The sequence below is a fragment of the Nicotiana tabacum genome, chromosome 23 (genome assembly GCF_000715075.1).
Source record: "Nicotiana tabacum cultivar K326 chromosome 23, ASM71507v2, whole genome shotgun sequence".
NCBI classification, from domain to species: domain Eukaryota; kingdom Viridiplantae; phylum Streptophyta; class Magnoliopsida; order Solanales; family Solanaceae; genus Nicotiana; species Nicotiana tabacum.
In genome coordinates, this window is record NC_134102.1 from 66672169 (window position 1) to 66744257 (window position 72089).

Genomic DNA, 72089 nt, shown 5'->3' on the forward strand with positions numbered 1-72089 from the left:
TCTTGTTGCTTTTAATCCCAATTTATAGATAAACCTATGACACGACATGATGACCGACAGTGCAGGATTTTGTCCAATGAACGCTAACTCAGTAAAGCCGGTAACCTCCTCGAGCGTAGATGTTAGCTCACAGTCAACAAATTTAAAGACCACTTTGACCGGGTCCCAAAATTCTATTAACAACCTAGCAAGCACTCTATCATCTCAAACATTCATTAATGCGGTTAGCACTCCAAGATGTGTTCTAATTCTGTCTCCATGTGCTCGCCGGATATTTCTCCACCAATGTTTTAGCTTTTGGAGCGCTCCCATAACCATGCTAATCTCAGGGATGTTGTGGTTGATTTACTTCTTAAAGGGGAGAAAAGGCTAGGTAAGTATTTTTCTCTGAATCCTCAGTGTCTTAATCTGGATTAATTTGTCATTTCATAGAAGGCATGTCGTTAGGTGCATGACCGGTTGACATAAGGAAGGCTTTCCTACTTGTGAGTCAATGCCAAGGATCTACTCACCTAGGGTGTATCCACCATGACTTATATTTACTAAGAGTTGAGTGTTTCCTAAACTTTTAGAGTGGGATTGAATAACTGCACGGCGACATATCAGTTGACCTCACAATGTCGTTCTCTAAAACTAAAGAGTTTTGAAAAGAAGATTCGGAGGCGTGAAAATATAACCCTCGCGTGATTTATATGTGATTGTGTACGACCAAGACTCGATATAAAAATGTGATGACAGTTTATGAAAGCAATAACAAATAATTGTGGTAAGTCATTGATAATATAAGGAATAAAACAAGTAAGCACACAATTGCAAATTATGAAGACATGTAAACATATATTGAAGCATCTAAGCAAACAAAATATAAACAAACATCCACAAGTGTTTAAAATCTAACCTAAGCATGCTAAGGTTAGAACCTAAGTATAAAAACCCCCAACATAGTCGCCATGTTATTGCACCTTATTTTGCACGGGTCAAAAAATAAATACAACTTATGGTTTCCTTGAATTTGATAAAAGAAGAGTCGCCACCTAATATTTTAATGTATACTATGGTACCTATAAGTCTACAAAGATCACTGTCTTAATGGTCCGCTAAACCAACGAGAATCAGGTAAGGGTTCTAGTTATTCTAAGGGGAAGGTGTTCGACATCCCTTAAAATCTACGTAAAGTAGCTCCTTAACTTAGGCTAAATGTGGGAAAACAATATTGTTTATATGCTAGATAATTTAAAGGTACTAAGTGGGTCTATGGGAAAAACGTGCTTAAATTGATGAAGGATTTGTTCAAAAATGGGTCTACATTTTAGAAAATGAAAGTGTTTGGTTTCAAAACAATGTTGTGACTTATTTTAACAATGAGTATTTGTTTTAAAGATGCAAGTCTATGTCGGTAATTAGTCATTTTATATACCCAACGAGATGAGGAAAATAAGTTATACCTTGGCTGTTTTGAAGACTCATTTAATATAATCTGAATTGATTTTCAAAAAGAATTTTTCATCCTTGTAAAAATTCAGGTCTGATTTGTATTATGCGATTAATTCCTTTCCAAAATGATTAAGCTGTCAATTTCTTTTGCCTAAGAGACTCATTGGAAAAAAATTTCCGTAATCGTTTCAATTTAAATTCTGCAAAGGCTCTTAATTAGTAAACTTCTTAGAATAACACTAGTGAGCAAAAAGAATTCAACTGATGAGTAAAATAACAATAACAACAACCCAGTGAAATCCCACAAGTGGGGTCTGGGGAGGGTAGTGTGTACGCAGATCTTAGCCTTACTCTAGAGGAGTAGAGTGGATGTTTTCGATCAACTGATGAGTAAAATAGTGTGTGTATATATATATATTCAGAATCTTGAAAATCATTAACATTGTAAAGTAAGGAGTTATCTAATTCATGTTACCGTTTATCCTATGAGGTTTGGTTACCCTAGGGTATCTTCGAAGCAAACACAATAAAATAAAATCATATAATATCAATGTTAGTTCCACAATACAATATATAAATATAAATGGGCTTACAGTGGCAACAATTTAAAGTGAGGGAAAAAACTAGACTCAGTGTTGGGCTGACGATTAGTCAGGCCAGTTCAAACATAAGCAGCAGCAAACTCCAGTGGACAGAATGCAACGAGGGGAGACGACCCAGCTTAGTGGCTTTGGGCCAGAGTTCACCATGAACTCCACATGCCCAATTTATCCAAGCAAAGAAGAAAAGAAAATTAATTAGCACCGCATATAGGAAGTAAAAAATAGAAATTAAGATGGACATAATCATGATATAAAATGAACAAAGTAAATTTATTTAATTTGTGATAACCCCCCAAAGATTAATCATTGTCAACGACTATTGGCTAGAGTGAACCACATTCATTTACAAGGTGAACCCCCTGACACTTAAGAGTTCACAAGGGCCTATTGGACCCCGAGCAGTACTTGTGTCAGGGAGGGTCCCCTTGATAGTAGAATTAAGCTCACAACAAATGCCTTTAATCATTGAAACTTATTCTTCCATAAAGGTTTAAACACAAACCTTGACTCAAAACTTTAAGCAAAATAGACTGATCTGAACATCAAATAAACAACCACAAACAAGCTTCTTTGAACACAAAATGCCTTAGGCTTAATAAACATGACAGATTTAAGAATTAAGTAAAACATAAATGACCCGACCAATCATTTTAAGCATTTGCATTCCATTTGGTTATTTGAGGTCTTCAGTAGATTCATATGATATATTAGGACTTGCGTGTATGGTGAGTCTTTGTTTTCGAATGGTTCGGGATTGATTTAAAAGAATGATTCTCATTTTAAAAGCTTTAAGTTGGAAGAGTTGACCAAGTTTGAATTCTGTGTATGTGACCTAGGATAGGAGCTTTGATGGTTTCGTTAGGTATGGATGGTGATTTTGGACTTGGGCGTATGCCCAGATTTGTATTTGGATATTTCTAGAAGGTTTTGGCTCTATTTGGCGAAAGTTAGCCATTTGAAGGTTTGGAAGTTCATAGGATTGATCAGGAGTTGACTTCAATGTTATCGGTTTCGAGTTGTTGTTTCGGGAGTTAGAATAAGTTTGTTATGTCTTTTGGAACTTGTGTGCAGAATTTGAGGTGATTCCTAGTTATTTAGATTTCTTCGGCATAAGTTTAGAATTTGAAAATTTGCAATAGTTCATTAAGCTTGAATTGAGGTGTGATTTCTAGTTTTGATGTTATTTAGTAGGATTTGAGGCCTCAAAAAGGCCTGTGTTAAGTTTTGGACTTGTTGGCAGGTTCGGACGAGGTCTAGAGGGGGTCGGGTATGTTTCGGATTGATTTCAGACCATTTTAGAGTTTCCATGAGTTGCTGGTTTTCTGGTGCTCCAGTTGAGCTTCGCGATCGCGGGAGCAGAGTTGCGATCACGTTGAGTGTTTTGTCAGTTGGGTTTGTTGTTTATCGCATTCGCGTAGGAGTCATCGCATTCACGGATAAGGAAATTGGACTAGGGGAAATTTGTTCTTCAATTTTGCAAAGGTGGTCCGCGATCGTGTTTTAATGAGGGAGCTGGGGGATTTGGCTATCGTGTTTGCGTGGGCAGCGACACGCTCGTGAAGATATGGGTAGTGTAAAGCTCTATGTTCACGAGGGAGGCATCGCGTATGCGATGAGTTGTTGGGCTAGGGCGTGAAGCTACAACCGCGCTTGTGTAGGGTACTGTTGAGAAGTGCCTATAAGTTTGTATTTCGAACTTGAAACTAATTTTATCATATTTTGGGATTGGGAGCTCGGATTGAGGTGATTTTTAGGCGATTTTCACCGCTTGGACCGGGGTAAGCATTTTTACTCGGATTTGATTATTATACATGATTCCATCTTTGATTTTGTTATTTGGTTGATGAATCTAAAAGAGAAATTGGGTTTTTTTGTCAAAACCTTTCTAAAGTGAATAGTTAGTTTTGAATATCGATTCGGAGTCAGAGTCAGATGAAACTTATATGGTTGGACTCATATTCAAATGGTTAATTAGAATTTGTGAGTTTAGTTGGGTTCCGGGGTGCAAGCGCAAGTTAACGTTTTGGTTGACTTTGAGCATTTGATAAAGTATCATTTGGGTTTGGTTCTTATGGGCATTATTTGATGTTATTTTGATGACCCGACTGGTTGGTTTGTGAATTTTTTCCCCATTACCCCTTTTGATCCTTCCCACATGCGTCTTTATGGTTTTATGACTTACAGGGTTGATTAGTTTTATTCCGTGACGATTTCGGGTTAATTTAGACCCTTTGGTTCTTGACTTAGAAGCTTAAGTTAGAAATATTGATCAAACTTTGAATTTTGTGAAACGATCCCGGAAAGTTATTTTGATGGCTCTGATAGCTTCGTATCGTTATTTTGTACTTGGCCATATGCCTGAAATCGAATTCGGAAGTCTGTAGGTTGATTTGTGTTGTTTTACCAAAATTTGGCAATTTGCAGTTTAGATGTTTGACCGTACGTTGACTTTTAGCTATAAGGTACAGAATTTAATTTTTGGACTTGGAATAGGTCTGTTATGCTATTTAGAACTTGTCTACAAATTTTGGTATCATTTGAAGTTGATTTGAAAGGATTTAGACGCTTAGTTGCAATTCTAAGTTCTTGAAATTTACTTTGAAATTCATATGTTTTGGTGTCCGATTCGTAGTTATAGATGTTAGTTTTGTGTTTTAATCGCGTGAGCGAGTTCGTATGACATTTTTGGACTTGGGTGGATATTTGGTTTCGAGCTCCAAGGTGTGGATTAGTTAGGGACGCGTCGCGGGATGTTTTGAGTTGAAACAAGAATATATGGTGTACTGGTGCTCTGATGTCGCAATTGCGAGCACCTGCCTCACATTTTAAAATATAGCGGGGGGGTCTTAGGTGTCGAAATTGTGACACCTTGTTCACATTTGTGAAGATTAGGCCTGAGCTGGATTGTTCGCATTTGTGACTGAACAGTCACATTTGCGAACCCATTTGTCACATTTGCGAAGTCCCTGTAGGCTGGGCAGTTGCCGCATTTGCGAGGAATTCTTTGCAATTGTGAGGGTTAACAATTATGAAACCAGTGTCGCAACTGCCACATCTGCAACTGAACAAAAGGTTTGAAAGTCGGGATTTCATATCATTTTATCATATTTTAGAACCCTAGGCTCGGTAGGAGGCGATTTGGAGAGGGGACTTTCATCTACAAACTTTGGGTAAGTGCTTCTAATCAATTTCCAACTATATTTCATCAATCTATCTTAGATTTTACATCAAATTTATGTGAATCAAAGAGGAAAAATTGGTAAACTTTGTCAAGTTTTTGAAAAAGAAGAATTTGAGTTTTGAGAGTCGATTTAGACTCGGATTTTGAAACTAATCACATATATAGAATAGCCGGGTTATGGGTAGTCAGAATCTACCCTTGGACCCGGGTTTTGACCGGGCGAGCCCCGGGTTGATTTTTTGGAAAAAGTGTAAAGATCATAACTTTATCTCTTATAACTGTTTTCCCTTGCATTGTTTGATTATATTAAGTCATTTTTCTTAGATTTGAGTCGTGAGGAGGCAAATTTTAGAGGAAAAACTATTTCTGATGGTTGGGTTGGCCTAGTTGAGGTAAGTATCTTGCCTAACTTTGTGTGGGGGAACTACCCCTTAGGAATTGATTTGTTTGTGCTAATTGTATTATGTGAAAGCCGTGTACGCAAGGTGAAGAGTGGGCACACATGCTATATTTGGCATTGATCGGTTTAGAGTATTTAGACTCTTATCATTCTTTTAATTAAATTGCCTTAACATGTTATATCTTTCATTATTAATCCATCCCTTTCATGTGATAATCTACCCTTACATGCTTTATTTGAGATTGTTAATACTTGTTTCACTTCTTACTTGCTAATTTGCTCTTATATGTTTGAGTTAAAGTTATTGCCTTCCTTGAGTATTGTTACATCATTAAATTGTTGAATTACTTGTAATTGAAGTTGTTATTTCGTGAAAGTATCTTATTGTTGAGTTATTGGTGTTGAGGTTGAGGAAGTCGTTATCACATTGAGGCAAAGTTGTTAAATGTTGAGATATCTTTCTTGTTGAGAGTGGAAATATTTATATTGTTGATTCTTTTGGCAAGTTATGGCATATGGGCACTTGTGGTGCGAGTCGTGATTATGTTATGATATTGATACGCATGCAGTGGTATAAGGCTTGGGGTTGATACGCGTGAGGTGAGATAAGGTGGTCTTGAAACGCATGTTGCTAGTAGGGGAATTGCTTGAAGCCACACGGTGTGATAAGTTAGGTTAAAACTCGGGTAGCTATTTTGAGAAAAATGATTTTCTTAAAACTAAATGTTAGGCTCCCACGGTAATATAAGGAATGATTGTGATTGAAATTGCGAATATGAATACGAAGCGGTACCTCGGTTGTGATTCTTGTTGCGCACTTCTTATTGAAAAGAGTTATTGGTTGAATCGTTCTTGCTGCTTTAATTCTTCCTTGTCTTACTCATTAGTTGCTGCCTTATTGGTGTCTTCTGCTTACAATTATGTCACTAGTTCGCGGTATTAAACTGCTTGTTATCATTCATTTCTCAGTTTCCCATTTCTTCTCGTTATTATATTTATATTTTGTTTATCATGTCCTAGTAGGTGTCTTGACCTGGCCTCGACACTACTATACCGGGCTTAGACTTGATACTTACTGGGTACCATTGTGGTGTACTCATACTATGCTTCTGCACATCTTTTTGTGCAAATCCAAGTACATCTGCTCATGCTGGACGTTAGCATTTGATTGTAGCTGTTATCTAGAAACTTCAAGGTATACCTGCTCGGCGTTCGCATGCCTCAGAGTCCGTTTCTGGCATCTTTTCACTATTGTTGTATCTTTTATTAGACAGTGTGGTAGTAGGTGTTTTGGAACATTCTGTAGAGCTTATGACTCAGTCTCACTAGTTTTTGGGAGCATTGTAGTTGTGATTCGGTTTTCTGAGATGTTTATGAGACTTATTAGTTTATATCCTGTCTCTAGCCTTTATTTCTATCATATTCTCTCATTTTATTAGGCTTACCTAGTCTTAGAGTCTAGGTGCCATCATGACGTCCTAAGGAGGGAAAGTGGGGTCGTGACATGTTATTGAGTTATTTTTTGCTAGATTCGAGCAGTTCAGAGGTTGATTCGCACAGGGAGGCATTTGTAGAGTATTGTTTTGGCTTGCTTGAGGTAACTATCTTACCTAAACTTGGTTAAGGCATTCGTTGCCTGAGTTATTTGTGATGGCTTCGTGCTATGGGTTGCGCACATTTGTGGGGTTGAGCCAATGTGCGTGCACCGGGGTATTATTCATGCTCGGGGTAGTGCTTAGGCTATGAAGTGCCTTGAATTGATTGCTAAGCCTCATGTTGTTATGTTTCTTATTTTTGTACCCCTTTGTGAGCTATTTGAACCGTGGTTGAGGTTATATTGAGGTTAATCTCCTAACTAAACATGATAATTGCTACTTTCGTGCTGTAATTGCCTCACTTGAGCTATGGTAGCACACTTTGCATATACAGACACCCTAGCATTTGACTTATACCAGTCCACAAGTATGAAATTTGATATCCATTATTCATGTATATGTATTCTTGTATTTATGTTTCATATATGTTATGGATTGAACTAGTAGCACGTGAATTGGTTATGCGGTTGTGATTATTGCCACGATAATTGGTCGTCTGATTGTGATTATTAGCACGTGAATATGTCATGCGAATGTGATTATTGGCCATGAATACGCCATGCGGTTGAGATTATTAGCACGTGAATAAGTCCTGCAGTTAAATATATGGCACGTGACTACGCCGTGCAGCGTGAAGATAAGGATCCACCCCTAGGGTCACCCTCTCATGTTTCTCTATTGATGGTGTACACACGGTATGAGGAAAGTTGATTAGAGGTTTGGTTCGATTATTGTATTTCTGAGGAAAATCTAGTCAGTGTTTGTTTTGGTTATTGCATTTCTTCTTTACTTGCAATTTCCTTGTATGTATACATGGTTTTTTGGTTGCATCTCTTCTCTATTTGCTTGCTTCGAGGTGTATACGTGCCTTTAGGCATATCTTCTCTATATGCTATCTTACTTGATGAGATGAGACAATGTACATATCTTCTCTATATATGAATCCGTGTGGCTTGACTTTTTCAATCACGCATATCTTCTCTATATGCAAGTTTGATGATTTAATGACATTGGACATATATCTTCTCTATATGTTGGATTGTTAAATGGAAAAGAGCATGTTATGTTATCTTTGGTCACCAAGGAGTCTTTACCTGTGGTTTATGACTTGATAATAAATTTGTTGTATACATGTGAGATATATGAATTGCACAAGTTATTTGACGAGTATCATTAATAATTCTTGCCACTATTACCTCGCTGAGCATATGGGATCGGTTGCACTCATACTACACTTATGTACCTTGCATGCAGATCTTGGAACTGAGTTGTTGTGGATGGTGGAAGCTGGCATTGAAGATGTACCTGTTTTCTGGATATAGCTACCACTTGTTCTTGGTAGTTTTAGGTTCATAATCTGTTTATGTGTATTCTAAACAGATGTTGTATTTATTTCATACTAGCTTTGTAAATCTAAATCTTAGTGACTCATGACTTGTACTACCAATCCTTGGGGTATTGTATGGAAATTCATCTATTTCATTTATTGGTTACTTATTATTTTCATTAGAGTTGTGCAATTGTTGTTTAGCTTACCTAGCGGGTTGGGTTAGGTACCATAACGACTAGTGGGAAATTGGGTCGTGACAAGTTGGTATCAAAGCTCTCGGTTCATAGGTTCTACGAGTCATGAGAAAGTGTCTAGTAAAGTCTTGCGGATCGGTATGATAATGCCCATATTTATCTTCGAGAGGCTACCGACATTTAGGAAAATTTCCCATCTTTCTTTCCTTGTCGTGCATCATTGATTCAGCTTGAAGCATATCTCTTTGAATTCCTCACATCCATGCGTATGTTATGTTGAGCACTCGATATCAGCTGTGCATCGACGGCTTGTGATGTCATGAATGAGGTTCGAGATGTGTTCTTACTGATTATGGAGTAAGGTCAATCTGGAGAACTTGAGGTTAGGTTTAGGCTGCAGCTTAGGCTCAATGGTTTCAGATGTGTGAGTATGTGCTTTTGGACTTATATGTCTGGTAGTGTCCCTGGGAGTAGGATTGATGACCTTCTGAGTTTTTAGATAGCTATGATGGGTATTATGCGGCTGCAGAATGCACTTAGAAGGTTTGGATATGACGAGAAGAATTTTTCTTGGGATGTGAGAGGACAATGGATGTTTGATTTCTATCTTACTGTGTTGTACAGTCTCAAGTTATGAGTTTTTTTAGGGATCCTTCAGTTGTTCATTTGTGGAATGAAGTATATTATTATGTCGTATTGACGAGTTTATACTTGGGAAGATTAAGTGATTGCATAGTGATTGTGACCAGGATTGGTCGTAGAGAGATGCCAGTTTGAGGTTAAGAGGGTGGGTGATCTCCTTCGGGATGTTCTGAGGTTGTGTGATCCTTATGAAATTTCTATGAAAAGTTTTATTTCTATCAAGTGGTATGTTTGTGTGCTACACTTATAGTTCGGATTGCTTAACGGAGTTCGCATGACTGTCACGAGGATGGATGTGTGCTTGGCAGTTGATTTGAGGTATTTCATGACTGGTGCTACATGAGTGTATGAAGGATTAAGTTGAATTACAGTTTGAGGTCATGGCAGTTACGGAGTAATGTTATTGTGAGTTATAGAATGTTACGTTCTATGGCTTCGAGCCAAGTGGGGGAGGCTTCTATCAATGATCAGATTGCATAGTAATGTGTTATATTAGTTTGGACTGAGGCATATTTATGAATCAGTTATGACTTGAAGGAGGCTGACTTTGAGGATGGTGCAGGGAAGGAAATTGTCGGGTGCATGATGTACTAATACTATTTGGGCATATGGAAAACTTGGAATGATTCGGCTTTGTCATTCGTAGTAGACATAGTGTGCAAAGAGGAGGGAATCACATGGTGGCTTAAAGGTGGGGTTACTTCTTTAGGTAATGTGTGCTAATGGAGCACAAGTAGTTCGGCTTGTATTGGCAGTGCATTTGAGATTAGAGCAGAGTAGATGACACTCGGGAAGATCCTAATGGGTTCTTGATTTATATGTGGTATTTGAGGGTTCCCTGTATTTGTATATGGCTAAGATCTGAGATTTGAATTAGATGGTGCCGAGACTTGCAGTAGTTTTATACCATTAGTAATTCTACATTTCAGTAACAGAGAGGTTAGTAAAAGAGCTTCAAATTCATAAAAGGTCTCTTCGGGGTGGGCATATCAGTTGCAATACTATTGGGTGTTTTAAAAAAGGCAATACATTAGCTTATTTTCCATAAGATGGCATGATAGATGCGGTGCGACGTGTGGGATTGAGGTTTGCATGTGTAAGGTTGTGGTTTTGTTTCGAATAGAAGATCATGAGTTCTAGATAGCATGGACGGTTTCATATGTTTAGAAGAGTGTTGGCACCATCTGGTATCACCTAATAAAGGTGTGCATTTTCGAAGATGCATTGTGTTTTGACTTGCAGATGCTTGATTATTATTACAGTAACTGTCGGGTAGTCGGTTATTGATGTTCAGATTTTGCTAAGTTGCGCAGAAGACTCATGGGAGTGTTTCACATAAGATGATTGTGTATGAGAGAGGTGTCAGTTATTTGAGTGGTAAATTTAGGATTGGATATAAAGATTCTTGTTGTCTAGGGATTTGGAGGCTAGGAGTTCTCAGAGGCAGATTATTCCTTGTTTTTGGACTGTAAAGGTATGTTAGGAGTTTGAAGGTTGATTGCATGTGTTATGGTTAGGTTACTACAGACTTTTGAAAGGATACTTACCTATTTTCTGATGACCGGAATTGATTTGGGGGCCCATTGGTAGGCCTAGTGAGTATGTGTATTATACATCGGATCGGGTTGTATACTCAACATAACTATTGTTGAGGGGTATGACATCGGTTAGAGTTGATCTTATTCGTATTCTGATATGTTCCATGTGTTACTCTTCTATGCTACGTTGGGTTGTGAGACTGTTGGCTATTTACATATATGATGCGGTTTTGTTTCGGCCTTATGGTGAAATTTGAGCGAGATAGCTCTTGGGGTATTGAATGGTGGATTGCGCCTTGGTTGTGGTCTTCCTGTGTATGGTATATTATGCTATCAGTTTCTTTATGGTTATGGTCATGCTCATGTTTGCTATTAAAACACAAGTTTTTGTTGATTGTCAGCATTATGGCTCGATGGGTAATCCATGTGGACGAGTATGTTTGGATCGGGTTACGCACCACAGCATAGCTGTGTCGGGATATGATCCTTGGTGCTTATTTTATGTGTTCTATTTCTTCTCTGTGAAATGGGTACATAAAATTGCTCTTTGTGGTGGTATCTATTGAGCTTGCAAGATAGTTCCCCTATTTGCTTCTCTTTCCATCATTTGTTATGTTCGAGGGGTTGCTTTTTTGGTGCGCGAATTACATTGTATGTAGCTCTAGGTGTCATTAGTGTGGCCTGTTAGTCGAGTAGCTTGCACAGGGTAAAAATGAGATTTTTGGACCTAGAATTAGTGCTATCGGATTTTCTTAAAGTATGTTTGAAAGAATAATGTCAGAAGTCAGCTTATAATTTGGCAATGGTTCCTATCGAGCGATCCCCATGACTTGTTTATCTGATGGGTGGTTATGAGTTTCTACGTGTTTTCATCTTTGTCACTGTACGAAGGTTTAGAACAAGGTCTTGTTTGATATGAGGTAGGTCGCTGGTACTAGGTTTGTTAATAATCAGCTATTGTGGTGGAAAGTTATTGCTTTGAGTATCTGATTTACGTGGTATATCATGTGATCATATCTTAGGATAGGGTTAAGGCTTGATCAAATGATAAATTATGGATGATGGAGTTTGGATTCTAAGGTTTATGGACTAAGGTTGAAGAAACAATCTTCAGTTAGGTTGTGTTGTTAGGCATATATGGATTGGAGGTGACATGGGATCACCCATGGGTATGTGTATGGTGAGGTTATGCAGTGATTTGATGGCTTTGGAACAACTCTTGGCACGTTTGAGGACAAACATATTTAAGTGGGGAGAATGTAACGACCCGACCGGTCGTTTTGAGCATTTGCATTTTGTTCAGTTGTTTGGGGTCTTGAGTAGCTTCATACGACGTATTATGACTTGTGTGCATGGTCGGTTTTGATTTTTTAGTGGTTCAAGATTGATTTGGTAGAATGATTCTCAATATAGAAACTTTAAGTTGAAAGAGTTTACCAAATTTGACTTTTGTGTATTTGACCTTGGATCAGAGTTTTGACGGTTACGTTAGATCTGCATGGTGATTTTTGACTTGGGCGTATGCCCGAATTTGCATTTGGATGTTACTAGAAGGTTTTGGCTCTATTTGGCGAAAGTTTTTGAAGGTTTGGAAAACTCATAGGTTTGACCAGGAGTTGACTTTGATATTATCGGGTTCAGATTGTTGTTCCGGGAGTTGGAATAGGTTTTTATGTCATATGGAACTTTTTTCGCAAAATTTAAGGTGATTCTGAGTTGTTTAGACGTATTCGGCATATGTTTGGAATTTGGAAATTTACAATAGTTCATTAAGCTTGAATTGAGGTGCGATTTATAGTTTTGAAGTTTTGTGAGATTTGAGGTCTCGAGTAGTTCTGTGTTATGTTTGGTACTTGTTGGTAGGTTTGGACGGGGTCCCGAGGGACTCGGGTGTGTTCCGGATTGATTTCGGACCATTTCGAAGTTTGCATGAGACGCTGGTTTTCTGGTGCTCCAGTTGATCTTAGCAATCATGGGAGCAGAGTCGCAATCACGTTGAGTGTTTTGTCAGTTGGGTTTGTTGTTCATCATGTTTGCATAGGAGTCATAGCATTCGGGGATTAAAAAATCGGACTAGGGGAGTTTAGTTCTTCGTGTTCGTAGAGGTGGTTCGCATCGCATTTCTGCGAGGGAGCTAGGGGATTTGGCTATCGTGTTCGCATGGGTAGCGATGTGTTCGCGAAGGTCTGGGCAGTGTGGAGCTCCATGTTCGCGAGGGAGGTGTCGCGTTCACTATGAGTTATTGGTTTAAAGGCAGATTTAGCTTCGCGATAACGAAGGTACAATCACGATGGCATAGGGTACTGTTGGGCAGTGCATATAAGTTTCTATTTCGGACTTGGAACCTATCTTATCATATTATGGGATTGAGAGCTCGGATTGAGGCGATTTTTTAGACGATTTTAACCGTTTGGATTGAGGTAAGTATTTTTGACTAGGTTATTATACATGATTCCATTTTGGATTTTGGCATTTGATTGATGAATCCAAAAGAGAAATATGGGGTTTTTGTCAAACCTATTCTAACGTGAATAATTGGGTTTTGAACATTCGGAGTCGAATTCGGATGAAACTTATATGGTTGGACTCGTATTCTAATAAGTTTTTGAAATTTGTATGTTTGGTCGGGTTTCGGGTGCGGGCTCGAGTTTATGTTTTGGTTGACTTTGAGCATTTCATTAAAGATTCAACCTTTATCGTTTGGGTTTGGTTCCTATGGCGTTATTTGATGTAATTGAGTTGTTGTTTTGCTAGATTCGAGCCATTCGGAGGTCGATTCGCATGGGGAGGAATTGCTAGAGTATTATTTTGGCTTGCTTGAGGTATCTTACCTAAACTTGGTTGAGGCACTAGTTTCCTGAGTTATTTTTGATGGCTTCATGCTAGGGGAGGCGCACATGATTGGGGTTGAGCCCATGTGCATGTACTACGATATTATTCATGCTCGAGATAGTGCTTAGGCTATGAAATGTCTTGAATTTATTCCGAAGCCTCATGATGTTATGTTTCTTATGTTTGTACCCCTTTGTGAGTTATTTGAACCATTGTTGAGGTTAAATAGAGGTTAATCTCCTGACTGAACATGATAATTGCTACTTTTGTGCTGTAATTGCATGACTTGAGCTATGGTAGCACACTTTGCACATGCATACACCCTAGCATGTCATTATACCAGTCCACGAGCATAAAATTTGATATCCATTGTTCATGTACACGTATTCTTGTATATATGTTTCCTGTGTGATATGGATTGGACTAGTACCACGTAAATTGTCCGTGTGGTTGTAATTATTAGCACTATAATTGACCATGCGGCTGTGATAATTAGAACGTGAATATGACGTGTGGATGTGATTATTAGCACGTGAATACGCTGTACGATTGTGATTATTTTCATGTGAATTCACCTTGTAGTTGATATTATGGAACCTCGCTACGTCGTGCGGTTGATATTATGGCACGTGACTACACTGTGCAACGTATGGATAAGGATCCATCCCCCTACTGTCCCCCTCTCATGTTTTTCTCTTGACGGTGTACACGCAATATGAAGAAAGTTGATAAGTGATTTGGTTCGATTATTGCATTTTTTAGGAAAACTTGGCAACAGTTTGTTTTGGTTATTGCATTTATTCTCTATTTGCAATTTTCTTGGATATATACATGGTTTTTTGGTTGCATCACTTCACTATTTGCCAGCTCTGAGGTGTATACATGCCTTCATGCATATCTTCTCTATATACTACCTTACTTGATGAGATGATATATGATACATATCGTTTCTATATGTGAATCCGTGTGACTTGACTTGTTTAATCACGCTTATCTTCCCTATATGCAAGTTTGATGATTTAATAACACTGGATACATATATTCTCTATATACTGGATTGCTAAATAGAAAAGAGCATGTTACGTTATCTTTGGGAACAGAGGAGTCTTTACCTCTGGTTTGTAACCTGATAACAATTTTGTGGTATACTTGTGAGATATATGAATTGCATAATTTATTTGGCGAGTATCATTAATAATTCTTGCCACTATTACCTCGCCGAGGTTAGTTATGATACTTGCTGTGTACAAAGGGTCGGTTGAATTCATACTACATTTCTGCACCATGCGTGCAGATCTTGGAGATGAGTTGTTGTGGATGGCGGAAGCTGGCATTGAAGATGTATCTATTTTCTGGATATAGCTACTACTTTTTCTTGGTAGTTTTAGATTTGTACTCTGTATATTCTAAACAGATGTTGTATTTATTTCATACCAGCTTTGTAAATCTAAGTCTTAGTGGCTCGTGACTTGTACTACCAATCCTTGGGGTATTGTATGGAAATTCATCTATTTCATTTATTGGGTACTTATTATTTTCATTAGAGTTGTATAACTGTTGTTTGGTTTACCTAGTGGGTTGGGTTAGGTGCCATCACGACTAGGTAGATTTTGGGTCGAGACAAATTGGTATCAGAGCTCTAGGCTCATAGATTCTACTAGTCATGAGAAAGTTTGTAGTAGAGTCTTACGGATCAGTATGATGACGTACATACTTATCTTGGAGAGGCTACCAGGCATAGAGGAAAATTTTCCATCTTTCTTTACCTGTCGTGCAACATTTATTCAGCTTAAAACGTATCTATTTGAATCCTTAAATACATATGTCTGTGATGTTAAGTATTCGATATCAACTTGGCATCGGCAGCTCATGATGTCATGAATGATGTGTGGGATATGTTCTCTATGATTGTGGAGTTAGGCTAGTTTGGAGGACTTGAGGCCAGGTTCAGACTACAACTTGGGCTCGATAGTTTCATATGTGTGGGTATGTGCTTTTGGACTTATATGTCCAGTAGTATCCCTATGAGTGGGACTGATGGCTCAGTGAGTGGTTGGATATATGATGAGTATTATGTGGATGCGAAATGCACTTAAAAGGTTTGCATGTGATAGAGAAGAATTTACTTGGGATCTAAGAGGACTATGAATGTTTGATTTTTATCTTACTGCATTGTACAATATCGAGTTATGAGTGTGTTGAGGTTTCCTTCAGTTGTTCATTTGTGGAATGAAGTGTATTCTTATATCTTTTTGACGAGTTTAGACTCGGGAAGATTAAGTTATTGCATAGTTGTTGTGACCATGATACGACATAGAGAGATACCAGTTTGAGGCTAAGCAAGTGGGTGATCTCTTATGGGATGTTCTGAGGTTGTGTGATCCTTACCCAGTGGGATGTGTGTGTGCTACACTTAGAGTTTGGATTGCTTGAGGGATTTTGCACGACTATCACGAGGATGGATGTGCGCTTGGCCGATAATTTCATGTATTTCATGACTGGTGCTACATGAGCTTATGAAGGATTTAGTTGAATTATAGTAGGAGATTATGCCAGTTATAGAGTAAAGGTATTCTGGTTTATCGAATGTTATAAAGTATTATGCCAGTTATAGAGTAAAGGTATTATGCCAGTTATAAAGTAAAGGTATTGTGGTTTAATTGCATTGGATGGTACCGAGAGTTGCGGTAGTTCTATATCATTAGTGATTCTACATTTCAATATCATGAGATTAGAGAACAGCTTCAGATTCATAAAAGGTCTATTCAGGGTGGGCATAACGGTTGCAGTACTATTGGGTGTTTAAAAAGGGCAATACATTGGCTTATGGGCCTTAAGGCGACGTGATTTCATGCTAGGATCTCGTGGGGTGAGATTCTGGTTAAGGATCGTGGTGTACTGGCAAGGACAAGTATTCACTTGAAGGGAAGTCGAGAGGGACTTGAAGAAATAGGTCAGCTTGGTAGTGGTTTAGATCAACATAGTAATGGAAATGATCTGTTCAATCGGTTCGGCAAGCCTTACAGGTGTTTTGTGGCAATATTCTTTGGTTTGGCGACTAAATTGACTTGGTCAAGTTTGAGGAATTCGGTTCTGATGGCTTGGATTTGTGCTAATGGTTTTGAAGGGTTCTCGATGGTTTCGACCACGGCTTGAGAGAGATGTCTTTTACAGGTATGGGGAGTATGTTGTGTGTTCTGACTTTTCTCCTGGATGGGGTCAAGTGGAGGGTTTCTAACTGATGGAGTGCTCATACATTTCACTATAATAGAGGTTAGAGAACAACTTCAGATTCATATAAGGTCTCTTTAAGGTGGGCATAACGGTTGCAGTACTATTGGGTGTTTATAAAGGGCAATACATTGGCTTATGGACCTTAAGGCGACGTGGTTGCATGCTAGGATCTCGTGGGGTGAACTTCTGGTTAAGGATCGTGGTGTTCTGGAAAGGAGAAATGTTCACTTGAAGGCATGTCGAGAGGGACTTGAAGAACTAAGTCAGCTTGGTAGTGGTTTAAATTAACATAGTAATCGAAGTGATCAGTTCTATCGGTGTGGCAAGCCTTACATGTGTTTTATGGCAATACTCTTGGGTGTGGCGACTAGCTTGACTTGGTCGAGTTAGAGGAATTCGGTTCTAATGGCTTGGTTTTAAGCTAATGGTTTCGCAGGGTTCTCGATGGTTTCGACCACAGCTTGAGAGAGATGTCTTTTACGAATATGGGGAGTATGTTGCATGTTCTGACTTTTCTCCTGGATGGGGTCAAGTGGAAGGTTTCTAACTGATGGAGTGCATATTTTACATTTCAGTATCATAGAGGTTAGAGAACAGCTTCAGATTCATAGACGGTCTCTTCAGGGTGGGCATAACGGTTGCAGTACTATTGGGTTCTAAAAAAGGGCAATACATTAGCTTATGGGCCGTAAGGCGACGTGGTTGCATGCCAAGATCTCGTGGGGTGAACTTTTGGTTAAGGATCGTAGTGTACTGGAAAGGAGAAATGTTCACTTGAAGGCATGTCGAGAGGGACTTGAAGAACTAAGTCATCTTGGTAGTGGTTTAGATTAACATAGTAATGGAAGTGATCAGTTCTATCGGTGTGGCAAGACTTACAGGTGTTTTGTGGCAATACTCTTGGGTTTGGCGACTAGCTTGACTTGGTCGAGTTAGAGGAATTTGGTTCTAATGGCTTGGTTTTGAGCTAATGGTTTCGCAGGGTTCTCGATGGTTTCGACCACGGCTTGAGAGAGATGTCTTTTACGGATATGGGGAGTATGTTGCATGTTCTGACTTTTCTCCTGGATGGGGTCAAGTGGAAGGTTTCTAACTGATGGAGTGCATATTTTATATTTCAGTATCATAGAGGTTAGAGAACAGCTTCAGATTCATAAAAGATCTCTTCAGGGTGGGCATAACGGTTGCAGAACTATTGGGTGCTTAAAAAGGGCAATGCATTGGCATATGGGCCGTATGGCGACATGGTTGCATGCTAGGATCTCGTGGGGTGAGCTTCCGGTTAAGGATGGTGGTGTACTAGCAAGGAGAAGTGTTCACTTGAAGGCAAGTCAAGAGGGACTTGAAAAAAAAGGTCAGCTTGGTAGTGGTTTAGATCAACATAGTAATGGAAATGATCGGTTCTATCGGTGTGGCAAGCCTTACAGGTATTTTGTGGCAATATTCTTTGGTTTGGCGACTAGCTTGACTTGGTCGAGTTTGAGGAATTCGGTTCTGATGGCTTGGTTTTGTGCTAAAGGTTTCGAAGGGTTCTCGATAGTTTCGACCACAGCTTGAGAGAGATGTCTTTTATAGGTATAGGGAGTATGTTGCGTGTTCTAAATTTTCTCCTGGATGGGGTCAAGTGGAACGTTTCTAACTGATGGAGTGTGTATCCCATATTTCAGTATAATTGAGGTTAGTGAACTACTTCAGATTCATACAAGGTCTCTTCTCGGTAGGCATAATGGTTGCAGTACTATTGGGTTCTAGAAAAGGGCAATACATTGGCTTATGGGCCGTAAGGCGACGTGGTTGCATGCCAGGATCTCGTGGGGTGAACTTTTGGTTAAGGATCGTAGTGTACTGGAAAGGAGAAGTGTTCACTTGAAGGTATGTCGAGAGGGACTTGAAGAACTAAGTCAGCTTGGTAGTGGTTTAGATTAACATAGTAATGGAAGTGATCAGTTCTATCGGTGTGGCAAGCCTTACAGGTGTTTTGTGGCAATACTCTTGGGTTTGGCGACTAGCTTGACTTGGTCGAGTTAGAGGAATTTGGTTCTAATGGCTTGGTTTTGAACTAATGGTTTCGCAGGGTTCTCGATGGTTTCGACCACGGCTTGAGAGAGATGTCTTTTACGGATATGGGGAGTATGTTGCATGTTCTGACTTTTCTCCTGGATGGGGTCAAGTGGAAGGTTTCTAACTGATGGAGTGCATATTTTATATTTCAGTATCATAGAGGTTAGAGAACAGCTTCAGATTCATAAAAGATCTCTTCAGGGTGGGCATAACGGTTGCAGAACTATTGGGTGCTTAAAAAGGGCAATGCATTGGCATATGGGCCGTATGGCGACATGGTTGCATGCTAGGATCTCGTGGGGTGAGCTTCCGGTTAAGGATGGTGGTGTACTAGCAAGGAGAAGTGTTCACTTGAAGGCAAGTCAAGAGGGACTTGAAAAAAAAGGTCAGCTTGGTAGTGGTTTAGATCAACATAGTAATGGAAATGATCGGTTCTATCGGTGTGGCAAGCCTTACAGGTATTTTGTGGCAATATTCTTTGGTTTGGCGACTAGCTTGACTTGGTCGAGTTTGAGGAATTCGGTTCTGATGGCTTGGTTTTGTGCTAAAGGTTTCGAAGGGTTCTCGATGGTTTCGACCACGGCTTGAGAGAGATGTCTTTTATAGGTATAGGGAGTATGTTGCGTGTTCTAAATTTTCTCCTGGATGGGGTCAAGTGGAACGTTTCTAACTGATGGAGTGTGTATCCCATATTTCAGTATAATAGAGGTTAGTGAACTACTTCAGATTCATACAAGGTCTCTTCTCGGTAGGCATAATGGTTGCAGTACTATTGGGTGTTTATAAAGGGCAATACATTGGCTTATGGGCCTTAAGGCGACGTGGTTACGTGCTAGGATCTCGTGGGGTGAACTTCTGGTTAAGGATCGTGGTGTACTGGAAAGGAGAAGTGTTCACTTGAAGGCAAGTCGAGAGGGACTTGAAGAAATAAGTCAGCTTGGTAGTGGTTTAGATTAACATAGTAATGGAAGTGATCAGTTCAATCGGTGTGGCAAGCCTTACAGGTGTTTTGTGGCAATACTCTTGGGTTTGGCGACTAGCTTGACTTGGTCGAGTTAGAGGAATTTGGTTCTAATGGCTTGGTTTTGAGCTAATGGTTTCGCAGGGTTCTCGATGGTTTCGACCACGGCTTGAGAGAGATGTCTTTTACGGATATGGGGAGTATGTTGCATGTTCTGACTTTTCTCCTGGATGGGGTCAAGTGGAAGGTTTCTAACTGATGGAGTGCATATTTTATATTTCAGTATCATAGAGGTTAGAGAACAGCTTCAGATTCATAAAAGATCTCTTCAGGGTGGGCATAACGGTTGCAGAACTATTGGGTGCTTAAAAAGGGCAATGCATTGGCATATGGGCCGTATGGCGACATGGTTGCATGCTAGGATCTCGTGGGGTGAGCTTCTGGTTAAGGATGGTGGTGTACTAGCAAGGAGAAGTGTTCACTTGAAGGCAAGTCGAGAGGGACTTGAAAAAAAAGGTCAGCTTGGTAGTGGTTTAGATCAACATAGTAATGGAAATGATCGGTTCTATCGGTGTGGCAAGCCTTACAGGTATTTTGTGGCAATATTCTTTGGTTTGGCGACTAGCTTGACTTGGTCGAGTTTGAGGAATTCGGTTCTGATGGCTTTGTTTTGTGCCAAAGGTTTCGAAGGGTTCTCGATGGTTTCGACCACGGCTTGAGAGAGATGTCTTTTATAGGTATAGGGAGTATGTTGCGTGTTCTAAATTTTCTCCTGGATGGGGTCAAGTGGAACGTTTCTAACTGATGGAGTGTGTATCCCATATTTCAGTATAATTGAGGTTAGTGAACTACTTCAGATTCATACAAGGTCTCTTCTCGGTAGGCATAATGGTTGCAGTACTATTGGGTTCTAAAAAAGGGCAATACATTGGCTTATGGGCCGTAAGGCGACGTGGTTGCATGCCAGGATCTTGTGGGGTGAACTTTTGGTTAAGGATCGTAGTGTACTGGAAAGGAGAAGTGTTCACTTGAAGGCATGTCGAGAGGGACTTGAAGAACTAAGTCAGCTTGGTAGTGGTTTAGATTAACATAGTAATGGAAGTGATCAGTTCTATCGGTGTGGCAAGCCTTACAGGTGTTTTGTGGCAATACTCTTGGGTTTGGCGACTAGCTTGACTTGGTCGAGTTAGAGGAATTTGGTTCTAATGGCTTGGTTTTGAGCTAATGGTTTCGCAGGGTTCTCGATGGTTTCGACCACGGCTTGAGAGAGATGTCTTTTACAGGTATGGGGAGTATGTTGTGTGTTCTGACTTTTCTCCTGGATGGGGTCAAGTGGAGGGTTTCTAACTGATGGAGTGCTCATACATTTCACTATAATAGAGGTTAGAGAACAACTTCAGATTCATATAAGGTCTCTTTAAGGTGGGCATAACGGTTGCAGTACTATTGGGTGTTTATAAAGGGCAATACATTGGCTTATGGACCTTAAGGCGACATGGTTGCATGCTAGGATCTCGTGGGGTGAACTTCTGGTTAAGGATCGTGGTGTTCTGGAAAGGAGAAGTGTTCACTTGAAGGCAAGTCAAGAGGGACTTGATAAACAAGGTCAGCTTGGTAGTGGTTTAGATCAACATAGTAATGGAAATGATCGGTTCTATCGGTGTGGCAAGCCTTACAGGTATTTTGTGGCAATATTCTTTGGTTTGGCGACTAGCTTGACTTGGTCGAGTTTGAGGAATTCGGTTCTGATGGCTTGGTTTTGTGCTAAAGGTTTCGAAGGGTTCTCGATGGTTTCGACCACGGCTTGAGAGAGATGTCTTTTATAGGTATAGGGAGTATGTTGCGTGTTCTAAATTTTCTCCTGGATGGGGTCAAGTGGAACGTTTCTAACTGATGGAGTGTGTATCCCATATTTCAGTATAATAGAGGTTAGTGAACTACTTCAGATTCATACAAGGTCTCTTCTCGGTAGGCATAATGGTTGCAGTACTATTGGGTGTTTATAAAGGGCAATACATTGGCTTATGGGCCTTAAGGCGACGTGGTTACATGCTAGGATCTCGTGGGGTGAACTTCTGGTTAAGGATCGTGGTGTACTGGAAAGGAGAAGTGTTCACTTGAAGGCAAGTCGAGAGGGACTTGAAGAAATACGTCAGCTTGGTAGTGGTTTAGATTAACATAGTAATGGAAGTGATCAGTTCAATCGGTGTGGCAAGCCTTACAGGTGTTTTGTGGCAATACTCTTGGGTTTGGCGACTAGCTTGACTTGGTCGAGTTAGAGGAATTTGGTTCTAATGGCTTGGTTTTGAGCTAATGGTTTCGCAGGGTTCTCGATGGTTTCGACCACGGCTTGAGAGAGATGTCTTTTACGGATATGGGGAGTATGTTGCATGTTCTGACTTTTCTCCTGGATGGGGTCAAGTGGAAGGTTTCTAACTGATGGAGTGCATATTTTATATTTCAGTATCATAGAGGTTAGAGAACAGCTTCAGATTCATAAAAGATCTCTTCAGGGTGGGCATAACGGTTGCAGAACTATTGGGTGCTTAAAAAGGGCAATGCATTGGCATATGGGCCGTATGGCGACATAGTTGCATGCTAGGATCTCGTGGGGTGAGCTTCCGGTTAAGGATGGTGGTGTACTAGCAAGGAGAAGTGTTCACTTGAAGGCAAGTCAAGAGGGACTTGAAAAAAAAGGTCAGCTTGGTAGTGGTTTAGATCAACATAGTAATGGAAATGATCGGTTCTATCGGTGTGGCAAGCCTTACAGGTATTTTGTGGCAATATTCTTTGGTTTGGCGACTAGCTTGACTTGGTCGAGTTTGAGGAATTCGGTTCTGATGGCTTGGTTTTGTGCTAAAGGTTTCAAAGCGTTCTCGATGGTTTCGACCACGGCTTGAGAGAGATGTCTTTTATAGGTATAGGGAGTATGTTACGTGTTCTAAATTTTCTCCTGGATGGGGTCAAGTGGAACGTTTCTAACTGATGGAGTGTGTATCCCATATTTCAGTATAATAGAGGTTAGTGAACTACTTCAAATTCATACAAGGTCTCTTCTCGGTAGGCATAATGGTTGCAGTACTATTCGGTGTTTATAAAGGGCAATACATTGGCTTATGGGCCTTAAGGCGACGTGGTTACATGCTAGGATCTCGTGGGGTGAACTTCTGGTTAAGGATCGTGGTGTACTGGAAAGGAGAAGTGTTCACTTGAAGGCAAGTCGAGAGGGACTTGAAGAAATAAGTCAGCTTGGTAGTGGTTTAGATTAACATAGTAATGGAAGTGATCAGTTCAATCGGTGTGGCAAGCCTTACAGGTGTTTTGTGGCAATACTCTTGGGTTTGGCGACTAGCTTGACTTGGTCGAGTTAGAGGAATTTGGTTCTAATGGCTTGGTTTTGAGCTAATGGTTTCGCAGGGTTCTCGATGGTTTCGACCACGGCTTGAGAGAGATGTCTTTTACGGATATGGGGAGTATGTTGCATGTTCTGACTTTTCTCCTGGATGGGGTCAAGTGGAAGGTTTCTAACTGATGGAGTGCATATTTTATATTTCAGTATCATAGAGGTTAGAGAACAGCTTCAGATTCATAAAAGATCTCTTCAGGGTGGGCATAACGGTTGCAGAACTATTGGGTGCTTAAAAAGGGCAATGCATTGGCATATGGGCCGTATGGCGACATGGTTGCATGCTAGGATCTCGTGGGGTGAGCTTCCGGTTAAGGATGGTGGTGTACTAGCAAGGAGAAGTGTTCACTTGAAGGCAAGTCAAGAGGGACTTGAAAAAAAAGGTCAGCTTGGTAGTGGTTTAGATCAACATAGTAATGGAAATGATCGGTTCTATCGGTGTGGCAAGCCTTACAGGTATTTTGTGGCAATATTCTTTGGTTTGGAGACTAGCTTGACTTGGTCGAGTTTGAGAAATTCGGTTCTGATGGCTTGGTTTTGTGCTAAAGGTTTCGAAGGGTTCTCGATGGTTTCGACCACGGCTTGAGAGAGATGTCTTTTATAGGTATAGGGAGTATGTTGCGTGTTCTAAATTTTCTCCTGGATGGGGTCAAGTGGAACGTTTCTAACTGATGGAGTGTGTATCCCATATTTCAGTATAATAGAGGTTAGTGAACTACTTCAGATTCATACAAGGTCTCTTCTCGGTAGGCATAATGGTTGCAGTACTATTGGGTGTTTATAAAGGGCAATACATTGGCTTATGGGCCTTAAGGCGACGTGGTTACATGCTAGGATCTCGTGGGGTGAACTTCTGGTTAAGGATCGTGGTGTACTGGAAAGGAGAAGTGTTCACTTGAAGGCAAGTCGAGAGGGACTTGAAGAAATAAGTCAGCTTGGTAGTGGTTTAGATTAACATAGTAATGGAAGTGATCAGTTCAATCGGTGTGGCAAGCCTTACAGGTGTTTTGTGGCAATACTCTTGGGTTTGGCGACTAGCTTGACTTGGTCGAGTTAGAGGAATTTGGTTCTAATGGCTTGGTTTTGAGCTAATGGTTTCGCAGGGTTCTCGATGGTTTCGACCACGGCTTGAGAGAGATGTCTTTTACGGATATGGGGAGTATGTTGCATGTTCTGACTTTTCTCCTGGATGGGGTCAAGTGGAAGGTTTCTAACTGATGGAGTGCATATTTTATATTTCAGTATCATAGAGGTTAGAGAACAGCTTCAGATTCATAAAAGATCTCTTCAGGGTGGGCATAACGGTTGCAGAACTATTGGGTGCTTAAAAAGGGCAATGCATTGGCATATGGGCCGTATGGCGACATGGTTGCATGCTAGGATCTCGTGGGGTGAGCTTCCGGTTAAGGATGGTGGTGTACTAGCAAGGAGAAGTGTTCACTTGAAGGCAAGTCAAGAGGGACTTGAAAAAAAAGGTCAACTTGGTAGTGGTTTAGATCAACATAGTAATGGAAATGATCGGTTCAATCGGTGTGGCAAGCCTTACAGGTATTTTGTGGCAATATTTTTTGGTTTGGCGACTAGCTTGACTTGGTCGAGTTTGAGGAATTCGGTTCTGATGGCTTGGTTTTGTGCTAAAGGTTTAGAAGGGTTCTCGATGGTTTCGACCACGGCTTGAGAGAGATGTCTTTTATATGTATAGGGAGTATGTTGCGTGTTCTAAATTTTCTCCTGGATGGGGTCAAGTGGAACGTTTCTAACTGATGGAGTGTGTATCCCATATTTCAGTATAATAGAGGTTAGTGAACTACTTCAGATTCATACAAGACCTCTTCTCGGTAGGCATAATGGTTGCAGTACTATTGGGTGTTTATAAAGGGAAATACATTGGCTTATGGGCCTTAAGGCGACGTGGTTACATGCTAGGATCTCGTGGGGTGAACTTCTGGTTATGGATCGTGGTGTACTGGAAAGGAGAAGTGTTCACTTGAAGGCAAGTCGAGAGGGACTTGAAGAAATAAGTCAGCTTGGTAGTGGTTTAGATTAACATAGTAATGGAAGTGATCAGTTCAATCGGTGTGGCAAGCCTTACAGGTGTTTTGTGGCAATACTCTTGGGTTTGGCGACTAGCTTGTCTTGGTCGAGTTAGAGGTATTCGGTTCTAATGTCTTGGTTTTGAGCTAATGGTTTCGAAGGGTTCTCGATGGTTTCGACCACGGCTTGAGAGAGATATCTTTTACGAGTATGGGGAGTATGTTGCATGTTCTGACTTTTCTCCTGTATGGGGTCAAGTTGAAGGTTTCTAACCGATAGAGTACATATTTCACATTTCAGTATCATAGAGGTTAGAGAACAGCTTCAGATTCATACAAGGTCTTTTCAGGGCGGGCATAACGGTTGCAGTACTATTGGGTGTTTAAAAAGGGCAATACATTGACTTATGGGCCTTAAGGCGATGTGGTTGCATGCTAGTATCTCGTGGGGTGAACTTCTGGTTAAGGATGGTGGTGTACTGGCAAGGAGAAGTGTTCATTTGAAGGTAAGTCAAGAGAGACTTAAAGAAATAGGTCAGTTTGGTAGTGGTTTAGATCAACATAGTAATGGAAGTGATCGGTTCTATCGGTGTGGCAAGCCTTACAGGTGTTTTGTGGAAATACTCTTGGGTTTGGCGACTAGCTTGACATGGTCGAGTTAGAGGAATTCGATTCTGATGGCTTGGTTTTGTGCTAATGGTTTCAAAGTGTTCTTGATTGTTTCGAGCACAACTTGAGAGAGATGACTTTTGCAGGTATGGGGAGTATGTTGCGTGTTCTAACTTTTCTCCTGGATGGGGTCAAGTGGAAGGTTTCTAACTGATGGAGTGCGTATCCTACATTTCAGTATCATAGAGGTTAGAGAACACCTTCAGATTCATAGAAGGTCTCTTCGGGGTGGGCATAACAGTTGCAGTACTATTGGGTGTTTAAAAAGGGCAATGCATTGGCATATGGGTCGTATGGCGACATGGTTGCATGATAGGATCTCGTGAGGTGAGCTTCTGGTTAAAGATGGTGGTGTACTAGCAAGGAGAAGTGTTCACTTGAAGGCAAGTCGAGAGGGACTTGAAGAAATAGGTCAGCTTGGTAGTGGTTTAGATCAACATAGTAATGGAAATGATCGATTCTATCGGTGTGGCAAGCCTTACAGGTGGTTTGTAGCAATACTCTTGGGTTTGGCGACTAACCTGACTTGGTCGAGTTAGAGGAATTCGATTCTGATGGCTTGGTTTTGTGCTAATAGTTTTGAAGGGTTCTTGATGGTTTTGACCACGGCTTGAGAGAGATGTCTTTTATAGGTATAGGGAGTATGTTGTGTGTTCTGACTTTTCTCATGGATGGGGTCAAGTGGAAGGTTTCTAACTGATGGAGTGCGCATCCTACATTTCAGGATCTTAGAGGTTAGAGAACAGCTTCTAATTCACAGAAGGTCTCTTAAGGGTTGCAATACTATTGGGTTTTTAAAAAAGGGCAATACATTGGCTTATGGGCCTTAAAGCGACGTGGTTGCATGCTAGGATCTCGTGGGGTGAGTTTCTGTTTAAGGATTGTGGTGTACTGGCAAGGAGAAGTGTTCACTTGAAGGCATGTCGAGAGGGACTTGAAGAAATAGGACAGCTTGGTAGTGATTTAGATCAACATAGTAATGGAAGTGATCGGTTCTATCGGTGTGGCAAGCCTTACAGGTGTTTTTTGGCAATACTCTTGGGTTTGGCGACTAGCTTGACTTGGTCGAGTTAGTGGAATTCAGTTCTGATGGCTTGGTTTTGTGCTAATGGTTTCGAAGGGTTCTCGATAGTTTCGACCACGGGTAGAGAGAGATGTCTTTTACAAGTATGGGAAGTATGTTGCGTGTTCTGAGTTTTTTGCTGAATGGGGTCAAGTGAAAGGTTTCTAACTGATGGAGTGCGTATCCTACTAGTGATTCAGAGTTGATAATGGGATTTTTGCATTTCCATATGATGGTATGATAGATGCAGTGCGACGTGTGGGATTGAGGTTTGCATGTAAGGTTGCAGTTCTATTTCGAATGGAAGGTCATGAGTTCTAGATAGAATGGACGATTTCATATGTTTAGAAGAGTGTGGGCACTATCTAAGTTGCAGTACTATTAGGTGTTTAAAAAGAGTAATACCGTGACTTACAGGCCTTAAGGTGACATGGTTACATGCTAGTATCTCGTGGGGTGAGCTTTGGGTTAAGTATCGTGGCATACTGGCAAAGAGAAGTGTTAACTTGAAGGCAAATCGGGAGGGACTCGAAGAATAAGGTCAGTTTGGTAGTGGTATAGATCAGCATAGTAATGGAAGTGATCGGTGACACCTGTTAGTGGCGCTAATACCATTTTGGGACCTTGTGCACAGTGTATTCCATTTCTCGGACTTTGAGTGACCCCTACCTTGGAAGAAATAACAGGTTGTGTCAGGTCTAGCAGAGACCTGAGGTGCCAATATCTGATATCCCCAAGAACTGTCACCCCTCAAAAGTTTCTAGACCTCTTACACATAAGTGAGGCAAGTTAGGAATCCGAATCTGGTAAAAGGGTAGTTTTATTCCAATTTCTGTACAGCTGGTATAGGTAATCGAATAGGTTCTAAGTACATGAGAATGGGCTTTACAACAAGTTAAATAAATGAACTAGGAGGTTCACATGCATTTTGCTTCCATGGTTGCATTTTGAGGCGCAATGATCTTCTCAAAAGAGGACAAGAACATAGACCTTCAGTTAGCTAGGGTTGCTTCAATCATTAAGACTAATGCTAATTCTACCATTGTTCCCATGATACTCCTAGACATCTACCGAGCATTGATGTCTTGAAAAGCCGGGGAAAAATGCTTTGAGGGTTGTAATCACCCTAGGTACATGCACGGTGGAATAAGTGGAAATAGTTGCATCAAAGGATATGCAAAAAGGGTTAGTGGATATAAATTTTTGAAGGGAGTCAAGGCTTGGACTATGCACCTTCGATCACTAACCACGAGTCACATTGAGTGGAATTTGAGTTGGCTCCCTATCGGAGAGGTTATGCACATGTCTGCCTCCTGTTACAGTCTTTTGTTGTTGGGACTCCGAAGTATCCAACCTATGCGCCACAAAGACTACTCAATCATCTGGGCCGATAACAGATAGTTCCTCACGATGAGGATTTGAGTATTTAGGTGATCGAACTATACCCACAAGTGGTCTTTCTGAAAAATATGATTTGCCAGATTTGGAATGAATGTCGATTCATGGGTCCCGAGACTTGGATACAAGATCCGAAAAAGGGTGACGTAGAACTGGGGTCTGCTGCTTAGTACAAAAAAGGCCTGTGTGAATGATAAACCAGAAAGGCCTACCAAAAGGGAACATGTCCAAGAGTTTGCCAATAGAGAAAAAGAGCAATGGGACTAGGGAGAAAAGGAAAAAGAGCATCGAGCCACTATTGAGGCATTGCAAGAAAAAGTGAGAGACCTCAGTTTTAAAAAAGACCTGCAAGCCCAAGAAGCTGAGGGAGAAAGAAAAAGATTGATCCGTGAGAATGAAACCCTCAAAGTCCATATCCAACAAATCAAGAGCACACCTGAGGTACCAACCCAAAGCTGGAAAGACCAAAAGACTATCACAAATCTGAGGGAGAAAGTTTAAGATTATGATGCTATCTTGCGAAAAATATAAAACAAAGTGGGACAATGCCAAGGAAAGATAATATAGTTAAGAGAGGATGTAGAAAACTGTTTAAGGTTGGCCCGACCAAGATAAACAAAACCATGACGAAGAAGTCTTTAGCTTAAGAAAAAAGTTGAGTGCCCTTGAGGAAGCCATGACTCTCCAGTCCAAAGAGTTCGAGGCAGAGAGAGAGCACTTTTGTGACTTGCTCAATCAATTGGAGCGCGATGTGATAAACTTACAAAATACGAAAAATGGGCCTTACAAGTGGTTCAAACTCGGGAGCAATAGAACTGAAGAATGTTCCAAAATCAAAGGGACACTAAGAGAAGAATTCCAGAAATTGCTGAATACACTTCTCAAAAGTGCTCCGACTGTGAGAAAATGAGCAATGTTATGTTTTTACTTCACTAAAGAGCTTCGCACGCAATGTCATGACCGATTGGCAGGTTCTTCACGGATAGATAGGAAACTGGCCGGGCAGTGATTGAAAAAATAAGTGAGGGATCCGTCTGCAAGACCAAAGTTATTAGAGTCTTTTGCTTTTTGAGTCTAGAGTTGTCTTCCATGTATTAGCCTCTATTTTATCGAGTCTGTTTTGTGGTATTTATTTTATGTATTTTATTTTTGAGTCATATAATGAAAACATAAAAGATATACGTTTTAATGAAATATTGAAAATCTAAACATATTCTCTTCTGTTTTATTATGTTTATTCCCTTGAACTATGTAATTGTCTAATTCATGCAGCATCTTGAAACATAGGCAACCCTTAAAAGGTGCGATCCAAACCTTGCTCAAAACTTGAGTTTAAAGAAAAGAAAGAAAAACCAGAGAGTATAAGAAATAAAAAGAGAGATTTTGAGCAAAATAAAAAGAACAAGAGTGATGAGCGAGAGGTGAAATAATTACAAAAGTCGGGATGATACGTGCAACTTTTCAAACACATGGTAGAAGCATTTAAATGCTAGGTGCATTGCATAACTACGTGTGATTCTCTATCTGTTAAATACTCCAATATAACATGTTTGTTGTGTATCTCAATTAGAGAAGGTTTATACTGGTGGTTGATTTGTAGCATCGTGGCATCACATCTCTATTTCATTCGGTCAAAAGGAAGTGTCCTATTGACTACGAAAGTAACCTCACCATTATCAACCCCGATAAAAGTACTACTAGTTGATCGATGTTAGGTGATACAATTTAAGCCGGTATTTATAGCCAAGGATTGGCCTTAGCGTTTAAGCTTTGAAGATTCAAATTGGTAGAAGGCAGAGACTATAATGAACATTGATGACAGGCTCTCATGACAGAATCGAGAAATGCTAAATTCAGAGGGGGAAAAGAAAAGAGTGAGAATTTTGCGCTTACGAGTGAATAAATCGATATTTGTTGAAGTTAGGTACCACCGAGTAAAGCTATTACCCAGAGGTCCCTTCGTTTGACCTCTGGGTCATCGATCGTCATGCTGAGGTCGAAAAATCCTCATGAATCTGGAATGCATGCTATTTTAATGGCGAATTGAACAGAAAATGGGTATGATGATAAGATTCAGGGCCTTTCATTCTTTAGGCTAGGGTTTCAGAATTTGGGGGTTTGAAAGGGATGATGAGAGTGGAATGTTTTCGGCTAGATTTGTGGTTGGGTATTGATATCAGTCTCATAGTCATCTTTTAGTGACCTTGCACTAATTCGTGCAAGGTCTCAGGTATGGAAGAGAAGAGAGGACGATGAAAGTGAGATAGAAAAGGGAAAAAGAAGCGTCTGGTGAGTGAGGGAATGTCTTAGGGTTTGGGGGTCTGGTAAGTTTAAAATGAGGGAACGTATGAGGGTCGTTGGATCATCTAGATCAACAGCTCCATATTTTCGGGCTGAGGAATAAAAATAAAATATTTATGGGGATAAAACGGGAGCCATTGGATCATTTTAATCCAACTGTTGAGATAAAAAGCTAAGGGATTAGAATTAAAAGTAAAAATATGATTAATCTGGACCATTGATGAATTTGATCAACGGTCTTAGTACATTGTATTTATTTTGTGAAGGGTTTTGGAGTGGTGACGTATCAGGAGGGGATTGGTGGAGAGGGTATAGCATGGATTGCCAAGTGGGCATGGTTGACTTGGGCTTGGACGGGTCAGGTGCATTTTGGGCCAATTTTTGGGCCAAATTGATTGGTTTATTAAAAGACTATGCTGAAATTGAAATCAATCACATAGCCACTTTAATCAAAATTCACTTATTGCAAATATAGCCTATTTTAAATCTTAAACCCCCTTGTTATAATTAAACTTCTTTAATCCCAATAAGATATAATAAAGTATAATTGACAAATATATTATTAATCATTTATTATAAGCTAATTTTATATTATCAAAATAGTTAAAATTCTCATAATTATATATATTAATGACTATTATTACTGCTATTATTACTTATTATACATTATATTATCCAGAAAAATAGATTATTTGAATATTAATTTTAAAAATACCTTATTACATTATTGTTGATCAAGAAATATAATAATTCAATTAGAAAAGGGAAGGGCCAAAATTGGTCGTAACATCCAAAGCCCCAAAATAAGAACTCAGTCAATGCCTGAAAGTAAATTGGTATTGTATGTTCCAAAGGTAGTACGCAAAAAGCAACTCACCTGAATGTTCCCAGAGAGGCAAATATAGATAAGCTCACTCTAAATGTGCCGAGATTGTATATCTCCGGAGGGCCACCAAAGATTGCACGAGGCCCAAAAATGTTGGGAAGTCTAACAGAGCATGTGGTCATTGGTCCTACACCTCAAACCCCAATATAAGACACTAAGATAGTTCCATGAAATTATAACAAGACTGTGGTAACATATAAAGGAAAAAAGTTTAAAAAAGGTGTCAATTGTCACACCCCATACTTTCATGTTATAATGCGTCTTAAGTGAATGAATATGAGAAGGAGAGTTTACTGACCTTTACAAATGTAATAATGGGTTAAAACAAGTGTTAAGGAAGTATTGTGAGGGTTGGAGGCTAAATGAATCAAAGATATTATAACCCGTACATTTGAGATAACATTATGCGTGCTTAACATGCTAAGAAGGTCATTTTTAAGGTACTTGAATCATATAATATTCATATGTTAAGTTTTTAAGTCAAACAAGTTGTAGAATAAAAGTCGGCAAAAGTTATTCCAAGTTATGTTTATAAGTTTATTGAAATTTGTGTCTAATGTCAGTGAGCTTTTCTCCCAATATCCTTAGATTTACGGGCTTATCTACTTACCAAATTAAATCTCTATGAGTTTATTTTCTATTGCATCAAATCATTTCTAAATACAATGTCGGAGTAGAGAGATATTCACGAGACTGCGCAGGCAGCCCCTTTAGGACCCACTTAGGCGGTGGCTGGCCTTTGAATGTTTTAAAGTTGTTGGAAGGCTCATTTTTGGTCATTTTCGATCAGGGAAAGTTCCCACACTCTCTCAACACATATCTAAACAGTTCTATGAGGTTCCAAGGTGAATAAAATGTGGTTTTGTCTAAACTTAACCTCAAAAGTTAGCCTAAGTGAAGAAAAGAGCCTCTATGGTATTGTGATGTCATTAAGGGCGCTGGTAAGCTAAGAGAAGATTTGGTTCGAGGTTGTTCTGATTATTTAAGGTACATATAACAACATATTTCTTGTGCTTAAGCTTATCTATGTGTTGGTTAAGTTGTTTGGATGAATAACTACAAGATAGCACTTGAAGTGGTATAATATAATGTTGTCTCTTATTGGACTATTTTGGAGTTGTATATATGCCTTCATATGGCTGGAAATCATGGCATATAGCTTGGTTATAATATTTTTATTATTGTTGTTCTTGTCAAAAGTATGTTTATGATATTGTAATTAGGAGAAGAAGCTGCCACATAATACCTAGAAGTTGTTCGTGTTGTTGTTATCTCTTCTTGGGTTGTTTGATGTCACTTACAAAAGGATATAAGGCTGGAATATCATGTCAATGTATATGTTTATATTCAGATCCTGTTGATGATATTGTAAGTATAGGGATATGGAAAAAAGAGTTGGGGTTTGGTTCCAATCCGAACTTTACGCTCGCCGTGTTAAATAGTAGTCTCGTTGGTGAGTTTGTGCACTTGTTGTTATGCAGATTGCTTTGTGTTGTTGGGTTGTTGGGTGTGTTGTAATGCTGAAAGCATATAGTTAAAGGTATATGTATTCTTCTTATTTTTATGGGCTTGGGAAAGTAAGGAAAATTGGGGAGATGTTGTCCGATTTTATATAGAATGAGCTTGCCGCTTGCAGGGGATTGTTGAACTGCTCGTAATTAACATTAGTACCATTATTGTTGGTTGTAGATTTATGCGTGTAAGAGGTGGATTCCGTCCTCATATGTCGTGGTTCGATATAAGGTATATTAAGGTACTTTCATTCCTTCTTTTGGCTTGATTCTAAGTGAGCGGTACTTATAACGACTCTATTATCAATAGTTTAGAAGCAAATGTCTTTTGTCTTCAATGGTTTATTTTTGATCCATTGTATTTATCTTTGACTCTTAATGAAAAGTATATTGATGGTGTTAGTCTCATAACATATTTAGAGGTTTATCAACCTTACGTTACTCTGAAAGGTTCGGGATGTCTTTTCTTGTGTCACTACATGCATATTTTATATATATATATATATATATATATATATATATATATATATATTATGACACCGAGCCACACTATAGTCAGCCGGGTACGGCAGGTATTGTGCACACCACTGCAATCTGATACGTTATGATGATGTTAGCCCCAAAGAGCGGCTTGATGATATGTTACAGCTCCACAAAGTGGCTTATATGTTGTATATGTTTTAAAACAAAAGCATGCATGTCATACGCCCTCAGCAACTTTCAGAGTTATCTATTTTCTCTTCCTTATATCTATTTACATTACTGCTTTTACTTATGCTTTTTTGCCTTACATACTCGATACTTTATTCGTACTGATGTCCCTTTTGTATGGAGATGCTGCATTTCATGCATGTAGGTTCCGATAGACAGGTTGACGATCCTCCTTAATAGGTTTTCAACTCAAAGGAAGGTGTTGGTATACTCCACTTGCTCTAGAGTTGCCTTTTGAGTTGGTATGCTTATTTGCATATGCTTATGGGTATGGCAAGGCCCTATCCCGACCTTATGATATTTGTGTATCCTCTTGAGGCTTGTAGACTAATTTCCTTTGTATAGAAGTTTGTACGACCTCGTCTGCATGTATGTCCCGTGTACTCGCTTATGTATGTCCTTTTAGGTTATTTATCATTGGATAGTCTCTCATGCTTTGCCAGATTATAATATTACGGACTTCAGACCCACTTATATACGCTAGAATGGTTATTGATTTACGTTATGTTGGTGCTCGGTATTTAAGGCCCGGGTGCCAGTTGTACCCCTCCGGTTTGGATATGACATATATGGTATCAGAGCGGGTCTGTCCTAGGGATTCTATACACCGTGTCTAGTATAGTCTTGTTTATGGGTGTATGAACCACACTTATAAGCAAGAGGCTATGAGGCATTTAGGACTATTTCTCTTTCTTCTTACTCTAGATCATGTTGTAGAGCTCAGTCGTAAGAATTCAAACTCCCTAAATTCTATTTTCTTTGTAATACAGTGATGCCTACATCTAGAATGAAGATGGTTAGAAAGAGATTGAATATGGCTATGGAAGAGTTGAGTCAAAGGGACTCGAGTTTACATCATGTTTATGATGAGTAAATATGAGGTCTTCAGCAGATCATATATGTACTAAGATGTGTAAGCTTCTTGATAAGGAGTCCTAAGGCATGAATATATATCCACCCATATGGTAAAAAGCTATGAGAGCATCAGAAGGTTATTATGAGTTTCAAAAAGTAAAAGATGTAAGGTAAAGGAGGTACTGGGTACTCATGTAGAAAAGAATATAAGTAGTTAGAGTTCAGACAGAGGGAAACAACTGTTACGATTCTATTTTCATCATTGATAAAGGTATAGTTACTAGCACTCATTGGGCTTATAACTTATATGCATCAATAGACGTAGCCTTGGAAACGAATGGAAATTTCAGGCTCTAGTGAGGGTAGAGTAATCTTGGTATGGACATTTTGTTTTTTGAGAATTAAACCATATTATGAATGGTATTTCGAACATGTTGATAGTTCATTTTTATGAGGCACATAGGTGGTGTACTACGGAATTGTGTACTCGGGTATGACTTTTTGAGTGATTAGAAGTTTCAGAGATTAGCTAATTGAATTCTTGTTTATGGGATAAGCATTCACTTTGGTGTAATTCGTGCTTCTAGTGAAGAAGGGATATTACGTGACTGAAGAATAAGGCCGAATGAAGGGGGGAAGCTAGAAGCGAAAGAATGCCTCTCTTGAGCCCTTCAGAGAAAGATAAGAGATAGTAATGTTAGTAAGGAATATATAGAAGGATAAGTGAAATGTTATGAGTAGATATAAGAAATGGTTAACGATTATAAACTAAAGTATGGTAGTAAGATAAGATTCGTAATTAAGAAGAAGAGAAAGCAAGAGAAGACAAGTTTTTAATTATAAGAAGGTATAAATGTAATCATGATAAGTGAATTGTTAGCTTCAATAAGAGTTACCAAAAGGCCAATCTAGCCTCTGGATATGAAATACCAATATTAGGTAGTAACCTAAGAAAACGAGATGCAAGTTAGATCCTCGAAGGAGTTCTATAATAGTTGGCATTACGACATTTACAAAGTGAATAATTAGGCAGTAAGAGGGTGAATGACAGTGGAACAACCTTTAAGGGTTAGTAGAAAGAGGTCTCCCTGAGACAAGCATCATGAGCAAATTTAAGCTCATCAAGGCCGGTATTCCAGTTATGAGTATACAACACTACATGCATATAAGTGATCGAGTTGTTTTAGTAAGGAAAGATTACCCCAATGAAAGTTATAAGCCACCTAAACTACAAAGAATTACAAGGGATGAAGAGGTAATGATGTGACCTCTACAAGAGAGCAATTCAAGATCATAAGGAGTTAATTACTCTCCTAGGGAGAGAAGATGTGTAACGATCCGGTCGATCATTTTGAGTATTTAAAAACCGATTCCCCTATTTAATGCCTTACACATATGAATTTTTGGTTACATAACTTGTCAGGGTGATTGGTTTGGTTTCAAGTGAGTTTTGCATTGATTTGGGACACTTAGTCCCTTGGTTGAAGGCTTTAGTTGTAAGAGTTGATCGGAGTTTAACTTTTGTGTAGACGACTCCGGAACGGTATTTTGATGGGTTCAATAGCTTTGTATAGTGATTTTGTACTTAAGAGTAAGTCTTGATTTGGATTTGGAGGTTTGTATGTTGTTTTGGCTTGAATTGGCGAAAGTTGGAAACTTGAGGGTTTGGAAGGTTGATAGGTTTAACTGAGGGTTCACTTTATTGATATTAGGCTCGGATTGTGATTCTGAGAATTGAAATAGGTATGTTCTGTCATTTGAGACTTGCATGCAAAATTTGAGGTCATTCGGAATTGTTTAGGTTTGTTCGGCGCAAGTTTTGAATTTGGAAATGTTCATTAGGTCATTAGGCTTGAATTGAGGTGTGATTCATAGTGTTAATGTTATTTGGTGTAATTTGAGGCCTCGAGTAAGTTCGTGTTATGTCTTAGGATTGGTTGGTATGTGTGGACGGGGTCCCTGGGGTCTCGGGTGTGTTTCGAGTTGAGTTTTGATCAATTGGGGACTTAGAGGAACTGCTGAAGTCTGCTGAGATCTAGTGCTTCCGCACCTACGTTGTTTGGGCTACAGGTGCAGTGCTGCAGAAGCAGCTAGTTGGCCGCAGATGCGGCGATTAGCTAAGGAAGCTAGGTCCGCAGGTGCAGACAATAAGGCGCAGATGCGCAAATGCAGAAGCGGAAAGTCTCTGCAGAAGCGGATTTGAGCTGACTGAGAAGGGATCGCAGATGCGATGATTTGTCTGCAAAAGCGAAAGCGTAGGTGCGCATTTTGGTCCGCAAAAGCGGAATTTCTATGTCTTAAGTTAAGACCACATCTACGATGCATTTTTAGCAAATGCGACTGAAGGACCGTAGAAGCAAAAAAGGCTGGGGAGAATATAACTTGGTTGAGGGTTTTATTTAATTTATCACACTTTGAGTTAGAGAGCTCGGATTTGGGAGATTTTGGAGGAGATTTTCATGATTTGGATTGGGGTAAATATTTTTGACTCGGATTTGTTATTATTTCATGATTCCCAGCTTGATTTTAGTGCTTGATTAGTGATTTGAATTGGAGAAATTGGTAATTATTGTAAAAACCTTTCTAACACATAAATTGATGATTTGTAGGGCGATTTATGGTCGGAACTAAGTGAATTTGGTATGATTGGACTCGTATCGAAATGGTTGTTTGGAATTTATGAGTTTTGCCGGGTTCTAAGGTATGGGCCCGGGGTTGATTTTTTTATTTTAATTAAGGATCAAATCTTTATTATTCAGAATCGTTTTCGATGGCTTTTATTCATGGTATTAAGTTATTTTGGCTAGATTCGAGCCGTCCAGAGGTAGATTTGCATGGGAAGGGCTTGTTAGTGGACTGATTTAGCTTGTATGAGGTAAGTATCTTGCTTAACCTTGTGTGGGAGAAATACCCCTAGGTGTTAGCCCTAATTGTTGATTTCTGTGATGTGTAAGTGACGTGTACATGTTGTGACGAGCGTGTATACGAGCACTGTGTGTGGTATTGATCGGGATAGACTGTAGACTATTAATATGCCTTAATGTGATAATGAACGTTATATGAAACTTATGAAATCATTTTATGATTATTTGATCATGCTTATTTCATTGACATAGCCATAGACATGCTTTATCTATTGAACATCCCTCCGCTTCTATGATTATTTGTTATGTCCTCATGCACGGTTGTTGGAAGTTGTGAACTTATACTTTGATGACACTTTGGTACTGTTGTTGTGATATTATGGCACTTGGCATTTTTTTTGTGGTACCGTGGCACTTGTGGACATGTTGAGCGGATTGACTGGTGGTGTAAGTGCATGGTTTTGTCATGCAATTTATTTGTCTATGGTTGTGCGTGTAGGGCGAAATAAGGGTGGCGTTATCTCGGGCAGCCAACGTGGCAAAATAAGGGTGGCTATATGTGCATGTTATGAAATAAGGGTGGCATATCATGTTTATGTGCACATGCAGCGTAATGAGGGTGTCATTTTGATGATGTTATGTGATATTTCGAGGTGTCCTCATTCTAATTGTGATTGTGCTGAGATGGGGCTGTTATTCTCATTTCATAATTGTTTCTGAAGGTCTCTGTTTTGCACTTACAAAAAATAAATGATTGTATTTGATATTTTATCATATGCCTTACCTCAATTTGATGTTTCGTGATCAAAGATGGGATTTACTACACAGTAAGTATTCTAGTGAGTATCACACGACTAGAACCTCGTCACTACTCCACTAAGGTTAGTCTTGATACTTTCTAGGTACCGATTGTGATGTACTCATAATACGCTTCGGCATATTTTTGTGTAAATCCAGAAACTTTGGACCGGGCTGATCGGTAATATGGCTTTGCACACACCGGAGACGTCAACGTAACCCTGCATGATCCGACCGCAGGCCTCGGAGTCACCCTCAAGTCTCACTTCTACTATTTATGTATTTCAGATAGTATTGTATTTTGATATTGATCTCGTGTATTCATTTAGAGCTTGTAACTCTGTACCACCTGATTCTGGGATATTATGTTGAGTATTTGCTGCTTTGGCCTATATTACTCTTATTTCTGCATTTAGGTTATACTCTATTTTTATTAATTCATGTTTTCATTGCTTAAAATAATGTTGAGTGACCGACTTACCTAGTTGAAAGAATAGGTGCCATCACGACTCCTAAGGAGGGATTTTGGGTCGTGAGAAGTTGGTATCAGAGCTCTAGATTCATAGGTTCTTCGAGTCACATGCAAGTTTAGTAGAGTCTTGTAGATCAGTATGGAGACGTTTGTACTTATATTCGAGAGGCTACGAAACTATTAGGAAATTTCACTTCTTTCATTCTTTTTCGTGCGGATTTTTTAATTTCCAACCTTGAGCTTTTGTCTTTGTATTCTCTCACAGATGGCAAGGACATGCACTACCGGATAAGATGAGCAGACACCCACTCCCCCTGCTAGAGCCACAAGAGGTTGGGGTTGAGGTAGAGGTCGAGGAGGGGCACGTGATATAGCTAAAGCACTTTCCATAGTAGCGACTGGGGAGCCACTTGTATCTCCGGTTGGGGAGCAGGCACCTGAGACACCTGCTACTACCCCTGGGCTCCAGGAGACGTTGGCACAGTTCCTGAGCATGTTTGGTACCTTCGCTCAGGCGGGATTGGTCCTAGTTGCACTAGCTACGTCTCAAGCTGGGGGGAGGAGCTTAGACTCCCACCACCTGTACTCCAGAGCAGCAGGTCAATATTGATCAGGTTCCATATGTTATGCCATCACAGCCCATTATCATGGTTCAGTCTGAGGTCAGGCCAGTGGCATCAGAGGAAGAGCAGAGGAGACTTGAGAGATTCAAGAAGTATGATCCTCCTACTTTCAGTGGCGCAGTTTCTGATGATGCATAGAGTTCTGTAGACTGGTGCCCCTTTATTATCTACACCATGGGCATTGTGGAGGTGAGTGGGGTCACTTTTACTATATTTCAGCTGAGGGTTCAGCATATAGATGGTAGAAGGCTTATAAGGAGGGTAGGCCAACTGTTGCAACGCCACTCACTTAAGCTCAGTTTTCTGAGATATTTTTAAGGGAGTTCGTTCCACAAACCCTCAGGGATGCGTGGCGCACAGAGTTCGAGCAGTTGCGCTAGGGGACTATTACCATGTCTAAGTACGCTATGAGATTCAGTAAGTTTTCTCGGCATGCACCTGCTTTGGTTTCCAGTACTAGAGAGAAAGTTCGTAGATTTATCGAGGGGCTCAGTTATGGTCTCAAATTCGGGATAGACCGAGAGCTACATACTAATTTTATGATTAGGGCGTATTTTCGGTCAGGAGAGGGAGAATAGGGAGGCCAAGAGGCCTCGTAGTTTTGGAGGATTTGGGGGATCCTACTCTAGGGGCAAGGTTCGTCATGGCAGAGGTTTTATCAGTCGACCAGTTTCGTCTGCACTTCAGGCCACTCCATGTGCCCCAGCAATTCAGAGACCTTAGAGTACTCATTTTTCACAGCCATCTTCAAGTGCACCTCCTTCACAGGGTGCTTATAGCAGTTATTCTAGATGTCAGTGTCAGATGCAGTTCTAGCAGCCACACCCGCCGTGAGGTTATTTCGAGTCTGCTCATACTAGGCACCTTATGAGGGATTGTCCCAGACCTAGGAGGGGTGGAACTTCACTGAGTATACAGGCTATGGTTGCTACTCCAATTGCTGCTACACCTGCACAGCCAGCTAGGGGTGGAGGACAAGCGGGTAGAGGTCGTCCTAGTGGAGGAGGCCAGGCCCGTTGTTATGCTTTTCCAGGTAAGACCGAGGATGTTGCATTAGATGTTGTCATCACAGGTATTATTCTGGACTGTCATAGGGATGCATCAGTTTTATTTGATCTGGGTTCCACGTATTCGTACGTGTCATCTTACTTTGCTTCATATTTGGATATATCTTGTGATTCTTCAGATACCCTTGTTTATGTATCTATGCCTGTGTGAGATTCTATTATGGTAGACTGAGTCTACCGGGCACTCAGCCCATTTCTATTCCACCATACCGTATGGCGCTAGTAGAGTTGAAGGAATTAAAGGAACAACTTCGGGAGTTGCTTTACAAGGGTTTCATCAGGCTGGGTGTTTCACCTTAGGGTGTTCCAGTTCTATTTGTGAAGAAGAAAGACGGCTCTATGAGGATATGTATTGATTATAGGTAGCTGAACAAAGCTACAGTCAAGAACAAGTACCCATTACAACGAATTGATGATTTGTTCGATTATCTTCATGGTGCTCGGGTATTAACGAAGATTGATTTGAGATCGGGGTACCATCAGCTGAAGATCCCGGATTCATACATTTCGAAGACGGCTTTTAGGACTCGCTATGGTCACTACGAGTTTTTGGTGATGTCATTTACGCTGACCAATGCCCCAACAACCTTTATGCACTTGATGAACAGTGTATTCCATCCATATCTTGATTCCTTCGTCATCATGTTCATTGATAACATATTGGTGTATTCTCGTAGCCGGGAGGATTATGAGCAACATTTGAGAATCGTGCATCAGACATTAAGGGAGAAGAAGTTGTATGCTAAACTCTCCAAGTGTGAGTTTTGGATTGATTCAGTGGCATTTTTAGGTCATGTGGTATCTAGTGAGGGGATTAAAGTGGATCTGATGAAGGTAGAGCCAGTTCAGAGTTAGCCCAGACCATTTTCTGCTACTAAGATCCGAAGTTTTCTAGGCTTGGCTGGGTATTGTCACCGTTTTATCGAGGAGTTTTCATCCATCGTAGCTCCTTTGACTAGATTGACTCAGAAGGGTGCCCCATTCAGGTGGTCTGGCGAGTGTGAGGAGAGCTTTCAGAAGGTCAAGACTCCCTTGACCATAACTCCAGTTCTAATTTTACGTTTAGCATCGGGTTATTATACAGTTTATTATGATGCTTCGCGGAATGACTTGGATGTATATTGATGTAGGTGGGTAGAGTAATTTCTTATGCTTCGCGTTAGTTGAAGCCACATGAGAAGAACTACCCAGTATATGATTTAGAGTTGCAGCCATTATTCATGCATTGAAATTTTGGAGGCATTATCTCTATGACGTGTCTTGTGAGGTATTCACGGATTATAGGAGTCTACAACACTTGTTTAAGCAAAAGAATCTGAACTTGTGATAACGGAGGTGGTGTAAGCTACTAAAATATTAAGATATCACCATTCGTTATCATCTCTGGTAGGCCAATGTGGTGGCCGATGCCTTGAGTAGGAAGGCCGAGAGCATGGGTAGTCTTGCTTTTATCCCAGTTGGGGAGAGATCTTTAGCATTGGATGTTCAAGCTTTGGCCAACAGGCTCGTGAGGCTAGATTTTTTGGAGCCTAGACGGGTTCTTTCTTGCATGGTTTCATGATCTTCTTTGTTTGAGCGCATCAGTATGATGATCTCCACTTGCTTGTCTTGAAGGACACGGTGCAGCACGGTGATGCCAAGGAGGTTACTATTGGTGATGATGAGGTGTTGAGGATGCATGGCTGGATCCGTGTTCTGAATGTGGATAGGTTGCGTGAGTTGATTCTTGGAGAGGCCCATAGTTTACGGTATTCCATTTATCCGACTTGAACCTCATCACTACTCCACCGAGGTTAGTCTTGATACTTAATATGTACCGATTGTGGTGTACTCATACCGCTTCTGCACATTTTTGTGCTTATCCAGGTACTTCGGACCAGACGGATCGGCAATGAGGCTTTGCACACACCGGAGACATCAAGGTATCCCTGCATGTTCCTACCGCAGGCCTCAGAGTCACCCTTTAGTCTCACTTCTACCGTTTATGTATTTCAGGTAGTACTGTATTTTGATATTGATCTCGTGTATTTAGTTAGAGATTATGATTTTGTACCACCTGGTTCCGCATTTATGTTAAACTCCATTTTACATTAATTCATGTTTTCATTATTTAAAATAATGTTGAGTGACCGGCTTACCTAGTTGGAAGACTAGGTGCCATCATGACTCCTTAAGAGGGATTTTGAGTCGTGACAAGATGGTACGATAAAATATCAAGACAGAATCATGCGGTTCGCTTAGTGATAGAGCAGTAAGAAGGATTACGACAAGAGGTTTGAAATGAATGAGATTGTATTTACTTAGACCCTACAAATGTATAACGACTCTAGAATAATGCGTAAGTACGAACGGTAGAGAATAGGCAATAATGACTTCCTGTCTAGAGGTGTCAATGGATGGTAAATATAACATTTGATACTCAGGAAGATAGTGTGAGGGGTAAATTAAGGCAAAGACATAGCCTCAAGAGGAGCTACCTAGATTTGAGATATGATGATAAATTGATTAAGCAATTAGTAATTGCTTATGAAGGGCCAATTTATGGTTAGACAAGAAAACTCAGAAGAGTCATTAGATCATAAAAAATTACCTATTGGATCTAAACGTATGAAGTTTCATCCCTGCAAGTTCACGGTCGCAACTCTAAAAAAGTATTTCAGACAGAAGCAATGGTAGGTGAAAATTCAATACTAGCTTTTAGAAAGTCCGAAGGAAACCATTGAGCCTAGAATATGAGAGAGGTGTTTAAAATTTGGGTTAAGTAATATTATTATAATAAAGGTGAATGAAAAGCAATTAGGGATAATTTTAGACAGTTCAATATCTCCTAAAGTTATATGGAGTATATGATGTAATGAGCTCGCAGTTTGATATGAACAAGAGAATATTTTCTAAGTACAACTGACGGAAGACTTTAGCCAAGATATAAGAAGGAAGAATTTGGTCTGATCATAGTGATCTAAATTTGATATTATACAAAGGTTGTCCTGTAACATCAATATCTATAGAATTTGGTACGTATCCAATAAGGGAGTAAGTTAGTAACTGATCACCTATCATGTCCATTGAACGGAGAATAAGAATCAAGAGTAATTTTTAAATTATATATATAGGAAGCTCCAGGATGTATGTGAACTAAGATAACTTAGTGTACCCATGTTGTAAGTGTCGGGATAAGCAAAGGAAGGCAGTGAGGAAGTATGAGGGGAACTATCTGACCCATAATTTAGAGTTAACCGCAGTCTGGTAGTATTAATTATACATTATTCACGTTGACATCTTTACGGATCATAAGTGCCTCCAGTATATCTTCAAGCAGAAGAAGCCTTTTGGTCCAACTTTAAGCCGAAAGCAAGGGAAAGATAGGATAACAAAACTGCCTACAAGGTTTGTGGTTGAATTAAGTTGATTTACCAAAGGCACTCAACATTGACGAAAGGCATCAAGTCATCCATCACTGGCTACGATTGGTGCATGCTCTGAAGATGAAAGCTTCAGGAAAAAGAGGTTCAGTGAAAATGCCTCAAAGGCAAGATGTAAGATTTATATTTAAAATCTTCCATGGATAAGTTGTTACGACCCAAAATTCTACTAAGTCATGATGGTACCTAACCCAACCCGTTAGGTAAGCTAAATAGTATAAGTTACAACTATAATGAGAAATCATCAGTAATAATAAGTAAAACTACAAAAGAATTCAATACAACTACCCCAAGGACTAGTAGTGCCAGTCATGAGCCACTATGATTTATATTTACAAAGCTAATTATGAATAATAAATACAACATATGTTTGAAGTTTACATAAACAAAAATGAAGTCCTAAACTATCATGAAGAGGTAGTTGAGTCTGGAATGCGGTATGTCTTTAATTCTAGGCTTCGTGATCCTCAGCTACTTAGCTCCAGAATTTACATGCAAGGTGTAGAAGTTTAGTATTATTACACTGACCCCATGCACTCAGTTAGTATCTTGACTAACCTCAGTGAAGTAGTGACGAGATTTTTAAGTCAAAAGATATTCACGTTGAATAACCTTCAGCTCAATAACATGTAAAATACAAAGAAATATCCAGAAAGACATTCATAAAATAACGGGTTTCGATAATAAACATGCACGACAAGGGTAGGGGTAATAAACAAGCTTTCTATTTAAACAGATCAAGTAAATACCACTTGCACCAACTCTGCACATAAAGGGACATGCACCAAATGGAGTGTGTGCTCAAATACTCCTACATGAATATAAAATCTATACATAACCATGATTAAATTTCGTATCAATTTCCAAATACCATGTTTATGAGTCTAAACTTGCAATGTACTAAGATAAATCTCTTTTATATCAATCTGATGCACTACCATCAACATAACAAAACATGAGATATCCACTTAATGTAGGTAAATCCATCTTGACAATCAAATCGTCAAATAATAACATAGGCATAGGATAGTATGTTAGATGCAATGTGAAAACTTGTAAAATGCATGATAAAGCATAAAGAATTCACTTGCATAATCAAGAATTCCATCCTTACACTCCACATATCATCAACAAGGAACGCCGCCCTTATACCACACTCATCAACAACAAGGAATGACACACTTATACTCCACTCATCATCATATCAATCAAAATACCACAATTCGCGTGTACGCCATCAAGAGAGAAATATGGGAGGGCGACCCTAGGGGGATGGATCCATATCCACGCGCTGCCCGATATAAAGCCTCGTGCATAACAATAATTCCACCCTTATACTCCACACATCATCAATAAAGAATTCCACCCTTATAATCCATATATGACAAATCAAGAATATCATCCTTATACTCTATACATTATCAATCAGCATGGCAAAAAACTTGTGCCACAACAAAAAGTGCATGGAAAAGTCCTCGTACCCTAAAAATAACAATATCACAATATCCGCATAGCAGAAACCTCGTGCCAACACCTCAGTCTATATCCGAGAATCATATGTAGTGATGTATGCATATGAATGGAAAATAAGCATGTATAATGCACATGCACTGAGAAATAACCATGCATGGATGTGTGCATGTATACAATGGATTCTCCTTAGGTAGGATGTATGCATATATGTACGTATAACCACGGACCCAACATATAATACGTCACCCAAATGATCATCATATCCCAAATAAGCATTAAAAGCCATTTCATAGTCTTTAACGTGGGTAAGGAACTCAAGCAGTCATATTTCAATTTAAGGCATAACACAAGAATAACAAGTACGAATATGTGTTCATAACATATTTGTGACAACATCTAAAGTATGTCAAACAACAGTCTCAAGAATAAGGTACCAGCTCCTTTCTCAATGCTCCAAATAAGGTACCATTATCTCGCTGTTAAATTTAGCATGGTTTATCGTGCTCATGTTGTGACGACCTGATAGGTCGTTTTGAGTATTAACTCTTTTTTCTATGTTTCGAGACTTCCCATAGATTTATTATATGAGTTATGACTTGCGTATGTGGTCCGTGTCTATTTTCGAAAAGCTATTATGTGAAATTTTATAGATAATGTAAATTTTGACGTAAAATGAGGCTTGAGTAGACCATAGTACACGTTTTTGGTGAATGACCTCGCACTGGTGTTTTAACGAATCTAGTAGGTTCGTGTGATGTTCTTAGACTTGTGTGTATATTTGGTTGGGGTCCTGGGTGAATCAAGGGCATTTTGGCGCATTATGTGAAAATTGGCATAATTTGAGTTTTAAGTTAAAAATCTTGAGTTTTGATTATCGATTCTTGATATTTGATGTTATTATCATGATTTGAGGTAGCGAGCAATTTGTATAACGTAAATACACTTATGTGAATGTTCAGATTGGAGACAAGGGGCTCGGGTGTGTTTTGGTTGATTTTGGAACTGCTGAAGCAAAGTAGTTGCTAGTGTGAAGTTGCAGGTCTCGCATTTGCGAGAACCTGATCGCAATTGCAAGCCTCGCATTTGCGATGTCAGGCTCGAAAATGCGAAATTGGGCTAGGAATGAATACTTTACAAATGCAAAGATAGGGTCGAATTTGCGAACAGGGGGTGGTTGCATTTGCAATCCAGCAGTCGCAATTGCGACATGGAGCAGGGGACAGGAAGCCTTGCAAATGTGAAGCTTAGTCCGTATTTGCGATGTAAGAATCCTTCGTGAATGCAAAAAAAGTAGTCGCATTTGCGACATATATGGGACTGTGACACTAATCACAATTGCGATCATAGGTTCGCAATCGCGGACATTGCAATTGCGAACAAGTACATCTGCAGCTGGATAAAAGTTTGGAAAAACTGGACTTAGCTCATTTTACACCAGTTTTCAACTCTAGACTTCATAGAGGCGATTGTTTGAGAGCTTTTTCTTCCCAAATTCATTGGTAAATAATTTTAACTCGTTTTCAATCGATTTCAATTATTTGTTTATGAATTTAATCATAAAATCTTTGAATTTCAAGGTAGAAATTAGGGTTTTTGGGTAGAATTTAGGAATTTTGTAAAATTGAGATTTACACCTCGAATTTAGGCCGCATTTCAAAACAAATCATGTATCCGTGCTCGGGAGTGAATGGGTTATCGGGATTTTGACCTAATCTCGGATTTCAACCACATAGGCACAAGATTGACTTTAGTTGACTTTTCTAATTTAGTTAAAGATTGAACCTTTTTCCTTCGTGTATAGTTTTTAAAGTTTGTTTTGGATTGTTTGTATGATATTTGGCTAGATTCGGTTGGTTTGGAGGCTTGTCCTAAAGGAAAATTCATGGTTGATTGTTGATTTGATTCCGAAAAGAGGTAAGTGACATGGTTAACCTTGACTTGAGGAAATTAGGACTTGATTGGTCTATTTGCTACGTAATTTATGCGTGGGGACGGCATAAATTCAATGTGACGAGTGTATATGCATTGTCAAGGGTTAATCATTCGGGGCGGCCTACTTAATTGCATGTCTTTATTTGTACCATGATTTCTTTTATTCCATGTTATTACTCGTTCTGTACTTTAGTTGCTACTTCCCTTTACTTGTTAAATTCACGCATACATTTGTTACCTGCCTCTATTTGCTATATGTTTCCATGTATCCATGCCTTTATTTATTGACCGCTTTATGCTTTTATATGTTGTTAGTTAGCCGCTTTTACTTGCCTTATGTCTAGACTAGTTTAATTGCCTTACTCTATTTAACTCTACTATGTATATTGAACTGTCTTAGAGACTTTATTTGCTTAGTTCCCTTTTGTGTTATGTTGTGAGATACGGCGTAGCTAGTTGTAGTATTATAATATGTATATGATATTAGGATCGGGTTGCATGCAACAACGGTTTTGATATGATATTGGGATTGGATTGCACACTGCAACGGTATTGTTATTATATATGGGATCCAGTTGTACGCTACAATGGTATTGATGTTATATATGGGAGTGGGTTGCACGCCGCGACAGAAGTGTTATTATGAGTGGATCGGGTTGCATATCGCAATGGAGAATTTATATATTGGTTATTCTTAGTTGATGGCTTCGCTATCGTATTGTGTTGTGCAGTTGAGTGGTGATGATATTCTGGGGCCATCTATTGTATATTTCTTATTTATGTTTCCATGTTATTTGTTGTTCCTCTATTCCGTTATTATTTTCTACTTTTACTCTTTCAGGTTTATAGTGAGTGCCATGTCATAGCCTCGTCACTACTTCGCCAAGGTTAGGCTCGGCACTTATGGAGTACATGGGTTCGATTGTACTTATACTACACTTTTGCACTTCTTCTGTAGATCTCGGTGTTGGTCCCAGCGATTCATAGTGGAGATTTTCTCGAAACCGTTTCATCAGGAGACTTGAGGTAGAGCTACACCGCAATAACAAACCCTGAGGTCCCCTTCTTATCTACTATACTATTTATTTCATTTCGGACAGTTGTATTTTTATTGCAGACCCTATTTGTAGTACTTTTAGTAGCTCATGTACTTGTGACACCAATTTCTAAGTTTAGACTTGACTGTGTTGGTTTCATATTTTTATATATTAAAGTGTTTCGGTCTTAATTTATTAATTTTTAACTTTCAAACTGTTAAACTAAATAAATGCATTGATAATGTTGGCTTGTCTAGCAAGCGGTTGTTAGGCGCCATCACAACCTTATGGTTGGGATTTTTGGTTGTGACAAGATGGTATCAGAGCACTAGATTGCCTAGGTCTCATGAGTGATGAGCAAGCTTAATAGAGTCTTGAGGTTCGGTACAGAGATGTATGCACTTATCTTCTAGAGGCTATAAGGCTTTTGAAAATTTCACATTCTTTCTTTCTCTATCGTGTGACTTTATTCAATCGCTGAGTTGGAATTATTCTTCTCTTAATCTCTCGCATATGGTGAGGACATGTATGGCATAGTTGATCAGGAGCGAAAGCCCCAGGTTATAGCCACTACTAGGGGTAGGATCCGGGGTTGAGGTAGAGCCAGAGGTAGAGGAAAAGCTTAGTCTAGAGCACACACAGCAGCACCTCTTGTCGAGCCTCAGGTCGAGCAAGATGAGAAGATACCTGTTCCGACTGCGCCAGTAGGACTACCTCGAGTCCGAGAGGGGTTCATCACCACCCTAGTGCTTCAGGACGCCCTAGTCCACCTTGTATGTCTTATGAAGAGTGTGGCCCAGGCCGGTGTATTTCCTGTAGCGCCAGCTATTTCTCAGGCCGGGGGAGGAGCCTAGACTCCCGCTACTCACACTCTAGAGCAGATGGATCATAGGTATCAGACCCCAGCACTTTTACCAGTTGGGGCAGTTCAACATGTTATTGCTACACAGCCTAGGGATAGACCCGCGATGTCAGCCAAGGGCCTAAAGAGGTTTGAAAAGTTCACTAAGTTGTCCCTCCCCCCCCCCCCACACACACACACACTTTGCTGGTACACCTTCTGAGGACCCCTAGGATTTATAAGACCATTGCCATGAGATATTATGCAACATGGGTATAGTGGAGTACAACGAAGTTAATTTCACAGTGTTTCAGATGTATGACTCTACCAAGAGGTGGTGGAAGGTATATGTTCAAGGAAGACTAGCAGGTTTAACTCCTCTCACTTGGGCTCAGTTCTCACAATTGTTCTTAGAGAAGTTTATCCCATTCACTCAAAGAGACGATTTCCATAGTCAGTTTGAGCGCCTTAAGCAGGGTAACATGACCGTTACTCAGCATGAGACCAGATTTGTGAATTTATCATGCCATGCATCTATCTTGATCCCTGCTGAGAGGGAGAGGGTGCAAAGGTTTATAGATGCCCTAACATATGGAATTAGTCTACAAATGGCCAGAGAGACTGAGGATGATATTTCTTTTACTCGGTTTGTGGAGATTTCTAGGCGGATCAAGAACATTTGTGGCTAGAGTAGAGAGGCGAAATATGAGAAGAGGCCTCGTCATTTTGATGGTTTCAGTGGTGCCTCGACTGGAGGTAGGGGTTCATTTAGTAGAGGCCATCATCTCAGGCTGGTTCAGTCAGCGCTTCAAATATCACATGGTGATCCAGGCAGTCGTGGTTCTTACGGGACTCGTCCTAAGCAGCTAGCATTTAGTGCACCTTCAGCTCCCATCAGTGCACCATCTATTCAGAGCCATCACAGTGGTTATTCGGGCCGTTAGGGTCAGTCTCAGATTCAGGAGCCACGCCAGGCGAGAGAGTACTTTGAGTGTGGAGGTATGGTTCATATCAGGAGGTATTGTCCCAAATTTCATAGAAATATTCCATAGTAGGGTACTCGTGCCATGATTCCAGTACCGATTTCTCCAGCTCCCGCTCAGCCGACTAGAAGTGGGGGTCAAGCAGCCCGAGGTGGAGGGAAGACAACTAGAGGTAGAGGACAGTCAGTGAGAAGTTGTCTGAAAGGTGGAAATCAGATTAGTAGGGCTCAGTCCCGTTGCTATTGCATTTTCGGCTAGACCTGAGGCAGAGTAGTCTAATGCGATTATCACAGGTATTGTTTCGGTCAGTCATATGGATGCATCAGTTCTATTTGATTTGGATTCTACTTACTCGTATGTGTCATCCTATTTTGCTTCATATTTGGATATGTCTTGTGATTCTCTGGATAATCCTATCTATGTGACCATACCTGTTAGGGATTCTATCATGGTGGGTCGTGTCTATTGCTCTTGTTTGGTCACTATTGGGGGATATGATACCATAGTTGACCTTCTATTACTGTATATGGTGGATTTTGAGGCTATTCTTTGTTGTCCCTGTATGACGCTATCTTCGATTGCCATGCAACGACTATGACTTTATCCATGTTGGGGTTGCCTAGATTGGAGTGGAGAGGGACTCTTGGTCACTCCACTAGTAGGGTGGTTTCATATTTGAAGGCTCAACATATGGTCGAGAAGGAGTGTTTGGCATATTTGGCTTATATTCGCGATTCTAGCACGGAGGTTCCTTTTATGGATTCAGTTCCGACTGTGAGTGAGTTCCCTGTGATGTTTCCTGCAGATTTGTCTCGTATGCCATCCAATAGGGATATCGACTTGGTTTCGGGCACTCGTCCTAATTCTATGTATGTCTCCAATTGAGCTGAAAGAATTGAAGGAGCAGTTGTAGAATTTGCTTGACTAGGGATTTATTAGACCTAGTGTTTCACCTTGAGGTGTGCCGGTATTGTTTGTGAAGAAAAACGACGGATCGATGAGGTTCTACATAGATTATCTACAGTTGAACAAGTATCCATTGTCGAGGATTGATGACTTATTTGACCAGCTTTAGGGAGACAAGTTGTTTTCCAAGATTGATTTAAGATCTGGCTACCATCAGGTGAAGATTAGGGCATCAGATATCCCTAAGATAGCTTTTTGGACTCGATATGGTCACCATGAGTTCTTGGTGATGTCATTTGGCTTAATTAAAACCCTAGTCGCTTTCATATATTTGATGAACCAAGTGTCGCGTCCTTTTTTTCTCGCGAAATCGGGCTTCGACATATGACAACTCTTTTAAGGAGGTATTAAAATAGGAGAGTCGCCACCTAACAATTATTAAGGTGCGTTAGGGCACCTTTTTGCAAATAACTCTGTTTTAACTAGTCAACGCCACCAAAGATCGGGTAAGGGCTCAAGTTACCTCAAAGAGAAGGTATTAGGCACTCCTCGAGGTCCATAACTGTGGGTCCCGGGCGGACTTAAATAATATGGATTAGTCTATGTGATCAAGTAATCAAAGAGAGTACAAAATCTAAGAATTTTATTACAAAGAGATCTTGAATAGGGAGGTGCAACTATTTTTTCATTCTAATAGAAAAGAAAGAAAAAAAGGGGGGTCCTAAGTTTTTTTAGCCTAAAGGGTCACCCCGTACAACATAAATAATATTTCATAACTCCCTTGAGATAGGGTGTTACTCATATTATCCAGCGGGCACAGACTATCATCTCTTGCTACCCGATTACTATGTTAAAGTTATTTACCTAAGAGCGCTCTAATTCAATTCTAAGTCGTATCCTACGCGTGCACTACCCGTCCCATTCCTATAGTCCAGGAGATTTTGGACCTCTATTTGGATGGTTCTAGACCTTATCTAGGCTGCTCAAAAATGCAAAACTAGGCGACAAATAAAACACATATTGGACTTCAAATATGGCCGTTAAGGGCTCAAGTTAGCCTCCACACTTAAGCAACAAATGCCCGCAAAACAGGTTTTCATGTTAGGTCGTTTCAGAATTAAGAACCTTAAGCCCTATAGACATGATTTCTATGTGACTATGCATTAAAACATACAAGCGGTTTCAAAGGCTAGGCTCTGCTTATCTCCAAATAATTATACGGTTGTTGCATGCTGATTTGAGATTGTAGATTTCTAGTTATTTAACCTATAGATGCTGTGTCTAGGTGTGAATCACTAAGTGACAATGAAATCTATTGGAGGAAAGCCCAGAATTATTCATGCTTTCTAACAATAACATACGTGAAACAATGTTTGAGCGATTTAACATTAACAAATTATGGCGAGTAATTATATCCTATAGGCAGGATCTCTAACGTTCAGCACTTAGTGCTAATTTTATCGTCATACCTTAATCCTATAGGCATATTTTCTAGGTGACAGTGGCAAACGGAATAGTCAGAATACTGTAGGCATGATTTCTAGTGAATGCTGATGTGAATTGAAATCAATAACATTTATTCCTATAGGCAGGTTTTCTAGTAGCACGTAGCAGTAAGCATAATTGCAGCACTTTGAATTCATGTTTGCTAGCAAACTCTCTGTGTGTGTGTGTGTGTGTTTCCCCTAATGGCATGATTTCTATAGTGCATATAGTGATGGAATAGCATATATATATAATAAGTAAATCATTGAGTCCTATAGGCATATTATCTACCCATTTGGTATGCAAATATTAGAAATCTACCCATTCCCACTTTACTAACACCCCAATCATTTATACAAAGTTATTACAGGCCCATTAATGTGTAAGATACAAATGTTATACAAATAATGACAATAGGCCCACAGCAGGCCCAAATGAAATAGCCATCACTGTCTGGGCCTTTAACAATTCTCACACAGCATACCCAGACTTCTAACAAGGAGCCGTATTCATCAACACAACTCTAGAATCCATAGAGGAACCCAAAGTCAATTCATATAACCATATTGCCAAGCATTGCATCATTTAAACCAACCGACTTAGATGTACAACAGATAATAGGAAGAAAGGGGTTGAATGGGGGTAGTTTAAGTTTCAGGGAATGACTAAGGACCCAAATCCTAGTGTGCCAGAGTTCACAAGGGCCTCAAATGAACCCTGAGCGGTGCTCACACTAGGGAGGTCAGCAGTAAAGCCTAGGTAGCCTTGGCTTTCAGCCGTCTAAGAATGAGAAATTTTAAGAGAGCATAGGTAACAAGTGAAGGAGAGTGGACCAAGGTTGAGAAACAGGAATTGAGGGATACAATTATAACTTAAAACAGACATGACCAAGTTGAGCATATAGAGCAGATAATCAAATAGGTCACAGGATTAAAAGCAAGTTTAGTAAAAATTTAGAAGCAGGTTCGACACTTAGCACATAGGCAGTCACATATTGGCAGAGTTAAGGAAAGAACAAGTTTGCAGGATTGACAAAGATTATCATGCACAGATGCCCAATACCAAACAGGTGAAAAACTAAAGGTCCAAATTATGCTAAGTATATATCCTAGTGTCATAAAATAGCCATGTTAATTTCACATCAGACAGTAGAACTGCATTAGACATGATGGGGCAACACAGATTATAACAACTACTGATGGATCAAGTGAGCCAAAAACATGCTGAGGGACATATTAACAAGGAACTAGTCATGGTTGGTAGAGAAGGATCTTAACACAGACTTAAAACATACTATATGGCAAGATTACTATTATAGAGTTTCAGAACAGAATGGGAAAACAAGATCATGTCAGATAGTAAATGTAAACATTCAGGTTTTGGACACAATAGACTAATTAACTAAAGAAAGTATAAATTATGCAGATGAAGCATATTCCAATAATAGAATTGATATTTTAAGCAGAACTAAACACTAAAGAGATGCTAACAAGTGCAAAGGTCACACACAGCAGTAGTTCAGAACACATTGGCTAAACGAATTTAAGAGAATCTAAATTGCTCAAATTAGGCAAAAGCATGTTTCAAAGTAGCCACATTATTTTAAATTAAATGCTAAAGAGACCTAAAACTGAGGTAAAGCTAGCGATATTGCACACAAGGGCAGTCCGGAAACATATTAATCTATGAATTTCAGAAGTGAGAACGTATACGAATCACAGACACATAAGAATGAAATTGCAGAAGTCCAGTAACTTACCAGTTAAACGAATAAATAGTAAAGAGCAAATATTCCACAAGAACCCAAAATCTCAATGCGTCAAAGTTTCCAGGAGCTTCGAAAGAACTCCGGGCAATGCTCGCACCAAGAGAAGGTTGAATAACAGTCTTAGTGGCCTTGGCTTTTAGCCGGCCAAAAATAGAATACAGAACAAGAGAATAGCATAACAAAGCCTCAATTTTTTTACTGAAATTATGTTGATTCAAGTTTGTCCTAAAAAAGGGATAGGGAGGGGTTTATATAGCAGTAAAAATTGAACGAATAAATAAGGAAATAAAATAAATCAATCATAGAATAAGGAAATAAGGCATGCAAAATCAGTTCAAAATCAATTTAGGAGAGAAATCCGGTAAACTCTAGTTTTTTTTTAGGGAAAGTGTAAATCATAGAAATTCAAACGAAATCGGACTCACATAATATAGAGTTGAACATATGTAGACAAAACAGTGCTCAAAATTAAAGATCCAAACCCATTTTTGTTCGATTTCGGAGATTATTGCTTGCTATGTTTAGGCAAGCACTTAGGTAACACCACAAATGGACAACCAGTTGTGAGAGGAGACCAATAAGGTAAGTGAATCAGTGATTGATTCCATTTAGAGCCGGATTTGGAGAAGTTGAGTGATACAACGGCTAGGGTTTCTCAAAGAAGAAGAGAGAGTAGAGAGGATTTAGGGGCGGCGGGTTAAGAGAAAATGATAGGGTTTGGCGGGTTTGGTTAATTAAAGAAGGAGAGTGAACGAAGGCCGTTGATCTTGAGAGATCAACGGCTGGGATTCAAAACGAACGGGGCAGGTCATAAAATCGGGTACCGATCGGGTATTATGCAAGGGTCGCCTGGTTTGGGCTTGGGGTCTATTGGACTAAGGATATTGGGCCAATTTGGTTCAAAAATTAGTTTAAAGCTAGGCTATTATTTAAATACACGAAAATAATTTATAAAAATACTTGACAAATAAGTAAAAATATTATTTATACACCAAAATGCTTAAAAATAATAACTTTGTATTATAAAAATATAAAATACTATTTTGACACAAATAATATAAATAAAGAGCATTTCTGTACAGATATAGGCTATTACTGCAAAATTACGCAAATTGCTTAAACATATTAATGTAATTACATAAAATGAAGTAAAATATTTGAAATATGTATTATAGGTGCAAAACTAATAACTTTAAATAGTTAAGTCATCATAAAATAATGTGAAGGAGTAATTAATAAATATTCAAGCAATTTAAATACAGAAAAATCAGCTTTAAAGCTCTAATAATTATAGAAAATTATAGAAAAATGATTGTATAGATTTGTAAATTAAATAATGATATAAAAATAATTTTTTGAAAGTATATATATTTTTGAGAAAATATGAGGGCAAAATTGGGTATCAACAGCTGCCCCTCTTTACCCGGGAATGATGAAAGAGTTGTCGGGTAAAGAAAATGATGACCGATTTTGACCGAATGAGGTGATTTGAAAAAATGGATGCTGAACCCTAGTTCATGAATTGCCTACATATCCCTGGTATTACGGGAATCAGGTCGTGTGTAGTTCTAGATCCAATGGTAAACTGAACCGATAGGGTTGTTATAGGAATGGTCGTATGCTTCGGAAAAGGTTCTTTTGGGGTAGGACAGTATCGGATGAATTTATGCGGAGTCATCAATGTGAATCTGAAACGTTATGGATGTATCACTGAGCAAATATCAGAACGGTCATAGAGTAAAAGGCGGGTAATTGATGGTGGTTGGTTACGTTTGAAATAATTGCAGGATGTGAACATTGAATGGAAACCGGAGCGAAGATAGCTCCCGTTAGGAGAAGGGTTACTTCCTGGATTACCTACAAAACTTACACGATGCATGCAAGTATATATGGATTATTACGAGAATTTAAACATGATGCAGATTCCCTTAGGACCATGAGGGTTGTCTTTGGACGGTGAGGATAGTTTCCTTAGACCATGACGTCGTGGGCCATGAATCATGTGATAAGGGATTTGCAGGCTATGAAATGATGTCCTCGGGACATGAGAATGGTGCCTCCGAACCATGACGCCATTGAATAATGATGTGCACTTTTAAGAGATCATCGGGCCATGGAATGGTGTCTTCCGGCTATGAGGATGATGCCTTCAGACCATGACGCCTTTGGACAAAATGGAGATGTTTCAGCCCATGAAATGCAAAATATGATGTTTGGTCGTATGCGAAGATGAGACAAGACAAGGCTTAGTCTAGGGTAAGATGAGGGCAATGCTTAGCCCTGGGTGAGTAGAGGATAATGTTAGGTCTTAGATGGCGTAATGGAGATAGCATTTAATCACGAGGAAAAGGCAGTGCTTAGCCTTGTGGAATTAGGTAGGCAATGCTTAGCCTCATGCAGGAAGAGGAGACAATGCATAGTCTCATGCAAGTAAGGGAAGCGGTGCTTAGCTTCATGCAGGAAAGGTAGTGCTTAGCCTTATGCGATTAAGAAGGCAGGTCTTAGCCTCATGCAAATAGGGAGGCATGGCTTAGCCTCATGCAAATAGGAGACAATGCTTAGTCTCATGCAAAGAAAGGCAGTGCTTAGCCTTATGCAGTTAAGGAGGCAGTGCTTAGCCTCATGCAAATAGGAGACGATGCTTAGTCTCATGCAAAGAAAGGCAGTGCTTAGCCTTATGCAGTTAAGGAGGCAATGCTTAGCCTCATGCAAATAGGAGACACTGCTTAGTCTCATGCGGAAAAGGCAATGCTTAGCCTTATGCAATTAGGAGGCAATGCTTAGCCTCATGCAAATAGGAAACACGGATTATTCTCATGCAAAGAAAGGCAGTGCTTAGCCTTATGCAGTTAAGGAGTCAGTGCTTAGCATTATGCAGTTAAGGAGGCAACGCTTAGCCTCATGCAAATAGGAGACAATGCTTAGTCTCATGCGGAAAGGGCAATGCTTAGCCTTATGCAAGAAGGGAGGCAGTGCTTAGCCTCATGCAAAGAGGGAGACAATGCTTAGTCTCATGTAAGGAAAGGCAGTGCTTAGCCTTATGAAAGAAGGGAGGCAATGCTTAGCCTCATGATGAGTGATAGTGAGAAAGCAAAGTATTTCTTAGCTGGAGATGTTTGCGCTAGATAATTTGTTGTCTTGAAGGTAGTGACCTGATGTGTCTGCAGATATTGTTGTCATACTGTGCCTGCATCCAAAGAAAGAATGTGAGTTTTGTGGGGGAGATTGGTCTGTGCTTTCACCTTCTTGCTTTGCTTTTGCTCATGTCTTGAGATCCTGTTTGAGTTACCCTGGGCAGCATCTGGTTGTTATAGAAATAAAGTTTTTTCGAAAAATATGCGTGCATTTGATGAGTGTAGTTATTTGAAATATGGTAGTATGCAATATTAAGTAATCTAGATGAGCCAATGACTGTGACATTTTTAGAGACATTGTGACCTCCTTGCTTCAGAATTTTGAGGACCCTCCTCAAAATTCTGCCCCAGTTTAAAAACAATCCTTTGACTGTGCGTATGACAAATTTGGCTGTACTAGCTTTAGAATTTTGAGGGTCCTCCACAAAATTCTGCCCCGGTTTCTGACCATGGCAAAAATGAAAATTTTATTAAGATGTGACCGAACCCATAGGGCTGCCTACGTATCCCCTCTTAAACGGGAATCAGGTCAAGCGTAGTTTAGTTATATCAGATGAAGAAATGTAAACAGTCTAAACATAGTATCTCTTGACTGCGTCTGAGTTGATAGGTTTTGGCCAAATTTCTCCGTCCATTTCTGCAAGTATAAGTGCCCCTCCTGTTAGTACTCGATGAACCATGTAGGGCCCTAGCCAATTGGGTAAAAATTTTCCTTTGGCTTCATCTTGATGCGGGAAGATCCGCTTTAGCACCAACTGCCCCGGTGTGAATTGTCTAGGCCTAACCCTTTTGTTGAAAGCTCTGGCCATTCTATTTTGGTAGAGTTGGCCATGACATACTGCACTCATTCTTTTTCCATCAATGAGGGCCAGTTGCTCATATCGGCTTTGTACCCATTCTGCATCGCTGAGCTCGGCTTCTTATATGATTCTCAGAGAAGGGATTTCTACTTTGGTAGGGATAACTGCTTAAGTACCGTAAACCATTAAATAAGGAGTTTCCCCAGTTGATGTGCAAACCGTGGTACGATATCCAAGCAAAGCAAACGGTAGCTTCTCGTGCCATTGTATGTAATTATCTACCATCTTCCTCAATATCTTCTTGATGTTCTTGTTGGCGGCTTCTATAACTCCATTTATTTGCGGCATGTATGCTGTGGAGTTCTTATGCTTGATCTTGAAGGTTTCACACATGGATCTCATCATATCACTATTAAGATTGGCGGCGTTGTTGGTGATGATTGATTCCGGCACCCCGAACCGACAAATAATACGATCCCTAATGAAATATGCGACGACCTTCTTAGTTACATCCTTGTAAGATGCAGCTTCAACCCATTTTGTGAAATAGTCTATGGCCACTAGAATGAACTTGTGCCCATTTGAAGCGGCGGGTTCGATTGTACCGATGGCATCCATCCCCGAAGCGGAGAAAGGCCAAGGTGCACTTGTTGCATTGAGTTCATTGGGTGGCACTCGTATCATATCTGCATGTACTTGGCATTGATGACACTTTTGTACATACTTGATGCTGTCTGTTCCCATAGTCATCCAAAAATATCCTGCTCTTAATATCTTCTTAGCTAAGACAAAGCCATTCATGTGCGGTTCGCAAGTTCCGGCATGTATCTCTTCGAGCAATTTGGATGCTTCCTTGGCTTCGACACACCGTAATAATCCCAGATCTGTAGTCCTTCTGTACAGAATTCCTCTACTTTGGAAGAAGTGGTTGGATAATCTTCGGAGTGTGCGTTTCTGAGTATGATTTGAGTGCTCCGGGTACTCTCTTTTTGCCAAATATTCTTTGATGTCGTGGAACCATGGATTTCCATCCATTTCCTCTTCAACATGAGCACAATAAGTTGGCTGATTATGAATCCCTACTGGGATAGGATCGATGAAATTCTTGTCTGGGTGTTGTATCATGGAAGATAAAGTGTCCAATGCATCTGCGAACTCATTCTGGATTCTCGGAATATGTTTGAACTCTATTTTTGTGAATCTCTTCATCAACTCTTGTACATAGTACAAATATGGTAATATATTGGTATTCTTTGTAGCCCATTCTCCTAGAACCTAATGTACCAAAAGGTCTGAATCTCCGATTACTAGCAATTCCTGAACGTTCATGTCGATGGCTAACCTAAGTCCTAAGATGCAGGCCTTGTATTCTACCATGTTGTTAGTATATGGAAACCTGAGTTTTGCGGATACTGGATAGTGTTGACCCATTTCTGACACTAAAACTGCTTTAATACCCACTCCTTTGAAATTCGCAGCCCCGTCGAAGAACATTCTCCAACCATCATAGGCTTCGGTGATATCTTCTCCTACGAATGATACCTCTTCGTCGGGAAAATATGTTTTCAGTGGTTCATACTCTCCGTCTACAGGATTTTCTGCCAGATGATCCGTCAATGCTTGCCCTTTGACCGCCTTTTGAGTTACATAGATGATGTCGAACTCACTCAGTAGTATCTACCATTTTGCTAACTTTCCCATAGGCATGGGTTTCTGGAAGATGTATTTTAGTGGATCCATCCTTGATATGAGATATGTGGTGTGGGCACAAAAGTAGAGCCTCAACTTTTGAGCTATCCATGTCAAAGCATAGCAGGTGCATTCCAGAAAAGAATATCGTGCTTCGTAGGGTGTGAACTTCTTACTCAAATAGTATATGGCCTACTCATTTCTTCCCGTCTCATCGTGTTGTCCCAAGACACAGCCAAAAGCCCCATCTAGTACAGATAAATAGAGTAGCAGAGGTCTCCCAGGTTTCGGTGGGACCAGAACAGGTGGTTTGGATAAATATTCCTTGATCTTGTCAAAGGCTTTCTGGCACTTTTCAGTCCAACTTGTTGCAGCGTCTTTCTTCAACATTTTGAAAATCGGTTCACAGATCACAGTTGATTGTGCTACGAAATGGCTAATGTAATTGAGACGCCCTAAGAAACTCATCACATCTTTCTTGTTCTTCGGTGGTGGAAAATCTTGGATAGCATTGACCTTTGACGGGTCTAGCTCAATTCCTCGGCGACTGACGATGAACCCTAGCAGTTTTCCAGCAGGGATTCCAATGGCACACTTTGCGGGGTTCAGTTTCAGGTTGTACCTTCGAAGTCGATCAAAACATTTCCTCAAATCCGCTATATGATCCGTACCCTTTTTAGATTTGATGATGATGTCATCCACATACACCTCTATCTCCTTGTGTATCATGTTGTGGAAAGTGGTTGTCATGGCCCTCATATAAGTGGCTCCAGCATTCTCTAGGCCAAACGGCATCATTTTGTAACAATATACTCCCCATGGTGTAATAAAGGCTGTCTTTTCGGCATCCTCTCCATCCATCCAGATCTGATGATATCCCGCGAAGCAATCCACAAAGGATTGAAGTTCATGCTTGGCAAAGTTATCAATCAGTATGTGTATATTGGGCAAAGGGAAATCATCTTTGGGACTTGCTCTGTTTAAATCCCGATAGTCTACACACACTCTGACCTTCCTATCTTTCTTTGGAACCGGCACAATATTAGCCAACCAGGTCGGATATTCAACCACTCTGAGAACCTTGGCTTTAATTTGCTTGGTGACTTCCTCTTTTATTTTCAAACTCATATCAGGCTTGAACTTTCTGAGTTTCTGCTTTACCGGTGGACATAAAGGGTCGGTAGGTAGTTTATGAGCCACTATGGACGTGCTCAAACCGGTCATATCATCGTAGGACCATGCAAAAATATCCTCATACTCTTTCAAAAACTAGATGTATTCTTCCTTCTCTGACGGCGAAAGATGAATGCTTACACGCATTTCCTTGACTGTTTCGGAGTCTCCCAAATTAACTGTTTCAGTCTCATCCAAATTGGACTTAGGCTTATTTTCAAAATTTTCCACTTCTCTGACAATTTCCTCGGGTATTATATCCTCTTCCAGATCCTCTAAATCACAATCCTTATGTTGCGTTGTCTCATTACATGTCACAGTCGTAGGTTCATCAGGATAAGTAATAATAACGCAGTAGAGAGAGAAAATGTAAGGGATAATAATAAATACTAAAAACAGCAATCCATTGATAAAGATTTAAAATTTCAAACAAGTGCAGTTCGATGATTCGAGCAATTATTTCAAAACCAAATATGCTTAAAACAAAATACTGAAAATGTCTTAGATGCTCATAAAATTGCTTTCAAAAATAAATGATGTTAATTGCCAGGCTACCCAGGAACTCGACGGGCCCTTGATGGTGCAGCAGCCCAGTTCTTGAGAACAACTCCCTTCTCCACGGTCTGAATAATAATGCCTTCCTCCTCCTCCTCCTCAACTATCACACTGCAATCCATGTCTTCATCATCCAGAAATAAATTCCTTATGCCAGGTGAAACTTCATCTTCTTCGGACCCCCACATCATGTCAACTTGATGAAATGACTAGTGCAAATGTGGTACTGGTTGTTCTAGAGGGTAATAAGGACCACGCCATGGTGGCGACCAATTCTGACACTCTTGCCAAGTGTATTCATACCCAAGCCCAAAAGTTGTGCCATGACGCTTTAGCTATATCGGTTTGGTGATCCCCTGGAGATTCTTGCCGAGACCTTTGCCGGGTTCATACCCTATCCATGACAGTATGCTTTCTATCTTACTACTCCACCATTTGTCTTTCCCATTTACGTTGATGCGCTCGATGCGATTATATGTTTCTCCACCCAACTTCCTTCTATTCTCGACGACCGGAACAGTCTGATTGGTATAAATGGGATTACTTCCGTCTCCATGGATAATCACTTCCTGATGGTTCACTCAAACTTCACGGCCTGATGTAGAGTAGAAGTTACGGCCCCAGCGGTATGTATCCAAGGTCATCCCAACAATAGGTTGTAGGTAGCAGATATGTCCAACACTTGAAACTCAACATCAAACCAGGTTGGGGCCATATGTAGGTTGAGGTTCGTCTCCCCAATTATGGCCCTTTGAGACCTATCAAATGCTTTCACATTCATACTTGTCGCTCGTATCTCATGCAGGCCTTTACCCAATCTTTTCAGAGTAGTTAGTGGATATATGTTGAGACTTGAACCCCCATCTATCAGGACCCTGGCGATGAATTTGTCATCAAATGGCACTATAATATGTAGTGCCCTGTTGTGACTAAGTCCTTCCGGTGGCAGCTCGTCTTCATGAAAAATGATCTTGTGGCTTTCCAACACTTGCCCTACCATATTGGCCATTTCTCCACTGGTGATGTTATTGGGTACATAAGCTTCATTCAACACCTTCATCAAGGCATACCTATGTGCCTCGGCGTTTTGCAGCAGTGATAAAATGGATATTTGAGCAGGGGTTTTGTTCAGATGATCAACCACAGAATATTCTCTTGCTTGCACCTTTCTCCAAAGGTCATCCGGGCCAGTCTCAATTACAGGCGGCTTAGATGCAGCTTCTTTGCTCGTTCCTCCCAAATGCTCGGGTGTATAAACCCTACTGGTTCTGGTCATGCCTTGCGTTGCACCTGTTTCTTCCATTTTTGCTTTTCCTTTCCTACTTGCTTCTCAAACGGAATTGGTGCGGCTACTTTAACTTCAATTGGTGCCTGAGTTTGTACCACGATGGGTGTGAGAGTGACTGGAGATGTTTTAGTATTATCCCCTTCTCGAATGAGTCCAATTGACCCTTCCGAGTCACATTCTTCTGGTCTCTATCACGTTTACCCCTTCACCCCTGTGATGCGGGAGAGGATTGTTACAGACATTATGTGCAGTTAATCTTAGAGAACACCCTGGCACCCTGCAACTGGTCAAATAAATTATCAATACTCGGTAGCGGGTACTTGTTCTTAATGGTAACTTTTTTTAACTGGCGGTAATCAATGCACATCCGCATAGTCCCATCTTTCTTCTTCACGAATAATACAGGCGCACCCCAAGGTGACACACTCGGTCGGACGAACCCCTTTGCTAGAAACTCCTCAAGTTGTTCCTTCAGCACCTTCAGAGCCATGCAGTACGGAGGAATAGAGATAGGCTGAGTACCTGGAGCCAAATTAATGCAGAAATCGAAATCACGATCTGGTGGCATGCCTAGAAGATCAGAAGGAAACACATCGGAGAACTCCCGGACCACGGGCACTGAATCAATCATCGAAGTCTCTATGGTAGTATCCCGAACATAGGCTAGATTAGCCAAACAAACCTTCTCAACCATGTGTCAAGCCTTCAAAAAAGAGATAACCCGACTAGATGCACTGGCAGACGAACCTTTCCATTCCAATCTAGGCAACTCTGACATCGCCCAGGTAATAGTCTTAGCATGGCAATCAAGAATGGAATGATATGGATATAACCAATCCATTCTCAGGATGATCTCAAAATCGGCCATATAGAGCAAGAGAAGATCCGCTCTAGTCTCATAACCACAGAAGGTAACAATGTAGGACCGATAGATCCGATCCACAATAATAGAATTGCCCACTGGTCTGAACACATAAACAGGAGTACCCAAGGACTTACGAGGAACACCCAAGAAATGAGCAAACAGAGATGAAATATATAAATATGTAGACCCTGGATCAAATAGTACCGAAGCATCTCTACCGCAGACAGAGATAATACCTGTGATCATGGTATCTGAGGCCATTGCATCTGGTCTGGCCGGAAAAGCATAGAATCTAGCTGGAGCGCCACCTGATTGGCCTCTACCTGTTTGACCTCCACCTCTATGACGGCCCTTACCCACCTGCCCTCCGCCTCTGGACGGCCAGACGGTTGGTGCGGCAGCTGGTGCTGTAATCATAGGCTGATGACCATGTTGTACTGCCTTACCCCAAAGTCAGGGATAAAATCTCTTCATGTGGCCAGGATCCCCGCACTCGTAACAACCCCTCGGAACAGTGGACTACTGACCTGAAGTCTGACCCTGATAGCCTGAATACCCACTGGAGGAACCCTAAATAGCTGGTAGGTGGTAAGAACTCTCTGGCATGGCACTGAAATAGGGCCGCACAGGAGCACCCCTAGAAAGCAGCGGTGCTAGATATATGGGCTTGCTAGGCTGACCTCTCCCGAACCGACCTCTGCCCCCAGACGGAGCACCACTGAAACCTTGAGAATAAAGGAACCGCTTGTCCTACGACATCTGCTCTCGGCTACGCTGACAAACACCCTCGATCCTTCGAGCTATCTCCATAACTAGCTCGTAAAAAGTCCCCATCTCAACCTCCCGGGCCATAGTGGCCTGGATACCAGAGTGCAACCCTGCAACGAATAGCCGCACTCTCTCTGCATCGGTGGTAAGTATCATAAGTGCATGGAGAGACAACTCAGAGAATCTCGCCTCATAGTCGGTCACTGTCATCTGACCCTGCTGGAGCTACTCAAACTGAAACTACAACTTTTCCCTCTGAGAGGGCAGAATATACCTATCCAGAAAGATACGTATGAACTGGTCCCAAGTCAAGGGAGGAGAACCTGCTAGTCTGCCGAGAAGATAGGACTGCCACTACCTACGGGCCCTACCCTCCAGCTGAAAGGTGGTAAAGTCCACCTTATGGGACTCCAATATCCTCATGGTTTGCAGTCTGTCCCTGCACCGATAAATAAAGTCCCGGGGGTCCTTATGTCGCTTACCTCCAAAGACAGGAGGGTGTAGCCTGGTCCATCTATCCAATAGCTTCTGCGGCTCACCGGCCGCAGCTGGTCTGGGCTCAGGTATAGCTGCTGCAACTGGCTAGGCTCCACCCACGGGTAGTGTGCCCGGGGTCTGATATACGGCAGTTGCATGCCAAGGAGACTGTGCGGTAGGGTTTTGTGCTCCCCCTCCCACTTAAGATGTGGTTGGGTCTGCTGGAAATAAACCAGCCTGAGTCATAAAATCCATAAACCGCAGCATACGGCCCATGACCTCCTGGAATCCCGATGTAGACATGAAATCCACTGGGGCTGGCTCTGCTGCAGGCACCTCGCCCTGCTCTTCAATAATAGGGTCCTCTACTGGATCCACTGGTGGCACAATTGTAGCAACTCTAGAATGTCCTCATCCTCTACCACGAGCTAGAGTCCTCCCTCGGCCTCTAGCAACAAGGGGAGCATCTCCTCCATGATCGGGTACATCTGTCGCGCGCGTTCTCACCATCTGTGAAAGAATAAGAGAAAGATACTTAGCACAACATGAACTACACGATAGGAGGTGAAGAGAGAGTAGTTTCCTGACACCCTAGAGCCTCTCGAAGATAAGTACGGACGTCTCTGCACCGATCCGCAAGACTCTATTAGGCCTGCTCATAACTTATGAGACCTACGTGAATGTAGTGCTCTGATACCATGTTGTCACGATCCAATTTTCCTTTTAGGTCGTGATGGCGCCTAACGTTGTCGCTAGGCAAGCCAACGGTGAACTAGCCATGTATTTATTCTTTTCAATATTTTAGAAATGGTTGACATTTAATTATTAAATAAGTGAGAGGTGAGAAATTAAATTTAAAAAAATGTGAGCAATTATAAGGACAAGTGTGGTGAAATAAATACTCAAATATTATCAAATATCTACTAGCATAATCCCAAGACCAGGTGTCATAAGTGTATGAGCTACTAGTAGAATATACAAAATACTAAACTACTGTCTAAAATGGAGTAGACAGAAAGTAAATGCAAAAGAGAGACTCCGGGTGCTGCAGAACGGACTCGAAAAGCAGCTCACCACTAAGTCTCGGAGTATCAGGGGTGCGCGTCGGGATAACTGCCAAATGCACCTGCCTCAGATCTTGCACGATTAGTGCAGAAGTGTAGCGTTGTAACGACCCGACCGGTCATTTTGAGTATTACAGTCCCGTTGTAGTGATGAGGGGTCGACTTCAACACTTACTATGGGCCAACAACAACAACAACAACAACAACAACAACAACAACAAAAACAACAACAACAACAACAACAACAACAACAACAACAACAACAACAACAACAACAACAACAACAACAACAACAACAACAACAACAACAACAACAACAACAACAACAACAACAACAACAACAACAATAACAATAACAACAACAACAACAACAACAACAACAACAATAAGAACAATAACAATAACAATAACAATAACAATAACAATAATAAATGGCTCCTTAACTAATGATAAATTCCAAAACTTTCTCTAGACAATACCTATTAATCCCAATTCAATTTCTGTCATTAAGTAAATTATAACCTCATAAGCCATGAAATAATATGAAGTGAAATCAGGTTCCGAGTATTATCGTGCAATTTATGTCGAGGTCGTACGGTCCGATCCAAAATATACTGTGTGCACTGCCGAGCGTCGAACGACACAAACCATAGATGCATCTATTAACCTGCCGAGGCAAATGGCTAGCTCCCATGAGAGTAGAGAATTTTACCATGCTCACGGAAGTACTTGCGACGCAAGTGGACATGGATTTCTTAGAGTTATTATATATTCCTCAATTCTTCCCAAAAATAAGAAATCTATATTTGAAAGTTTCAACCTTACAAATCCCTAATCTCAACTTTATTTAATACCATTAATATACATAATAAACATAACAGTACAATCGAGGCATGATGTAAGTCTAAGACTACTCGGACATCTCATGGAATATAGCTATGCACGGACTCTCGTCACCTAGTGCGTACGTAGCTCTGCGCATAAGTAATTCGCAACAAGAATACACCTAAGGGGATGAGTTCCCTCTTACAAGGTTAGGCAAGAGACTTACCTCGTTCTCAAGCTCACTTCCGATCCACAAATATGCTTTAAATCCACAACTCGGTGCCAAACAACCCGAAACTAGTCAAATGTTATATAAATTAATCAATACATGTTCAAAAGTTCATAATTTAACTATAAGAGTAATTACCCAACCCAAATTGAAAGATTCCTAAAATTTACCCCCGGGCCCACATGCCCGAATTCCGAAACGTTTCGAAGATAATTGCTACCCATAACCTCACAAACTCAAATATACCGTTTTCACCCAATTCCTTAACCATTTTTGTGCTTAAATCCCATTTTTATCAAAATCTAGGTTTTTCAACTAAACCCATAATTTTTCATGCTAAAATCTACCCATAATCTTTGTATTTTACTTACATTGGATGGAAATTACATACCTTCAATAGCTAGGTGAAAATACCTCTCTAAGAAGCTCCAAATATCGCCCAAGAAGTGTAATAAATGAACCAAAATGGCCTAAGTCCCGTAATAAATGAACCTCACTGCCTCCCAGCGATTTCCGCTTCTGTGGAGAATTGGCTGCATCTGCGGCACCGCTTCTGTGGATGAAGGTTCGCTTCTGCAGAATGCTCCAAGCCAGCAGTAGGCGCACCTGCGGAAAGGACACCGCACCTGCGAGTCCACTTCTACGGCTCACCTCTCGCATCTGCGACCCAGGCTTGGCTGGCCCTCTTCGCACCTGCGGCCCTTGCCTCACAGAATCAAGGCCGCTTCTACAAAAATCTCTCTGCTTCTACGGGGCACAGCCAACTCACTCCAAACTGCTTCTGTGGCCACACGCTCGCACCTGTGAGTTCGCACCTACGACTAGCTCCTAGCAGGTGCGATTGCACCAGAAGCTCTGCTGCTTCAGCCATCTTTCCAAGTCCAAACGAGTTCCGCGTATTGTCTGAATAGCATCCGAGGCCCACGAGGCCTCGTCCAAACATATCAACGAGTTTGAAATCATAACATGGACATGCTCGACCTCACAAAATACGGAAAACAACACCAAAACTAAGAATCAGACTCCAAATTAAAATCAAATCAACTTATGGACTTCAAGTTCTTCTAATTCGCTCCGAACGCGCTGAATCATACTTAAACTACTCGGAATGACACCAAATTTTGCGTGCAAGTCTTAAATCACCATACAGAACTATTCCTAGGCTCGGAATCCCAAACAAACCTCGATAACACCAAAATCTACTCCAAACCAAATTTAAAGAACTTTAAAAACTTCAATGCGCCCACTTTCAACTTTATGCATTGAAACGCCCCTGGGTCATCCAAAACCCGATACGAATATATGCCCAAGTCAAAAATTATCATACGAACCTATTAGGACAGTCAAATTCCAATTCCGAGGTCGTTTACTAGAAATGTTGACCCAAGTCAAACTTAACCATTTAAAGCCAATGCTAACCAGCTAATTGTTCCGATTTCAATCTGAATCCTTCCAAACTCGAACTAACCATTCTTGCAAGTTATGAAACAGTAAAAGCACATACGAAGAGTCTTATTTAGAAGAAAGGGGTTCTAAAAGGCAAAACTATCGGTCGGGTCGTTACAGGTACACCACTTCCTTGTCTCATGTTAGCATATAGTACACCACTCCCTAGCTGTATTTTCCAACATAGGGTACACCATTCCCTAGTTGAAGATATTCTGACAAAAGAGTACACCACTCTGTAGTCACATATTAGCGTAGGGTACATCAATCCCTAGTTATATTTCTAACATAGGGTACATCATTACCTTTTTTAAGATATTCTAACAAAAGGATACCCACTCCTTAGTCTCATGTTAGCATAGAGTATCTCACTCCCAAGCTGCATTTTCCCATATAAGGTACACTAATCGTTAATTGAGGTATTATTTTAATATAATGGTACACCATTCCCTAGTCATGTATTAGCATGGGATACACCAATCCCTAGCTGTATTTTTTGTTATAGGGTACAACAATCCCTAGTTAAGGTCCCATTTCAAAAAGGGTACATCGTTCCCTAAAATCATGATTCCACGGGGTACATCATTCCCTACAAAAATTTCTTGCTTTCTATAAAAAGAATTGTTTATGATTCTGTTACAATAACTCATAAAATGTTTCCTAGTGAAATTGGGAGAGAAGATTTTGTTTGTTTGTTCATCTTTGGGGTCTTTATAGAGTTTTCCTTGGAGCACAAAGATTAGGTGATCAACGAAAAGAAAAGCTCTAGGTCCTGATAAAAAAAAGAAACATGTTCAAATCACAATAAACAAATGGAATATGGCACAAGTCACACTAAGAATGACCAGTGTCACAAGAGTCATATCTTCCATCCTGATCAAGAAATAAGCACACGGGAGTGATCCAACACCTACAACTAAAGAGCATCAAGACTCAAGTCTAGGTCACACGAAGAACAAGTCAAGACAAGACTTCCGAAGACTTATAGATAGAAATCTTATAGCACCTAGTTGATAGGCATATCTAGTTGCTTTTGATCTTGTTTTTGGTGTAATAAGGAGATAAGCAAAATAGCAACAATAGTAACTCACAACTCTTCGATAGTCTTAGCTACCAAAACTTTCAAAACTACACTGACCTGATTTCTTTATAGCCAAGGATATGTAGGTAATATCGGAAGCAAGGTTCGATAAAATTTTTTAAACAACTTCTCGTGGAGTTCTAAACAGGAAAAGTTTAATCACAATGCTCATTCTTTCTTTGCTCGAAAACTCTTTATGGTCTCGAGTAAAGAAGGGCAGCTGTAAGCACATAATTTTTGCCCTACTTAAAATTTGCTCCTGCAATGACTTTAAATTAACAATTCAGATGTTTCTAATTTTTATAGGATTTTTAGGAATTTTTATTTACTTTTTTGCATTTTAATTACATTCTCACATAAAATTACATTTTTGCATTTTTAAGGGCGTAATTAATTGCAATTTAAACCATTAAAACCACAAAAAATACATTTTTATCTTTTATTATTGCATGTTTAGATTTTAATTGCATAATTAGATAAATAATTAGTTTAATGATGACTTGATAGCAAATTATTTAGGTAATTGAGGAAAATGGGCTAAATGTGTAAAATAAGGTTAATTGAAAAATCAAGTTAAAAGTGATTAATTGTAAACATTAAAGGGGAAAGGGAATGGGGTTGTTAGTCACTGAAATTGAACTAGGCCTGCCTCTTTTGGCCCAGTCTTTGCAAAGAAAACCTCTATCAGTCTAATTCTAAGATATGGTCTGACCCTATCTCCTAACCCCTACAAACGAAGTAGTGGCAAAATGAAACGACATCGTTTCATCTAAAGATTCCTTTTAAAAAAGGACCCAAACTTAAAAATCAGATCTTACAGGCACTTTCTCTCTTCTCTCTTTCTTGTCCTCGGTGGTTGGAAATTGCTTCCACCACCCGCCACCCTCAAACCACTGTTGATCACCGACCAAAAATTGCTTCCACCGGCCGGAGTTAACCAAATTCCCTCAAACCAACCTCAGTCGAATCCTCTATTTCTCCTCTACACCTCCTGCTAAGTGTTGCACCATATTTTGCACAAGTCAAAATAATATACAACTTATAGTACTCTACAAGGTTAATTGGAGTTTAGAGTTGCCACCTAGTAATTAAGGTATACTATGACACCTATATTACATTACATAATATACGCTAAATTGTGGTCTGCGAAACCGTTGAGATTCTAAGTAAGGGTTCAAGTTATCTCGAGAGAAAAGTGTTAGGCATCCCTCGAGATCCACAAAATGGGGTTCCGGTGGACTCGATCAAATAAAGGAGGGAATGTTCAAAGATAATTAGCAAATACTCACAACTATTACAAAGAATAAAAGAATGGTTAACATGTACTAGAATAAACAGTAATAATATTAAATAGATAATGAAATATGTGCGGATGAAGTATGCAAGTATTTTTTGGTGTTTTAAAATGAAATAGTTAAACTATATTGACTAGTATAAAATATATATAAAGTGGACGAGGGAATCGTATTCCAAAAGATAAGCTGAGTACAAAGTGAGTTCTGGATAAGAATAACAAAATATTTGATAAACTATATGTGCAACAAAATATTGTATATGAAAGAATAAAAATGGATATTAAAGAATGATAGTTTAGTGTAAATTGAATAATATAAAAAACAATTGCATTTAAAGAATGCAAGTTAACTCAAAGTGTTTGAACAAATTCTTAAACTTACGAGAATAAACTTAATGAGAGACGACTCATAATTAGGGTTTAAAAGTTTAGATGGATGACTATAACAAGGAGAAACTTATACTAAAGGATTGAGGAAAAAAAAAGAGAAAGATTATTTATTTGCACATGAGTAGATATTTAACAAGTAACTTGACCAAAGAGTGTAGAAAGAATTATCTCAATATATAATGAGCAGAGTGAAAGAATTGTTTTAGTGAGCAAAGAATGGATATGCTATAAAATATACAAATATATAAGAGAAACATTTGTAAATAAAACTAGACATAATATAATGAATAGCAAAGGACTATTTTGAGATACCAATTGTTTGGGACAAGCCCAAATGAGTAAGGTCTAAAAAATTCAAAATGTGACAATTCAACTATGATATTTTGCAAGTTATGTCTAATTGGAGTGTAATTATTAAGGAATAATATACAAGTAGATTGGTTTAAAAAGTATCATAGTATAATTATAAAAAAACAAGTAAGGTTATTTGTTTTGAAAAAAAG